Genomic DNA, 68,314 nt, shown 5'->3' on the forward strand with positions numbered 1-68,314 from the left:
AGGCAATATTTTTTCTGAATATTTAGAGATTGACACCTCTCCAAGATTCAGATCTATGGAGAAGATGAAGGACTAACAATCTGTTAGATTGATAACCTTTGAGGACAGGGAGTATGTCTAGTAACTCTGTTGTATTCTCCCAAATGTTTAGCACAGTGTTCTATACACGGCAGGGGCTCAATCATTACTATTAGGTGATAGCTTCTTGATGGCAGGGACCACATCTAACTAAGTCTATTACACTCTCTCAAGTACTCAGTATAATGGTCTGCATACAGGTGTTCAATAAATGCTATTTATTGACTGACAATATCAGAGGGGACTGAGAGAGGGTCTATAGTAGACTGAGGATTTGGTCCAGGAAAAGTAAGCAAGGACAGATTGGAAAAGTGAGAACGAAGGATAGGTTTCATTGGAGTAAATATGCTTAGTCCTTAGGGTAAACCTGAGCCCAGTTTAATCTCTGCATTGGTTTCCTTTTCAGACTGGAGAAAGGTTTCACTGTTTCCTGGTAAGAGGCTCTGATGTCCCTCCCCACTTCTTAGCTCTCCTATAAAATCACCCCCATTAAGGTGCATTATTTGATTCATTTCTGCCTTCCTGAGTATGGCACACTATCAAGGATCTGAGCATTCATGGATATTTCTGTATATGTTCCCACTCCATGAAGGGAAGAGAGGTAATTTCTCCTACACTTGCTCATCCCAGGTTGCTGTAAAGCTCTGAGTTTTCAAAATAATCTGAGTTTCAGGTTATTTCCTGAAATAACCCAAAATAGTGGCATTTGGTCGAATAGCTCTTAACAGGCTGTCTCCTCTCAGTCCTCATCCACCCCCTAAAATCCTTGCCTTCTTTTGTGTCCCACCCTCAAAAAGGAAAATTGGTTTCTCTGTAGGTCTGTTTTAATTATGTGTTAACTCTATAATCAGTCAACAGTGTTTGCTGAGTTCCTTCCGTAGTTGGAGTGGGTTCTTGAGAGGGCCATAAAAATGAAGATACAGCTCTTGTCCTCAAAGACCTTACAATTCATTGAGGAAGGCAAGTGTTGAGTTGTATGCATTCACTGGTAGCAGGAGGATAAATATAGAGATAGACCTGGAATTATCATGAATAAATTAATAAAATTGCATAGGTAAGTGTAATTGGAATTAGCATGAATAAATTAATGGGCTGCCTAAATCAATATGTACATAATTCCCAAGGGCAGTGCTGTGTACACGCGAGTACTACGTATATATGTATATGCTATATGTGACTGTTGAGATGACCAGGGGTGCTGAGGATGGAAGTCGAGAAGAAAAGTACTCGGACTTTTCCACCAAAAACTCTTTGATGCCCCTGCTAGAGCCAGAACTCTGGAATGGATGAACATATTTCTGTGTTCTTACAGTCTTCCTACTGTTTCTGTGTTCATGATCATCATCTTCATAATGGTTGTCAAGTATTAACTAGGCAAAATTCTTAGACTAACGCACTGTTGTAGGCCCAGGGGAAGGTACATTATATAAAGATATAGTCATCACCCTCAAGAATCTTGCACTCTAAGCTGAGGAGAGTGTACCCCTGATGACCCACCTCTTTAACCCCACCTCGTATAAACTCCGTGACTTTCTCTGCAGCTGATGTGACTCTGGATCCAGACACTGCCCATCCCCAACTCACCTTGTCCAAGCGAGGAAAACGCTTGTCGTGGAATGACACCCCACAGGATCTTCCCCAGACCCTGAAGAGATTCGATTACCTCCCCTGCGTCTTGGGTCGGGAGGGCTTCATCTCGGGGAGACATTACTGGGAGGTGGAGGTTGGAGACAGGCCGGACTGGGACCTGGGGGTGTGTCAGGACAACGTGAACAGGAAGGGAAGAATATCAGTGACCCCAGAAACTAGTTTATGGGCTCTGAGGCTCTATGACAAGGAATATTGGGCCCTCACCACTCCCCAGACTCGTCTGTCCGTGAAACAGGCCCCCCGCCGGGTGGGCATTTTCCTCGACTATGAGGCTGGAGATATCTCATTCTACAGCATGACAGATGGATCTCATCTCTATACCTTTACTCATACTTTCGAGGGGCCCCTCCACCCCTTCTTCAGGCTGTGGTCCTCAGACCCTTCCCCTCTGACCATCTGCTCAGATCTAGAGTGAGGCCTGGATTTCACACGTCCTGCCCCTCTGGACCAGTCGCCCCTTCCCAGAGATAGGACTGACTTCTACACCTACTGTGACCTCCTCCCAGCCTCCATGAGATGGGAAAGGACAGCTGATTTCCCTTTATGATCCCTCATCAATGAAAACTACAGAATTGTTGAAAGTCACATAAAAGAAATAATTAACCAAGTTGATGACTTCTGATTTCCTCCATTATTTGAGGACACTCATAATGTCTGAAATATTTCATGGACTTTAACTCTTTCAGAGACTTTCTCTGCTTTTTTGGCGTTATTTCCACTTAGGATCCAGTCTTCAGCCCCAATCAATGAATTAAATCCATCATATTTATGGATTGACCACTGTGGGCGTAAGCACAGTCCTAAGGCTTTAAGGAGAGAAAATTTGACAACAAGGTCCTACCCTCGAGGATCCTATGATCCAACATAGCTTGGCACAGCTTCTTGCTACTAATGGGTAGGTGAGGCACACTGCACTTGGGCCTGTGAACCAGATTATAATTGGTCAAGTGGGGGGGCTGAGGTGCGAATTCTGCTCATTACCCTGTCACCTGGATTTTACTGCATATATCCTGCTGAGACCTTCTTGGCTATGGCCACATGTGGAGAGGCCACCATGGTCCCAGGGTCCTTTACCTCTCTCCCTGAGAGAACCCACAGCCACAGAAATGGAGTTGAAAATAATCCTGGCCATCATTGTCCAAAGATACTTTGTACAGGCAGGGGAAAGGAAACTCTTGACTGGGAAAGAAACATGCTTTGAAGACCAGAGACAGCTTGACCCAGTGGGAGGAGCATGGGCCTGGGAGTCTGGGTTCTAGACAAATCACTTAATCTTTCTGGGTCTCAGTTTCCTCACCTGTAAAAATAGGAATTAGAGCTCTGTTCTCCCTATTTCTTAGATTGTAAGCCCTGGGTGGGACATGGCCAGTCCACGTTATTTTGCATCAGGACTAGTGCTTAGAATTTAGTAAATGTTTAACGGTTTTCGTGATTATCTTGGAGATATCTGAAGTGACAACATTGGGGGAGGGGGAGAAGAGGGGGACTCTTCCTGAGAATAGGAACAGTCTCTTGGTGGTTCTAGTCTTTGCTGCGGAGCACCCCTCATCAACTAAAATTCCAGTATTGTTGAAAATCAAAAAAAAAAAAAAATTAACAGTTGATGATCTATGACTTCTGATTTCCAGCATGATTTAAAGGCACTCATAATGTTTGAAATGTTTCATAGACTTTAACTCTTTCAGAGACTTTTGCTGCTTTTCCCTTTATTAACCATTGGCTATTTGTGCGATGTGCATGACCTGAATTGAAAACCATGATATAGTGTTTGTGAATAAATGTTAACAATCAAAATAAATGGATATCTGGGTAGTGTGTATGTAGTGGACTGAGAATGTTGGCAAATATTCATGAAAGACTTCCGAGTTAGATATACCCATGTTATTAAACAGGCTCCTTCCCAATCTCACATGAAATGAGACTTCTAACTTCAGGCTTCTGTGCCTCCTACCTCCTTGTTCCAGCACCTTGAGTTGTTAAAGACTACATGGAGGATGATTTCAAAGTAAACTGTCTCTTGAACTGGATTTTAGTAATGACCCCCATTCTCTCACCGTGCATCAATAGGTACAGACAGGAAGAACTGTAAAAGGTGGAGATTGGGCCAGTCATAAACTGGGTAGGTTGACTTGATGTTCCTGGGGATTTGAGGGACCCACCTGTGGATAGGTATATCAACAAAAGAAGATAAGATTATTTTTATGGCCAAATTACCAAGGTAGTGTGACAAAGTTCAGTTATAAAATCATTCTCCTACTCCTGTTCTACTTTCACTTCTGAACTGACAGAAACAAGAGGTAGGAATCTGTGCCTCTGGACAGATATCTGTTCAGTGTGCAGCTATGGGAAGCGGGGGTTTAACCTCAGATCAATCCTTGTCACGGTCACTTATACCTATTTACAAATTCACTTATAATTCTCCCATGAGCCGTGGAAGTTTATTATCAGAGAAATCCATGCCATGGGGACTTCTGCCTATTTATTCATTCCATTAAAATTATTAAGTAGCACTGCAATGTTGACCTTTGTATCCCTTGATTGGGCCAATATTGGACAGGTTGGCCAGGAATCCCTACTCTTTCCCTACAAAAACATTGCGAGAGCACTCTTTCTTTCCATTCCTGACTAATGGGATGCAATCTGATGTGATATGCCTCTGTCTATTTCTTTGCAGACCAACTCCAGATAGGCACAAGTGAGTTCTCGCTTGTTGTGTGACTTTGGAAAAGTCACTTAACTTCTCGGTGCCTCAGTTACCTCATCTGTAAAATGGGGATTAAGACTTGAGCCTCGCATGGGACAACCTGATTTACCTCGTGTCTACCCCAGTGCTTAGAACAGTGCTCGGCACATAGTAAGCACTTAACAAATACCAACATTATTATTATTATTTATGCAAGTGGTGGAGTTAGGATTAGACTCTCCTAAATCCCAGTCCTGTGCTCTTTCCACTCTTCCTTACTGCTTTCCACCAGGTCCACCACTGCTTGAGCTTGGGTAAGTTACTTCACTTTTCTGAGACTGTCTTCTCACCTGAAAGTGGGGATCAAATCAATCGAAATTAGTGAATGAGCACTTACTCTGTGCAGAGCTGAACTAAGCACTTTGAAGAGTAAGGTGGAGTTAGTCAAAATGGTCCCTGCCCCCAAAGAGTTTACAATCTAGAAAGGGAGATGGGCACTAAAGTAAATTACAGGTAAGGGGAAGCAATAGAGTTTAAAGATAGGTACATAAGTCCCATGATGAGAAGAGGACAGGGTGAGCCCATGTGCAGAGGCAAAGTGAAAAGGATGAAGTAGCAGTGTTGGGGGGGAAATGAGTGATTAGTCAGGGAAGACCCTCCGGGAAGAGATGTGATCCCTTCTTTGTCCCAGGGGCTGTGGCCAAGCCCCCCTAGACTGTAAGCTCGTTGTGGGCAGGGAATGTGTCTGTTTATTGTTATATTGTACTCTCCCAAGCGCTTAGTATCGTGCTCTGAACACAGTAAGTGCTCAGTAAATACAAGTGAATGAACGATTATCCTGTGCCTATCTCAGTGCTTAGAACAAGTGTTCTGAACACAGGAGGTGCTCAATAAATACTACTTCTAATTGCTGAGCCCAGTGTGTGACACTAGCAAGCACTAAAAGTGATGAGCGCAGTGCTTGGCGTCAGTAGTTGAACAAGCCCAGTAAAGCTGAAAATCCCTCTTGCATATTTAGGGTGGTTGGCCCCAGCTAAACCCACCCTGGCCAGCTTAAGGGACGATGCCCCCTTGTCTTGCCATCTCCAGCCATGGCAGAGCACCCATGACATGGAAGTGCTGTGGTTCCAGAGCCAGTTTGCAGAGCCCGTGATTTTGCACCACAACAGGAGGGAGCAGGAAGGTGAGCAGATAGTGGAATACTTCGGGTGGACAGTTTTATGAAGGACCCCATGGCCAACGGGAGCTTTTCCATGCCCTTCTGCAACATCAGTCTTTGAAATGGGCTGTACTTCTTCAAGAGAGGCTGACAACTACAAGAAAGCCAGTGTGGAACTGAGGGTGGCAGGTAAGTTTCTTTGCTGTGGTAATGGGATACCTCTTTGACACATTAACAAATTCCCCCTCTACACTGTAAATTCCTCCCTCTACACTGTAAGCTTGTTGTGGGCAGGGAATGTGTCGGTTTATTGTTGTACCGTACTTTCCCAAGTGCTTAATACAGTGCTCTGCACACAGTAAGAGCTCAATAAATATGATTCAATGAATGAATTAATGGTTATGGGATTACCTGAAATAATAAGGGGTACTGCAGCTTTCCAGGCAGACTCCCATATTTCTTTCCAGGTTTAAAGTATGTGCTCAGGTCAAGCCTTCCCCTGAGGGACTGTGAGAAACAGCATGGTAGAGCAGATAGAGCACAGGCCTGGGAGTCAGAAGGTCATGGGTTCTAATCCCAGTTTCGCCACTTGTCTGCTGTGTGACCTGGGGCAAATCACTTCACTTCTCTTCACCTTAGTTCTCATCTGTAAAATATGGATTGAGACCGTGAGCCCCTCGTGGGACAGGGGCTGTGTCTAACTCTATTTGCTTGTATCCACCCCAGTGCTCGGTAGAGTGCCTGGCACATAATAAGTCCTTAACAAATGCCACAGTATTACTAGCTTTCTAGTGCCCCTTGAACTCCTAGTTACTGCAACTTTTTTTTGTAATTCACCTTGAGCTTTTTGACTCCTTCCTGTTTCATTTGAGGGCCCACAAGGCTGGCTGCTGTTCGGGGAATTAATCAGTAGCATTCATCTAATAGCAAGTGGGAACAGAGCACTGCATAAAGGTTCTGGAAGAGTCCCATAGTGTCAGAAGACTCAATCCCTGCCCTCAAGGATCTTACAGACTGTGAGTGTTGATTGAGAGTCTACTTTGTGCAGAGCGCTGTACTAAGTGCTTGGGAGAATACAGTAGAGTTGGAAGACATAATCCCTGCCCTTAAAGATCCTACATTCTAATAGCATGGATCGAGAGTCTACTGTGAAGAGTGTCTTGGTGTAAATTCTTGGACTAGTTCAATGGAGTAAGGAGAGATAATCCCTGCTCTTAATAATTCGTTCACTCATTCATTCAATCATATTTATTAGGCGCTTACTGTGTGCAGAGCACTGTACTAAGTGCTTGGGAAAGTGCAATACAACAATAAAGAGTGACAATGCCTGGCCACAGCGAGCTCACAGTCTGGGGGGGGGGGGAGAATTGTATTTGTTAAGCGCTTACTATGTGCCAAGCACTGTTCTAAGCGCTTAAGACAGTGCTTGGCACATAGTAAGCGCGTAACAAATACTATCATCATCACCTACTATTTCCCAGCACTTAGCTTCCAACGTGCTGCCCTCTAGTGGTGGTTTAAGGGAGCAAACGTTTCTTTCCCAGGAAGATGTGTTTGTGTTTTTAGTTTGTCTTTTCAGAACCCTTCTTCCTCTCTAAGGTCGCTTTCACAGAAAACCTGTCAATCCCGGAGCTTCTCCGTGTCAGTACCGGTTACATCCTGTGGACAGAACAAAGGAAAAGGGTAAGAAATTCAGGGAAGACAATGAGAGCTTCAGCCCACAATGGGAGAATATGTGCTAAAGCTAAATCAGGAAATAGTACCGAACTGGAGCCGGTAACCCCAATCCCACAGACGTTCTGGGAAGGGGCTCACCCAGCTCTTGTCTCGGTGGCATAAGTGGTGTTGTCTACAGTGATGGGAAAGACAAAATGAGACACCTTTTGGGTAGAAAGATGAGGAGTTCTCTTTTGAACATGTTAAATTTACGATGTGGACCGCCAGGTGAGATCCTGAAGGCAAAAGGAAATGTGAGACTGCAGAGAAGGAGAGGTCAGGACCTAAGAGGTACATTTAGGAGCCATCCGCATAGATGTGGTAGTTGTAGCTATGGGAGTGAATGAATTCTCCATGGGTGTGGGTGTAGATGGAGAATAGAAGACCCAGAACTGAACCTTGAAGGACTCAGCTAGAAGGTGGGAGGCAGAAGAGGAGCCCGTGAAGGAGACCAAGAATGAGTGGCCAGAGAGATACGAGGCAAACCAGGAGAGGATATTGTCAGTGAAGCTAAGGTTGGATGTTTCCAGGAGAAAAGGATGGTCCACATCGTCAGGGGCAGCTGAAAGTTATAGGAGGATGAGGTTGGAGTAGAGGCCATTGGATTTGGTTTTGGTGACCTGAGAGAGGTCAGCTTCCTTGAGTGAAGGGGGCAGAAGCCAGATTGGAGGATGTCAAGGAGAGAATTGGAGGAGAGGAAGTGGAGACAGTGGGTGCAGACAACTTAAGAAGTTTGGAGAGGAATGGTAGGAGATAGGGCAATAACTGAAGGGAGCTGTGGGGCCAAGGAAGTTTTTTTAGGGCAGAGAGAAAGAATTAACTGGAAAGCGCATCGGTGAAGATGATGGTCAGGGAGAGAAGACAGGAGGGGGCATGCGTTTGGATAAGGTGAGAAGGGATGGGGTCAGAGGCACAGGTGGAGAGGGTAGATTTTGATAGGGTGGGAGATATCTTGAGCCTACTGCTGGGAAAGATGGGATAGTTGAAGTAGGAGCAGGAGGAGGTGAACATTTGGGAAGGCAGGGGTGGGTGCACTGGAGCCTCATGACCGGGCCTGGTCCACCCTCCTCCTATCCCCCTCCCACTCTGGGCTTAGGTCCTGTTGGCACTGACTGTAGAATACCCAATCTGAGCTCAGTGGACCCAAGGCCCATCTCTACCTCCCCATCCTCAGTGTTGGTGCAGGGCAGGAAGATTCCCAGTGGTATATTCATTCATTCATGCATATTTATTGAGCTATTACTGTGTGTAAGCACTTTTCTAAATGCTTGGGAGAGTACAATATAACAATAAACAGACACATTCTCTGCCCCACAACGAGCTTCCGGCCTAGAGGGGTAGACCGACATTAAAATAAATAAATGAATTACAGATATGTACATAAGTGCTGTGGGGATGAATAAAGGGAAAACCTTCGGAGTCACCACACACTAAGTTTCCTGTTAAGTTTTCTGATTTGCCCACAATTATGTAAGCTCCTCCTCACCCCTCCCCATTTCCATATCCCGCTCTGCTGCCAGATCATTTCTCTACAAAAGCATTCACTCAATGTTTCCCCACTCCTCAAGGACCTCCAGTGGTTGCCCATCTGTTCTGCAAACAGAAACTCACCATCTGCTATATAGCATTCAATCACCTTGCCCCCTCCTACCTTACCTCACTGTTTTTCTATTACAACCCAGCCTGCACACTTCATTCCTCTAATGCTAACCTACTCACTACATCTCACTGCTGACCACTCACCCGCATCCCGCCTCTGGCCTGGAATGTCCTCCCTCTCCATATCTGACAGAGAATCACTTCCCCCACCTTCAAAACCTTATTAAAAAGCACATCTCATCCATGAGGCCCTCTCTGAATAAGCCCTCATTTCCACTTCTCCCACTCTCTTCTGGGTCACTTTTGCACTTGGACTGGCACCCTTTAATTACTCCTCCGCCTCCCTCAACCCCACACCACTTATGTACTTATCCATAATTTATTTATATTAATGTCTGTCTCCCCTTCCAAACTGTAAGCTCGTTGTGAGCTGGGAACGTGCCTGCCAATTCTGTTACACTGAACTCTCCCAAGTGCTTCATTTAGTGCTCTGCACAGAGTAAACGATCCATCAACACGATTGAATGATTGATTTCTGGGATCCGACCTGCGCTCTCCACCGACTCCGGCCGTTTTTCTTTTCTTCTTCGCTCTTGTCGTCGCCTCCGCCGCTATATGGCAGCTCCTTCCCACGTAAAGCTAGGTTGGTGGATGGGACGGGCGACGGTTCCCAGGCCTCCTCCCCCAGTGCTAGGCCTCTGCGGTTCTTGGCCTAGGACTGCTGCCAGCCTAGAGGGGGGCACACAGGGAGGAGCTCCTCAAATCCGGACCCGCTACCCCTGCCCTTCTGGACAGCGGGCAAAGAGACCCACAGGGAGGGGATCCGCAGAATCAGAAACCTTCCTGTCCTTCTGGGGGCCATGGGAAAGAGCCAGACCCAGAGAACTTTGTTGGGGAAAGGAAGGATATATATTCTCAGGGGAACCTGGAACCGCCTTGCTGAGTTCCCCACCTTGTATCTACCAGCTCTTAGAACAGTGCTTGGCACATAGTAAGTGCTTAACAAATACCATCATTATTATTATTAAAAGAAATCTCCCTTTCTCTTGAGGGGTTGGGGGGTAAATACAGGCCTACGGGAGGGGAAATCAGGGGCATACAGGCAAGAGGTGGAAATCTTGGAGATTAAGACTGTGAGCCTCAGTGGCGCAACCTGATAACCTTGTATCTACATCAATGCTTAGAACAGAGTTTGGCACATAGTAAGCGCTTAACAAACACTATAATTATTATTATTATTAAGTCTCCCTGCATTGAGGGAGGGAAGACAGTGAGGGGGTTCCCACGGTCAGAAGCCTCTCTACCCCCGGGGGGGGTGGGAATACAGTTCATTCATTCAATCGTTTTTATTTAGCATTTACTGTGAGCAGAGCACTGTACTAAGCGCTTTGAAAAATACAATACAACAATAAATAGACCTTTCCTAACCACAAAAGGGATTCCCATAGGCAGAACCTCTATGCCTTAGGGGAGACAAGAAAAGCAGCGTGGGGGTTTCAGGGGTAGAAACCACCCTGCTTTGCGGTGGAAGAAAGGAAGGGCGGAATGGTTGGGGGAGTTTCAAGGCAGAAATCCATCTCCCTCTCCAGAGCTGGCCTAGTTGTTCGCCCCTTTCCCCTCCCCATGAGACTCGGGCTCAGGATTCGGCTGGGCCTCGATGAGGCCACATAGATCCCTTCGGCCTCCTGGACCCACGCTGGCCCCCTCTCTGTGGATGCTGGGGGGCGATGATCGAGTCACGCAGGACCTGTTGGTCGTGGGGGGAGAAAAGAAGTTAGGATGGGTGCAGACTTCCCCATTCCGAGGGGATTGGGGGTGGGTGGGAGAGAAGGTTCATTCAGCGTGGCTTAGTGGAAAGAGCACGGGCTTTGGAGTCAGAGGTCATGAGTTCGAATTCCAGCTCTGCCACTTAGCTGTGTGACTGTGGGCAAGTCACTTAACTTCTCTGTGCCTCAGTTACTTCATCTGTAAAATGGGGATTAAGACTGTGAGCCCCACGTGGGACAACCTGATTCCCCTGTGTCTACCCCGGCGCTTAGAACAGTGCTCTGCACATAGTAAGCGCTTAACAAATACCAACATTATTATTCAATCATCAATAGTATTTATTGAGTCCTTACTGCATGCGGAGCACTGGACTAAGCGCTTGGAAAGTACAGGAGAGAGAGGCAACAAACAACAGGTTCACAGTCTAGAAGGGGGAGACAGGCAACAAAGCAAGTAGACAGCGTTGGGATAGTGGGGAGCAAGGAAGTTTAAGTTTATAAAAATTAAATTAAAAGAAAACCGCGGGGAGGGGACGGCTGAACTTGATTACCTGGAAAATCTAGGCGGGAAGGGAGCTCCTTCCAGCTTCGCTTCCTCGCTTTTCCTGCCCCCGCAGCCTGAGCCCTGAGCCAGAGTGACGTCCCGCCCTGCCAATCCACGGTGAGCGAGGACAAGCCAGGAATTTGATTGACTACTCCATAAACCCGTCCCCTCCCACACACACATGTCATCCCTCTGTCACCGGTTACTTCTGCTGCCCAAACTTCATCCTGCTTCTCCTCGGGCCCAGCCGCCTCTCCCCCATCCCGACACTAAGGGAAAGGGGAGAGAGAGGAATCCAACTGCTGGGACTCCTGGGTCCTGGCATCCTCCTCACTACTTCCCCTTCATCATCATCATCATTATTATTATGATAGATGTTAAACGTTTCCTGTTCTAAGCGCAGGGGTAGATTCAAGGTCATCAGGTTGTCCCTCGTGAGGCTCACAGTCTTAATCCCCATTTTCATTCATTCAGTCGTATTTATTGAGTGCTTACTGTGTGCAGACCACTGTACTAAGCGCTTGGAAAGTACAATCCGGCAACAAATTCATTCATTCATTCAATAGTATTTATTGAGCGCTTACTATGTGCAGAGCACTGTACTAAGCGCTTGGGATGAACAAGTCGGCAACAGATAGAGACAGTCCCTGCCGTTTGACGGGCTTACAGTCTAATCGGGGAAGACGGACAGACAAGAACAATGGCACTAAACAGCGTCAAGGGGAAGAACATCGAGACATTCCCTTCCCAACGACGAGCTCACATTTTATAGATGAGGCAACTGAGGCACAGAGAAATGAAGTGACTTCCCCAAGGTCACCAGGCACTTCTCTGTGCCTCAGTTTCCTTAACTATAAAATGGGGTCCAATCCCTGTTCTCCCTTCCATTTAAAGTGCGAGCCCCTTGTGAGATAGGGTCTGTGTCTAACCTGATTAACTTGTATCTAACCCCACCACTTAGAACAGTGCTTGATATAAAGCAAGCACTTAACAAACATCATGATAATAATATTAATGATAAAAATAATGATAACCTCCAAAGACCTTCTTTTCCCCTGTCGCGTCACCACCCCCGGAGAACGGAGGTCTGGAAAGGGGAAACTGAGGCCAATCTATGGGTCTAGCTGCAGAGGGGAAGAGAAAGGTGGAATGGGAAAAGAAACAAGATATGCAACTGCTGTGCTAAGCACTCAGAAAGTACGAGAGAAGCACCAGACTTGCTTCCTGACCCCAAAAAACTTGCACTGTTACAGGAAAGACAAACAGGTTTGTTGCTAAGCACAGGAAACGGAGAAGGGAGCGGGCGGAATCCTGTGATAAATTTATGTCAGAGGCTTCCGGATGTCGCTTTAAAATCAGAATGAGGGATTAGTTAGTCCCGCCCTCGAGAGATCCGGGCATTTAAAGGGAGAAAAACACAACAAGCTTCGCATTGGAGTCGTTAGTAGTGTCAGTGCTACTGGAAAAAACCAGGACGTTTTTTCGGAACAGATGTAGTCGTGGCCGAGTGGTTAAGGCGATGGACTAGAAATCCATTGGGGTTTCCCCGCGCAGGTTCGAATCCTGCCGACTACGGATTTCCTCTTTTTCTCCCCCTCTCAGATCTCGTCTTCACTGACAGCCCAGTAACACCCTCCTTTACCCGACTCTGGCTGAACCCTTTGGTCAGGGAGCAGAAAGAGCAGCTGGCAGGTTTTCATCAGGAAAAGGCCCCTCCCTCACTGGACAGCAGCAGGGCACTAAGCCATCTCCGAGGGTCCGAGGGAATGTCCCCGTCTGGCCGGCAGGAAAGCCTGTTTCAAAAACTTTAAATCCCACCCCATGACAAAAGCTCGAATTTTCCTTCCTTCCCACCTCCTCCAGAGAGGGAAGTGCTGGGGGATGAAGGAGAGAGAGCTGGGGGCCGGGGGCGGAGAGAGAATAAAGAGGAGGAGGAGAGGAAGGAGAAAGATAGGGAAGAAAAGATGGAAGGAGAAAAGGAGGGAAAAGGAGAGGATGCTGAGAAAAGAGGAATAAAGGATATTATAAATTGGCCGGGAGTCAAATCCAGATCTCCTTTGGGGGAGACAAAAACTCCATCACTGAAACGCCATCACTGAAACAGCAAAGCATATGCGCTTTAGAAAGGACAAAGAATGTCATTTGGGAACTTGAGAGAAGATATCTGGGCAAAATTGGGTTTTGATTCAGTCCATTGTTTTAATTGATTCTCCTGACGGCTCGCCAGAAGCCCCTGGCTATCTTATTCTACTAAGGATAATAATAATAGTTATAATAATAATAATTGTGGTATTTGTTAAGCGCTTATTATGTGCCAGAGACTGTACTAAATACCGGGGTGGATACAAGCAAATCGGTTTGGACACAGTCCCTGTCCCGTGTGGGGCTCACAGTCTCAATCCCCATTTGAGACTAAACCAGGGGCTAGGGACTGAAAACTGGTCCTCAGACCCTAATAGCTGTCTGCCCGGGATTGGGGGAGATGGGTCGTGGTTGGGGAAGCGGGTGGGGGAAACAGAGCATTTGTATCCGAGTCCTCATGGGACTGAATCCAAACCTTTCTGAAGGACCAAGGATGGAAAATTTGAGTTTGGGCTGGGAGTGGAAGTGGGATGGAGGGTGGGAATGTCATATCGGGGAATAATTCTCCCTCCCCTAAACCCCCAGACTACAGTCTGGGGCAACAGGCCCAAGAATTATTATTCCACAGAAGTTGACAACTCTGTCCCTCTCTATCTGGCCATAGGGATTGTGATTCCCGTAGGCCCAAAGAAGTGATGATGATGAAAATCATGGTATTTTTTTAAGCGCTTACTATGTGCCAAGCACTATTCTAAACCCTGGGATAGTTACAAGGTATCAGGTTGTCCCAAGGGGAGCTCACAGTCTTAATCCCCATTTTACAGATGAAGTAACTATGGCACAGAAAAGCTAAGTGACTTGTCCAAAGTCTCACAACTGGCAAGTGGCGGAGTCAGGATTAGAACTCCAGATCTCTGCCTCCCAAGCCCGTGCTCTTTCCACTAAGAATGAAGGGATCTGGAGCAGAGTTTAGACCCAAGACGGGAATAGAGAAGAGTACCATCAGTGGTGTGGGCCTGGGGGAGTTATCCAAGAGTGACATGCTGTATCTCGTTTTAAACCGATTTCAAATTTAAAAGATAAATAAATGAAAAGGTAAAGCACACCGTAGTCGGCAGGATTCGAACCTACGCGGGGACACCCCAATGGATTTCAAGTCCATCGCCTTAACCACTCGGCCACGACTACATGAAAAACAAGATTTCTCCACCGAATTCATTAGTCACAATCGATTTAGACCCCAATTTCCACTTGTAATTTGTGATCACCGTTTTCAACAAAGTCACAGATGGACTTCGGACTCAGATCCTTCCTTTCCACCACGGCCCAGCCGAACCCTGCTTACGCCCTTTCCATTACTCTCCCACAGATGACCAAACCTCGCCCCTGAACTGTCCGGTACGGGACGCTGGTGTCACAAAGGCCTTGCCACTCCAGGTCACCATGGAAACGGGATGCAGTCGTCTTGTTCCCAGAAGGACTGAGTGATCTCAGCAGGAGGGCCGGCCTCCTCCTCTTCGGCAGGACACCCTCTAATTGGCCTTCGGATGCCAGGCGGAGAGTTGGCATCACAGAGTACAGGTGGGTCTCGAGAGCTCACATTCACGCCACTTTGTATCTTGAATCCAGTATGACGGAATTAGGAACAGCGTTACTAAACAAAATTCCTACCCTCAGCGGGGCTTACAGTCCAGTGGGGGGGTTTACAATCTGTCGAAATCTTACTGCTACGTATTTAGAAGATGATGGGTTCTATTCCCGTCCCCGCCACTTGTCTGCTGTGTGACCTTGCGCTTCTCTGTGCCTCTGTGCCTCAGTTATCTCAGCTGTAAAATGGAGATTTTAAAAGTGTGAGCCCCAAGTGGGACAACCTGATTATCCTGCATCTACCCCAGCGCTTAGAGCTTGGCATATAATAAGGACTTAACAAATACCATAACTATTATTAGTACTGAAGTTCCGACGTCGCACTTCCCCGAATATTGTAACAAGCCATTTCCCAGCTTTATAAAGATCGAGAGCCAACGGAAATGCACTCCAGGCACCCAGAAGAAAAGCACGACAGCAAAACAAGGAACAGTTCTGGGAGTCCCTTATAGATCTCTTCTGTCATAACGCACTCACTGTGAAATTTCACCACCAGTGAATGTCAACTAGATAGAAGAGGAAAAAAGCAACTAGCAGAGGATGGTTTCGATCCATCGACCTCTGGGTTATGGGCCCAGCACGCTTCCGCTGCGCCACTCTGCTCTTATACAGAGGTGTCTTTTGATGATTCTCTAAGGATTTCGATTAAAGGGACAGAGGAGGGGCCTGTTTTCATGTCTTTCTAGTATTTCAGGTTGCATATAGTCCCGAGAGGCTTCCCGTCTTCCCGCTTTCTCCCCACAACGCACACCCAGGACCCAGACACGCCGCCCACTGAATATTCGGGACCCTCGGAATCCCGGAGCGGAACGGGCAGGGACAAGAGGACAGAATGAACCAACGGAGAAATAAAGACAATCTGCTCCAGTCCGTGAACCAGGGAAATTAGGGGTGCCATGATTCTATTTATCTTGATGATGTCTGCGCTGGACTGTTTGTTGTGTTTTGTTCTGTTTTGCTTTGCTGTCTGTCTCCCCCGTTTAGGCTGTGAGCCGTTATTGGGCAGCGATTGTCTCTATCTGTTGCCGAATTGTACACTCCAAGCGCTTAGTACAGTGCTCCGCACATAGTAAGCCCTCATTAAATGCTATTGAATGAATGAATAAGGAAATGAAGCAATTTCCAACCGGGGCACAAAGAGCACGGGCTTGGGAGTCAGAGGTCGTGGGTTCTAATCCCGACTCCGCCAATTGTCAGCTCTGTGACTTTGGGCAAGTCACTTAACTTCTCTGGGCCTCAGTTACCTCATCTGTAAAATGGGGACTAAGACTGTGAGCCCCACGTGGGACAACCCGAAACCCTTGGATCTACCCCAGCGCTTAGAGCAGTGCTTGGCACATAGTAAAGGCTTATCAAGTACCATCATTATTAGCAAATGTTCCCGAATCGGTCACACGTTCCCCAGTAAATATGATTGACTGACTGACTGATTTTGGTATTGGAGCTTTACAGTGACGTCTTTAGCATAACTTGCGCCCAGTGTGATGATTGCATTCCGAGCCCCTTGGATTTCTGCGATGTCTGCGGAAGGACACTCTAAGAGGCGTCACAGAGGAAGCATTGGTGGTTCAGTGGTAGAATTCTCGCCTGCCACGCGGGAGGCCCGGGTTCGATTCCCGGCCAATGCAACTTTTTAGTAAAAGGTAAAACATTACTATTCATAATAATTGTTTATTGAATAATTGAGGATGATTAAACTAGTTAAGCGTTTACTATTTTCCAGCCATTGTTCTAAGCCCTGGGATAGATACAAGGTTATCAGGTTGTCCCAGGTGGGGCTCACAGTCTTACAGATGAGGTAAACTGAGGCCCAGAGGAGTTAAGTGACTTGCTCAACTAATAATGATGGTATTTGTTAAGCGCTTACTATGTGCCAAGCACTGTTCTAAGCGCAAGGGGGGGAATACGAGGTGATCAGGTTGTCCCACGTAAGGCTCACAGTCTTAATCCCCATTTTACAGATGAGGTCACTGAGGCATAGAGAAGTGAAGTCACTTGCCCAAAGTCACACAGCTGACAAGTGGCGGAGCCAGGATTCGAACCCACAATCGATTACAATATCAAATAATCATACTATGTATAGTATAATAGTATAAGTATATTATTAATAATAAGTGGTATTTGGTAAACTGGTAAAATCACTACCTTGGTGTGGTGGCCACTGAGTGCTACGGCTCTGGGGCAGTCTTCCCCAGGAAGAAAAGTAAAAGCCCGACTCTGGTGGGACTCGAACCCACAACCTTTGAATGCCTTCCACAGCTCTAGAAGTCCAATGCGCTATCCATTGCGCCACAGAGCCACTTTCGAACTAGAATTTTTTGTGAACTGTATACAGGAGTGGACTGTGCACTTGTCCTCAGAAGGAAAAGAAAAAGTTTTTTATCTTCTGAGCTACCTGGGCTCTCCGTCCAGCTGCTGACCCAGAAAAGGGAAAAGCTCACCACCTAATAGGGGGCCGAATCGCCTCTCCAACCATCTTCCCCGTCTTCCACAGCATTTCGAGTAGCAACTGTGAGCCTCACGTGGGACAACCTGATTACCCTGTTTCTACCCCAGCGTTTAGAACAGTGGTCGGCACATAGTAAGCGCTTAACAAATACCAACATTATTATTATTATTAGCAAGGAACAACTGCGTCGCCCTAGCCATTGAATTTGCCCCTTTAATTCACCTCACCCCCATCCCCACAACACTTCTCGACAGATGAATAATTCATTTATACGTATTAAAGTCTGTCTCTCTCCCCCCACCCCCTTAGACTTGTGGGCAGGCAACATGTCCTTACCAACCCTCTTATATTTGTAATCTCTCAAGCGGTTAGTGCAGTGCTTTGCACACAGTAAATATTATCCAACCCGATTTGCTTATATGCATCCACCTCAGCGCTTAGTAACGATAATAATAATAATAATAATAATAATGTTGGTATTTATTAAGCGCTTACTGTGTGTCAAGCACTGTTCTAAGCACTGGGGAAGATACAAGGTCATCAGATTGTCCCCCGTGAGGCTCGCAGTCTTCATCCCCATTTTACAGATGAGGTAACTGAGGCCCCGAAAAGTTAAGTGCCTTGCCCAAGGTCACACAGCTGACAAGTGACAGAGTCGGAATGAGGACCCACTACCTCTGACTCCCAAGCCTGTGTTCTTTCCAGTAAGGCACGCGGCTTCGCAGTCCAGTGACTGGCACATAATAAGAGCTTAAAAATACCATAAATAGTATTATTATTACTTAATAAGAGTCACTGATTGAGTGTAAGATGTGTTATGATGAATTGGAATAGGCACTAAGAAAAGTCAGTAGTAGCAAGGGCCCCATGGTGTAATGGTTAGCACTCTGGACTCTGAATCCAGCGATCCGAGTTCAAATCTCGGTGGGACCTTACAATTTATCTTTGGGCCTAACCAAGCTAGGTCCAATTTGACATGAAACACGTGCTCGAATCTCATTTTGCTCTTTTTTTTCTTTCAATTAGTTTTGTTTTCGTGACATTTGTTAAACGCTTACTATGTGTCAAAAACTGTTCCTAAGTGCTCGGATATAGTCCTTGTTCAACATGGGTGTCCGTCCCCTCCTCAGATTCTTGTCTAGTGGATCTATCCAGTAATCAATATATTTCCTCTTTCATAGTTCTCTTAGTGTCAGCACCAACATGCTTCATGGGCAGTTGTGAGTATTTTGACACTGAGCGGAGAGCAGATCGAAATTCTTTTCGCTTTGCCACAGAATTCTATTGCTTTTTGTTTTATTTTTGTTTCTTTGTCCTGGCCACTTTTCTTGTGGTGGTGTTTTTTTCGGTTTTCGTTTTTCCTTACGTGTCTATGGCCAGTCCCCTCTTGTGCCCGATATTCTGAGATTGTGAGCATCAGACTAAAGGATGCAGCCAGTTAGCCTCGTCACTTGATCCTTTTCTGCCAAGAACTTCAAATGTAGGACCGTTCCGGACTTCTCACCTCAGTGGTTACCTTATAAAAACCTTTTAACGCCCGGCTCCGTGGCTTAGTTGGTTAAAGCGCCTGTCTAGTAAACAGGAGATCCTGGGTTCGAATCCCAGCGGGGCCTGGATTTAGGGGGCGTTTCCTCTGTTGATTCGTGCTTAGTAGGTCTCATCCCATTTGCGTGGCAAATAGGTTGATCACGTTGCTTTTCCTCTGCCTTCAGAGGTACTATCCCTCTTCTTCCTCCTCACCTCTAACCTCAGCAACACCATCACCGCCACAGCAAATCATCCTCGAAATGATTCACCCGGTTTGAGTCGGTTTGTCACTATAGACCGACTCGGTTGATTGCCCCAGCGATCCGGGGGTTGTTTCCTTTGTTTGCCCCCCAGAATTGCGAGAATAGAAGCCCGGAAACAAACGCTTGAAGCTTTCGCCGTCTTTCTTTCCTTCACCAAAAGATCACGGGCCTGGAAACCAGAAGGTCGACTTGTCCGCTATGTGACCTTGGGAAAGTCACTTCACTTCTCTGGGACTCAGTTACCTCATCTGTAAAGTGGGAACGAGACGGTGAGCCCCACGTGGGTCAGGGACTGCTTCCAACCCACTTCGCTTGTAACCATCACAGGGTTTAGTACAGTGCCGGGCACATAGTAAGAACTTAGGAAATACCAAAATAATAATTATTATTACCTCCACATCTGATCGTAGTCAGCGCTTAGCAAACCCCTCCACCACTGTCATTATTTTGAAATTCTTCTGTTTTGCAAACCCGCTTCTTCCCCGCAGGAAGGAAGAAAAGGGAACCGCTCTTGACCCCGACGTGATTTGAACATGCAACCTTCTGATCTGGAGTCAGACGCGCTACCGTTGCGCCACGAGGCCACAAAGGAATGTACCGAAAGCGAACATTTATGGAAGAGAGAAAAATACATGGCTGGTCCTCATATTTTAGGATATTTGCTATCTGGAGGATTGTGAACCCATGCAATAGCCGGTACTGTGAATACACTGTCTTAGACACTAGATTCAGCCTCCTATCTCTCAGGGGGCGGTGGTGTGTGTGTGTCTGTGTGTGTGTTTGTAGTGTTTGTGTTTTGAACAACACCCCTTTCCCGCACAGTTCCCCACTGAGTGTATATTTAGCCTAGGACCAAGCTCAATTAACGTTATTGGTTGCTCGATTATTTGTAATTTCCCCTTATGTCTGTCTTCTCCTCTAGGCTAAAAATTAGCCTTAACTGTATAGTCGTCTGTCGAGCGTTTGGTACAGTGCTGTGTCCACAGTAGGTCATTAATGAATTCCATTGAGTAACTGATTTATCAATCAAGAAGTGGCACAACCAGAGTTTGAGCCGTTGGCCCAAAAAGCAGGAGACGTATGTATCCTTTCTTCGTTAGTATAGTGGTGAGTATCCCCGCCTGTTACGCAGGCGGGGGTTCGATTCCTCGACGGGGAGACAGGGGTGTTCTCTTTTCCTTTCAACATTTCTTACCTTCAGGCCCACATCTGAGCTTTCTTAAAAGGGACAGAAAAACGAATAGCTCCCAAAAACAATTTTGCGCATCCTTGTACTTTCCAAGAGCCTCGTACAGTGCTCTGCATACAATAAGCGCTCAATGAATACGATTCAATGAACGATGCTAATGCCCGGAAATCGATCCGGAGACAGCCTCACAGGCCATGGGGAAATTCCCTTTCTCATACAAATTAACGGTTTGTTAAATGCACTCAGTATGATCCGAGCACGGTACTAAGCACTAGGGTGGATAAAAACAGAATGGGAGCAGACAGAGATAGAGGTTGGGAAGGTAAATGAAGCAGTAATAAAAAGTTTACGAGCCAGCCAGGAGTCGAACCTGGAATCTTCTGATCCGTAGTCAGACGCGTTATCCATTGCGCCACTGGCCCTACAATTAAGAGTTTCTGCAGCGCTTTTATGAGGGGGTTGTAAGGCTGCTACTTAGAGGACAGTAAGTTTTGCAGTGCCCGGTTTTAAGAGAAACCGAAGCCGCCAGTGATGGAGAGAAATCGTTTCCATCCACCCCCCCCATTCCTTTCCTGCGACTCCTGGAACGAGTAACCGACAGCCGGCAGCTGATACTTTTTTCTCTCTGATAAGCAGAACCAGAAAGGGCCAGCGGTGAGCTCAGCGATTAGCCATTCCGCAGTCTCCCTTGTCATTTTGAGATTTTAAGCTGACAGGATCTGCCTTTGGCGCTCTCTATCTGGATACTCATTCATTCAGTCGTATTTATTGAGCTCTTACTATGTACAGAGCATTGTACTAAGCGCTTGGAAAGTACAGTGCAGCAATAAAGAAAGACAATCCCTGCCCACAACGGGCTTACAGTCTAGAGGGTATTTTTGTCTCTATATCTAGGTCTCTCTGTTTCGCTTTATCTTTCCACCTGGGTCTCCTTTGTGGAGGTTTTATTCCCGTCTCTATGGTTCGGCACATATAATTATAAAGTGCAATTCAGTACAAACTGTATAGACTGTAATTATAAAGTGTTAGCTCGTTGTGGGCAGAGAATGTTCCTATTTGTTGTTGTATTATACTCTCCCCAGCTCTTGGTACAGTGCTCTGCACACTGTAAGCGCTCAATAAATACAACTAACTGGCTAATAAAAAGGGTGCCATGCGTGAGTGCTCTCCTGCTGTAGCAATTGTGAAAAAGAGTAACAATATGGGGCTCTATAGCTCAGGGGTGAGAGCACTGGTCTCGTAAACCAGGGGTCGTGAGTTCGAATCTCACTAGAGCCTGTCTCTCAATATTTTGTTACCTTTTCTTTCGGAGCGATGAACGCAGAAAGAGGTTGGAGCAAAAGCTGAATAAACACCAACATTGGCAATTGCCATAATTTACTGTTTTCCCCTACTCGTTTACGAGCCTTTGTCACTTACTCTCCCATAACCCTCTGTCACGTGCATTGCACCTTTCAATGTTTGTCTTCCAGGAGAGACATTTATTCAATCATTCAATCGTATTTATGGAGCGCTTTCTGTGTGCAGAGGAGTAAACAATCTGTGTGCAGAGGAGTAAAAAACTGTGTGCAGTAAACAATCAATAAATATAATTTAATGAATATCCTGTCAGAAATTGGGGAAGGAGAGGGCCTCCTGGACGGAAATTTTACCCTACTTTGACACATGCGTCCCGACCTGAATGTCTTGGGGTAAACCCAGGTTCTATAACCAGCATTTGGTATACACTAAGAGCATTAAAAATACCATTATCAATATTAAGTGGACTGCTTTAAGGGATGAAAAGTAACAGGTCCCACCGAGATTTGAACTCGGATTGCTGGATTCAAAGTCCAGAGTGCTAACCATTACACCATGGAACCTATCGCGGAGACGGTTTTCGAAACACTTTCTGCAAGTTTGATGTAGTACGCTAGCCCCTGGAAACAAAACTTGAGGAAAGTTCAAATGCTAAGTGACAAGTTCAGCACTCAGAAAACCGCGGGCAATTTGGGGATTTCTAATCCTATTCTTGAGGGGCAATCTTTAATTTGGCGACTCCCAATCTTCTACTAATAGCCTCTCGACCAAACGGATATTAGTAAGAGCTTAGTTGTCCTGCACACTGTAAGAGCTCAATAAATACTACTGAAGAGAATAAGATGACGACCTCGCTCAGCAGTACGTTTCAATTTAGTCCCCCTCAGAAGCAAACTTCATACATCCATTCATTCGATCGCATTTATTGAGCCCTTGCTGTGTGCACAGCATTGTACTGAGAGCTTGGGACAGTACAATATAACAATAAACAGACACATTCCTTGCCCACAATGAGTTTACAGTCTAGAAGGAATCACAATAGGCCGGTTTGCACGGATAAGGACAGCGGTAATAGATTGTACAGGTCAAAAAGCAACCAACTCAACAAATCACGACAAGTCAAAGAATGAATCTTTGAGGTTAGAGGGTCCTCAGATGCCCACCAGCTCCAGGCAACACCATTTAGTTATCTAACTCTTCAGAGGCTTTTGGATATGGGAACAAGACCTTCCACCCCCCTTCCCATCCCTGGCCACTGGAGAATATGAGTTGGAAAACACGGAAACCGGACCGAAAATCCACTAAGGTCCAACCTTGTTGTTCTAGTAGTAGTCGGGGAAGAGAAAGGTGAGACAGGAGGAGGAGAAGGAAGAGGAGAACGAGGAGGAGTAAGGATATGAAACACGCTCTGCTAACCGCTTCCGAAGTACTCCCTCCAGAAACACAAGACGCGCTCCCTACCCACAAGGAGCTTGCTTTCTAAAAAGCAGGGGAGAACAGAAAAATGTTCCTAAGAAGTTTAAGTAGTGAGAGGAAGGAGCGTGCAGAATCCTGTGTGATGTTTGGTTGTCAGAGGATTCTGGATGCAGAATTAAGATCAGAAAAGGGTATTAAACTCGCCCCCCGAGGGGTTCGTGGCCTTGGAGGGAGAAAGAGACCCCAGATCAGGTGTTGGAGTCCGGTCAGGCCGTTCGGGCCTTGAGAAGAGCTCGGGAACACGTCTTCCATCAGTAGTCGTGGCCGAGTGGTTAAGGCGATGGACTAGAAATCCATTGGGGTTTCCCCGCGCAGGTTCGAATCCTGCCGACTACGGGCATTTTTTCCTTTGACATCATCTTCACCATTAAGCACTCGTATTTGCTGAATCCTTACTCTATGCAGAACACTATACTGTACTATGCTCACCAGAAGCCCCTACCTTATTCTACCAAAGATAATAAGAGCAATGATTATTTGTGGCATTTGTTGAGCGCTTACTCAACAAATTGTGCCAGGCACTGTACTAACATGGGTAGAAACAAGCAAATCGGGTTGGATACAATGCCTGCCCCATGTGGGGCTCGGTCTCCACCTCCGCACAATTCTCTCCTCTTAATACTAACCTTCGTACTGCGCCTCGATCTCGCCTATCTCACCGCCAACCCCTGGCCCATGTCCTGCCTCTTGCCTCCAATGCTTTCCTTCCTCAAATCCGACAGACAATTATTCTCCCCCTCTTAAAGGCTTATTGAAGGCACATCCCCTTCAGGAGGCCTTCCCTGACTAAGCCCCCATTTTCCTTTGCTCCCACTCCCTTCTGAATCGTCCTGACTTGCTCTCTCTGTTCTTTGCATCCTCCCAGCCCTGATGCAGTTAATGTACGTATCAGTCATTTTTTTAATTGAAGACTTTCTCCCCCTCCTCTAGACCGTTAGCTTGTTGTGGGCAGGGAATGTGTCTATTGTTGTATTGCATTATCCTAAGCGCTTAGTACAGTGCTCTGCACACAGTAAACGCTCAATAAATACGATTGAATGAACGATTGAAAGAATGAAACCTAGCTTCTGGGCTCCCAGAGCGTGATTCCTGCGGACTTTCATTCATTCATTCAATCTTATTTATTGAGCGTTTACCGTGTGCAGAGCACTGGACTAAGCGCTCGGAAAGTACAATTCGGCCACAGATAGAAACAATCCCTACCCAACAAAGGGGTTTACAGTCTAGAAGGGGGAGACAGACAACAAAACAAAACAAGTAGACAGGCATCAATAACAACAAAATAGATAAATAGAATCTTAGATATATACACATCATTAATATAATAGAGTAATAAATATGTACAAAAATACGTAAGTGCTGTGGGGAGGGAGGGGGAGGGAAGGGGGTAGAGCAGAGGGAGGGAGTAGGGGCAATGGGGAGGGGAGAAGAAGCAGAGGGAAAGGGAGGGCTCAGTCTGGAAAGGCCTCCTGGAGGAGGTGAGCTCTGAGTAGGGCTTTGAAGAGGGGAAGAGAGTTTTTAGTTTGGTGAGGGGGGAAGGCATTCCAGGTTAGAGGTAGACCTTCCCCAGGATGGAAGGATCTCGAGCGGGGTTTAGATGCAAGACGGGGATAGATAGGAGAACCATCGTGTTGTGGGCTGGGTGACTTATTCACGAGTCAGACGCCTTATCCACTCTCAAACTGATTTCAGATAAATAAATAAATAAAAGTATAAGATTCTCCGTAGTCGGCAGGATTCGAACCTACGCGGGGAAACCCCAATGGATTTCAAGTCCATCGCCTTAACCACTCGGCCACGACTACATGCTAAAGAACTACTCCCCACCGCATTCATTAATGACAATCGACTTAGTCTCCCAACTTACAGTTCTTAATTCTTATTGTCGTTCTCAAAAAAACCCGGTAGCAACCTCACCGATGGCTCGCCTTCGGGCTCAAACGTTTTCTCTCTATCATGCCCCCCAACAACCCTGCTTCGGCTCATTCCATTTCCCGCCCGCAAAAGGCCAAATTTCTCTCCAGAACTGTCCCTTGCGAGATGCTGATGTCACCAAGGCCTTGACAGTCCAGGTAACCATGGAAATGGGATTCAGTCGTCTTGCTTCCAGAAGGACTGAGGCCGCCTCTTATCCGGCAAGTCCTCTCCGGACTGTGGGAGTCACATAATACAGGTGGGATTCGAGAACTTTCATTCATTCACATTCATGCCACGTTTGGATCTTGAATCCAGTGCGATGGGAGACCCAAGGCAGTGGGGAGCAGAGAGAAGGAGGAATCAGGCAATCTCGATTTGGAGACTTCTCAGCCCCATTTAAAAAATCTCCACTTTTTTGTTTAAACACGTCCTCAGGTAGTTCACGGACCTGGAGAATCACGGATCAAAGAAACCGGCAATCGATCAGTGGTATTTATTGAGCGCTTTTTGTGTGCAGAACACTGTACTAAGTGAGCAATAACGTAAGTAAACAAAATTCCTACCCTCAGAGAGGTTTATAATCCAGCAGGGTACTTTACAATCTGTCAGAACCTACTACTGAAGTTCTGATGTCGCACTCTCCTGAATAGTGTATCAAACCATCTTTCCGCCTTTATAAAGATCAAGAGACAAGGCAGCAAAAGGAAATATGCGCCAGACACCCAGAAGAAAACCACAAACCGCAAAACAAGGAACATCTCTTGGAGACCCGCAGAGCGCTCTTCTGTCACAGGGCGCCCATCGCAAAATTGCAGAGAAAATGTCAGCTAGGTAGAACAAAAAGGAAACCAGCTAGCAGAGGATGGTTTCGATCCATCGACCTCTGGGTTATGGGCCCAGCACGCTTCCGCTGCGCCACTCTGCTTCTGCTCGAAAGTGTATTTTGATAATTCTCTAAAGATTTCGACTAGGAGGACAGCGGCTGGGCCTATTTTCATGTCTTTCTAGTATCTCAGGTTGTATCTAGTCCCCCCCCCCCGCCCCCCCCCCCCCCCCCCCCCCCCCCGCCCCCTCCGCCCAGAGGGATACTCGAAATCCTCAGAATTCGGGAGAGGAAAGGGCAGGGACAGGACAGAATGGACTAACGGGAGAATAAAGACGATTTACTCCTCTTCATGGACCAGAGAACTTGGGGTGCCAAATGTAAAAAAATGAAGCTATCTCCAACCGGGTCACAGATCTGACTGCTTTCACTCCTGTAAATTCTGGCCACCACCACTTTTCATTGTTACCCCTGACTGCTTTCACTCCTCTAAATTCTCACCCCTGGCTGACTTCATTCCTTTTAATTCCCACGCCTGATTGTCTTCACCCCTCTAAATTCTGCCCACCAGGAAACTGCCAAGGAAGAGGACGTCGCAACTCTATTGGCTTCGGGGAAAGCGAAGGGGTCCCGAGTGGGAAGACATGGTGCTAATCTTTGGACTCAAGAGTGCGCTCACGCTGCTTGAGTCCCCTCTCTCGGGGTCTTCCCCTGTTTTTTCCAACAGAGGAAAAAAGGTAAAATCAATGGTGTGATTGTTGCCACTGAGTCCCACGACTCCGGGAGGATTTTTCACTAAAAGGAAACCCGACTCTGGTGGGACTCGAACCCACAACCTTTGAATATCTTCCTCCACGCTAGAAGTCCAATGCGCTATCCATTGCGCCACAGAGCCCCCTTAGATGAGTCGTTTTTATGGACTATATGTATAGGTGGACAATGCTCTTTTCCCTCTGTGAGAAAAAAAAGTTTTCCTATCCTATGGGCTATCTGGGCTCTCCGTCTCGCTGTTGAGGCAAAGAGGGGAAACGCTCACCACTGAATTCTCAAAACATCTTTCCTCCAAATCTTTAAAGCAGTTCGAATATCCTTTGTTACAATACGGAATGTAACATACTGAGTCGTCCTTGCCACTGATTTGCCCTTTTTTTTCACTGCACCCTCAGCCCCACAACACTTTTGGACAGATACATTATTCATTTATTCGTATGAATGTCTGTCTTCCCCCTCTAGACCGTAAGCTCCTTGTGGTCAGACAACTTACCAACTCTGTAATATTGAACTCTCCCAAGCGGTTAGTACAGTGTTCTGCACACAGTAAGCGTTCAGTGAATAGGATTCACTGGTTGAGTCAAAGATGTCCCAGAAAAGTTCCAAATAGGATGTGGGACTTTAAGTGTGAGTGGCCCCATGGTGTAATGGTTAGCACTCTGGACTCTGAATCCAGCGATCCGAGTTCAAATCTCGGTGGGACCTTAACTACCCTTTTCTTTCTCGTAACCTAAACTTGGTCCACTTTTTCATTCATTCAATCGCACTTGTTGGAGCTCCTACTATGTGCAGAGAACTATACTAAGCGCTTGAGAATAAACACATTCTCTGCCCTGAACGAGTTTACATGTCTTATTTTGGTTTGGGATTTTTTTTATTCGTTTTCTTTTATGGTCTCTGTTAAGCGTTTACTATATATCAAAGACTGTTCTAAGCGCTGGGGCAAAGAAGCGGCGTGGCACAGTGGAAAGAGCGTAGGCTTGGAAGTCAGAGGTCAGGCTTCGAATCCCGACTCTGCCACTTCTCAGCTGTGTGACTGTGGGCAAGTCACTTAACTTCTCTAAAATGGGGATTAAGTGTGAGCCTCACGGGGGACAACCTGATTAGAATCAGGCCAGATATAGTCCCTGTTCAACATGGGGCTCACAGTTCTCTCCGTCCCCTTCTCAGATCCTCATCTGGCGGATCTGTCTGGTGATGAACATATTTCCTCTTTCATAGTTCATGTTTTCATGTAACATAGTTCAATCAACATTGTTGATACATAGTTCAACATTGTTACAAATATTTCCTTAGCCCTTGCAGAGAGCTCAATAAATACTCAATAAGTAGAGGGGAAGGGGGAAGAGCAGAGGGCGGGAGAAGGGGGAATGGGGAGGGGAGGAGGAGCAGAAGTCTGGGAAGGCCTCCTGGAGGAGGTGGGTTCTCAGTAGGGCTTTGAAAAGGGGAAGAGCGGTAGTTTGGCGGATGTGAGGAGGGAGGGCATTCCAGATGAGAAGGCGATGTGGAACCGGTGGGATCGAGGCACAGTGAGGAGGTTAAAGGCAGAGGAGCTGAGTGTGCGGCCTGGGCTGTAGGAGGAGAGAAGGGAGGTGAGGTAGGAGGGGGCAAGGGGATGGACAGCTTGGAAGCCAATAGTGAGGAGGATTTGCTTCATGAGAAGGTTGATAGGCAACCACTGGAGATTTTTGAAGAGGGGAGCGACATGTCCAGAGCGTTCCTGCAGAAAGATAATCCGGGCAGCGGAGTGAAGTATAGACTGAAGCGGGGAGAGGCAGGAGGATAGGAGATGAGAAAGGAGGCCGATGCAGTAGTCCAGTCGAGATTTTATGAGAGATTGCACCAGCAAGGTAGCAGTTTGGGTGGCGAGGAATGGGCGGATCTTGGCGATGTTATGAAGATGAGATCGGCAGGTTGTGGTGACGGATTGGGTGTGTGTGGTGATTGAGAGACTGTGAGCCCATATGCTCCGAGGATTGTGTCCGACCTGATTAGCTTGTGTCTGCTTCAGCGCTTAAAAATACCTTAAAAACCAAATAGATAAGAAGGTATACTTAAAAATATTATCTTTACCTCCCTAAACTCATCCAGGGAAAATCACCGAAATCAGGTCATTGCGTTGAGGGGAAATCTAGCCGGAGATAATTTGGAAGGGCCTACTACTCTACCCTTAACGCTCGGTGGTGGGCGTGGGGCTTCTGGAGCTACTACCCTAATGAAGGCTCACCTCCTCCAAGAGGCCTTCTCAGACTAAAGCCCCCCTTTTCCTTAGCTCCCCCTCCCCTCCGCGTCGCACCGACTCCCTCCCTTTGCTTACCCCCCTCTCCCCGCCCCACAGCACTCGTGTATATATGTACGTATCTAAAATTATATTTATTTATGATAGATGTTTACTTGTTTTGATGTGTATAGATCTATAATTCTATTTATTTACATTGAGGCCTGTTTTCTTGTTTTGATGTCTGTCTCACCCCTTCTAGACTGTCAGCCAGGTGTGGGCAGGGATTGTCTCTCTTTATTGCTGAATTGTACTTTCCAAGCGCTTACTACAGCGCTCCGCACACAGTAAGCACTCTGTAAATAGGATTGAATGACTGAATGGAGATCTAATGATAGGGTATCAGCGGGTGATTCAGTGCGCTTCCTAGGAGAGATCGTCAGAGGCTGAGGGAGACGTGTCCACACCCTCCCAACTCCCCTAACCGCCCTCACCGGTTCGGATTTTGTCATGCACAGTCGCCTTGCCATCCTCCTACGCATCTGAGGGAAATCGTGTTAGGCCCCATTTCAGGGAAGGCTGTGTTTCTGTGTGAGGAATTGTCGAAACTCACCCTTCAAGCCACGAGCGGACCTAACCACCCCATTTCGCCTACCCCATAACAGCTCCCTGGCCGAAAAGGAACTCAGAGAGAAGCTTTCCTTGGGCCCTTTTTCTGGAAACGATGTTGTTCCAATCTGCCAAGATTTGGTTCTTAGTAGTTTTCCTCATTTTTCCTGCCTCCCTTTCCATTTCCCCAAACTCCATCCTTCCAGTTGCATCTCTGGAGTAGCTTCTTTATTCCACAGCTTCCCAGAAAACGCTCCTTCCCTGGTCGAATTGGACCTGGCCTATGCAGTTCTGAGTAGGAAAACGCTGTGGCTATTCAACCAGTCCCTGACACTCAAGATGTCTTGGCTGGAGCTTTGAAGAAACCTTTCGTCCCTCAGTCTTCTGGTATAATATCAGTGATTTCCTTTCTCATTCCAGCTGCTCATTAGACAAAGGTTTTCTAGGCATCTCTGATCTTCCAGTTAGCTCTAACCCTGGCTAGGTTATTAATTATTGAAGTCAAGGATCATCTCCTCTGTCCCTATTCTCCTCTTCCGGCATTCAGTACATTGTCGTCCCCCCGTCCCCCCGTCCCTCCGTCCCCAGTAGAAGCTCAGCAAGTACTATTAATAGTTTAGCCTGTAAGCTCCTTGAAGGGAACTGGGAGAGTCCACCGGTGGTAGAATATTTGATCCTTGATGTTCCAAGTTACTTACACACTGTCTCGAATACATTTCTTTCAGTGGCGACCCCTTGCCACATCCTCCGAGTTGCAATTCCCTCTTCATATACCCTATATAGTAATTGTGGTATATCACAACTCTCCCCACCTTCAAAGCCTTTTGAAAGTCACATCTCTTCGAGGAGGTCTTCACTCTATTAATCCCTCTTTTATCAACTCCCTCTCACTGCTGTATCTCCTCTGCACTTAGATATGTTCTCTTTTAGCACTTGATATTCATTCATTTATTCAGTCGTATTTATTGAGCGCTTACTATGTGCAGAGCACTGTTCTGTTCATTCCGCCTTCAGCACCACAGCATTTATGTACATGTCCAGAATTTATTCATTTATTCTAATGTCTGTTCCCCCTTCTAGGTTGCAGTATCCCTGTGGGCGGGGAACGTGTCTACCAACTCTCTTATATGTTATTCCCCCACACACTTACCCCAGGGCTTTGCCTATGGTAGCTCTCAATCAATACGACGGATTGATCGATTGACTGACTGCAGTTGGAACAGCTCAGCTAATAAAATAGACCGATTGGCTCCCAGAGAAATGACTTGTCAAACAGTCAGTCAATCGTATTGATTGAGCGCTTACTCTGAGCAAGAGCACTGTACTAAACGTTTGTGAGAGTTACAGTATAACAATATAACACAGTTGGTAAAAACATTCCCTGCCCTCCCCCCCACCGCAACTCCTGGTTATAGTTTTCTTGTCATTCCCAGACCTTTGCCTCTTACCCCCAACTAATAAGGCCCCACTCCCCAGATAATTTATGTCTGGGATCCCTAGGTGACTTCCTTGCACCCGAGAATGCTAGGGACTTTGGAAAAATAAAGGTGAAGAAAGGGCTCGTCCGGGATTTGAACCCGGGACCTCTCGCACCCGAAGCGAGAATCATACCCCTAGACCAACGAGCCAACACCTTCTAGCCTCTTCCCAAGTGTCGGCCTCACGTGTGTGAAATTCGAAAGTAGATTTTTCTGTCCACTGTTCTCAATATTTGATCAGCAAGGGTACCTTTTGAGGGGAAGTTGTGAGTATTGGACACTCAGCCGCGAGTAGACAGAAATTCTGTTGTTTTTTCCATATAATACTATTGCCTTTTGTTTTAACTTAGTTTATTTGTCCTGGCCTTTTTTTCTTGGGTTGTTTTTTGTTTTTTTTTTCCGGTTTTCGTTTTTCCTTTCGTGTCTGTGGCCAGTCCCCTCTTGTCCCCGATATTCTGAGATTGTGTGCCTGAAACGACAGGATCCAGACGACCAGCCTCTTCTCTTGAGCCTCCTCCCAAGAGCTTAGAACAGTGCTTGGCATATAGTAAGCCCTTAACAAATACCATTATAATAATAATAATAATAATAATAATAATAATAATAATTAGGACCAAATGCTGAAAAACGGAGGGCTTTGCCACCGTTCTCACTTCAGTTTTTCACCTTGAAAAAGTGAAGAAGAGAGGGGCTCCGTGGCTTAGTTGGTTAAAGCGCCTGTCTAGTAAACAGGAGATCCTGGGTTCGAATCCCAGCGGGGCCTGCTTTTCGTCATTCTTTGCCTTTTGCAGGAGGTGATTCGTCTGCCTGTCTTCGCTGATTCATTTTCATCCTTTTTTGCTTGGCAAACAACTTGACTACGCTGCTTTTCCTCGGGGTTCAAAGGTAGCTTCTCTCTTCTTTGTCCTCTGTAACCCCAGGAGAACCATCACCGCCACCAGCAAAGCATCCTCAAAATGACTTCCCTGCCGATTTCTGTCGCCGCTGACAAAAGCTATTAAACACCCTAATGATCCAGGGATTACTATGTGGCCCCGCCAAGAAGTAGCCTGGTTCATTTAATGGATAGAGCATGGATCGGGGAGTGAGAAGGACCTAGGTTCTAACCCTAACTCCGTCACATGTTTGCTGGGTAACCCCGGGCAAGTCACTTTACTTCTCTGTGCCTCAGTTATCTCATCCGTCAAAAATGGGGATCAAGAATGTGAGTCCAATGTGGGGCAGGGACTGTGTCCAACCTGATTAACCTGTATCTACAACAGTACTTGGAACATAGTAAGCGCTTAACAAGTACTATTATTATTATTATATTCTCTGTTTCCCGTTTACCCCCACAATTCCCAGAATAGATGTGAGCCCGGAGACAAATGCCTGAAACTTTCTCCGTCTTTCATTCACTTTTTCAATCGTATTTATTGAGCTTTTACTTTGTACAGAGCACTGAACTAAGCCCTTGGAAAGTACAATTCAGCAAACAGGAGAGACAATCCTCGCCCAAGCCAGGTTTACAGTCTAAAAGGGGGGAGACAGACACCAAAACAACTCAACAGGCATCAATATAAATAAATAGAATTATAGGAATATGCACATCAAAACAAATAAACAGGGATGAATATAAATAAATAGAATTATGCATATGTATAATAATGATACTGCATATGTGTATATATATACACAAGTGCTGTGGGGTGGGGACGGGGGTAGAGAAAAGGGAGAGAGTCGGGGCACTGGGTAGAGGAGGGAGAGCTGAGGAAAAGGAGGGCTTAGTCAGGGAAGGCCTCTTGGAAGAAGTGAGCCTTCAGTAGTGCTTTGAAGCGGGGAAGTGTGATTGTTCGGAGGATTTGAGGAGGGAGGGCGTTCCAGGCCAGAGGGACGACTTGGGCCAGGGGTTGACGGAGGGCCAGGAGAGAACGAGGCACAGTGAGAAGGTTAGAGTCAGAGGACCGGAGCATGTGGGCTGGGCTGTAGCGTTCTCTCACCAACTTCTTCAATTTTCCAATATGTTTCAATCTGTAATTCCGCGGCTGTGTCAGCTGCGATTTGTAACTGAAATCACTATGCGCGTGCTCTCTCTCTGTTACTCATTCACACACACTCACACACACACATACAAACATTCCCACACACATACACGCACGCACACACATGCACGCACACGAAATCACTCACAGTAACGCCAACCAGCCACAGAGACATATACTGCAATTAATATCTGAACTGTAAACCCGGTGTGGGCAGGGTTTTCTCTCTTTATTGCTGAATTGTACTTTCCAAGCGCTTAGTACACTGCTCTGCACAGAGTAAGCGCTCAATAAACACGACTGAATGAATAAATGAATGTCACACAGATACTCATAGGTGCACCATATCACCCACAAACTACACCCCAAAAGCTCTCTCACACCATCTCTGCTCTCTTTGCCCTTTTGTTTTCTTTCCCGTTCTAAACCTTGGAATTCCCGGGACAACGGGGGCGAGCCATTGGGTAGAGATCGAACTCCATACAACAACAAAAGATAAGTAAGTATCTACATTGCCCGGGAACTTATCGTGTGCGAACCCCAATCTCTGTCCCAGATGCAGAGAGGGTGTTAGCGCTTCAGAAGTCTGGACAGAAGCGGACAGATACCTAGAGCCTCACAACTCTCTAAATTTGGTCCTTCCCCGGTTACGCCTCCCCTCTATATGTTAATCGGTACCACCTCCGTCAGACAGCTTCCTGGGGAGCCCCCAATCCCACTGTCATTACCCGCCGTTCTGGGATCTGTCGCCAACCAGGAAATTCAGAAACGATCCCAGCCAATTGCATTTTCTGGAGAACGTGGAAATGGGGAAGGTATCTATTAATCTCCACTTCTGATCTTAATCAGCGCTTTAAAAAATACCTCTATTAGTGTCATTATTTTGAACTTCTTCCGACTTACAAATTGGGAGTCAGAGGTCATGGGTTCTAGTCCAGACTCCACCACTTGTCAGCTGTGTGACTTTGGGCAAGTCACTTAACTTCTCTGTGCCTCAGTTACCTCACCTGTAAAATGGGGATTAAGACTGTGAGCCCCGCAGAGGACAAGCTGATTACCTTGTCACTACCCAGCGCATAGTACAGTGCTTGGTACATAGTATGGACTTGGCAAATACCATTATTATTATTCTTTTACCCCTTAGAAAGAAAAGGAAGCGATCCTGACCCCGACGTGATTTGAACACGCAACCTTCTGATCTGGAGTCAGACGCGCTACCGTTGCGCCACGAGGTCACAAAGACTCGATTTAAAAGGAGATTTTTAAGAAAGCTGCAGAACACATAGCTGGTGGCTCATTGCAATTGCCAGTATTCATTCATTCAATCGTATTTATTGAGCGCTTCTGTAGGCAGAGCACTATACTAAGCCACAGTACTGTGGCTACACTGTCATAGACACTAGATTCAGCCTCCGATCTCTCACGGGGAGTAGGACCTCATTCCATTGCTACCATGAAGTGTGTGTGTTTATGTATTGAGAACAGTACTCCTTTTGCGACCAGTACTCCTTTCCCTCTCAGTTCCCTAGTGAGGCTATATTTAGCCCCAAATAGGGTTCTGACACTTCAATATGGGCATCATTACCTAGCCTAGGCTCCCCAAAACCCCGTGGCTGTGGCGATAAGCCCTCTGAATCTCCCGGGAATAGAATGAATTCGTGCCTGCGGCAGCCTCCGGGGCTGCAAATTCTGCTCCTCTGATCCTCAACCTGAGGCTACTGGGTGAAGCAGGTAATAATAATAATAAAAATAATGATGACGGTATTTGTTAAGTGCTTATTCTGTGCCAAGCAGTGTTCTAAGCGTTGGAGTAGATGCAAGGTAATCAGGTTGTCGCACGTGGGTCTCACATTCTTAATCCCCATTTTACAAATGAGGTGACTGAGGCACAGAGAAGTTCAGTGACTTGACCAAGATCACACAGCAGACAAGTGGTAAAGCTGGATTAGAACTAATATCCTCTGACTCCCAAGCCCGTGCTCTTGCCAATAGGTGTGCGGCTTCTCAATGAGGACTAACGGACCCCACACAACAAAACGTTCCGGACAATGATCAGCACACGGACCAAGCTCAAACATTACTGGTAACTCGACTGTTTGCAATTTCCTCTTATGCCTGTCTTCGCCTCTAGGCAAAAAACTACTCGAGGAGAGCTATCATTCTAACTGTATTGTCATTTTTCAAACGCTTAGAACAGTGCTGTGTCCACAGTACAGCACTGCTAGGTCATTAATTAATTCCACTGAGTCACTCGTTTATTGATTGATCGACCGAATAGTGACATAAGCAGAGTTTGAGCTGTTCAAATGAAGAGTAGAAAAGAAGACATATCGTTTCCTCGTTAGTATAGTGGTGAGTATCCCCGCCTGTCACGCGGGAGACCGGGGTTCGATTCCCCGACGGGGAGAGGGTCTTCCCTTTTTCTTTCACCATTTGTAACCGACAGGCCCATGTGTGTTTCCTTAAAAGAGATAGCAAAATGAGTAATTCCCGAAGGCAATTTTGCGCATTATTGGCTCCATGCTAATAACCGGGAATCGGTCCGACGACAGCCGTACAGGCCAGGGGAAATTCCCTTTCTCACAAGATCCACGGTTTGTTAAAAGCGCTCGCCATGTGCCCAGCCCGCTACTGACCCCTGGGGAGCTTACGACAGAGGCGGAACAGACAGAGATAAGGGTTGGGAATGAGAATGAGAGGTAAAAATAAATTTGCGAGCCAGCCAGGAGTCGAACCTAGAATCTTCTGATCCGTAGTCAGACGCGTTATCCATTGCGCCACTGGCCCCTTGATGTCACTTTTCTGCAGCACGCTTTTGAGCGGGCCCTTGTGCTACTGCTTAAAGGACAGTGATTCCTGTAGTTCCTGGCATTCGTAAAACAGAGAACCAAGGGCCGAAGCCTCCACTATCTGAGCGACACCACCCCATCCACCCCGCATTCCTTTCCTGCCACTGGGCCGAGAGCCAGCGGCGGTTATGGTTTTCTCTCTGATACAACAGAATCAGAAGAGGTCAGAGGTGAGCCGAGGATACTCCCTCTTTAGGCTTCTGTCTCCAGTCCGCTGTCTCCCTCGCTATTTTGAGATTTTAAGCCTCCAGAATCTGCCTCTGGCCCTCTCTATCTGGATATCTCTGTCTCTCTGTGCTCCTCGATCTCTCCGTTTCTCTTTATCTTTCAACCTGGGTCTCGTTTTGTGTGTGCTTTTTTTTCTCTGTCTCTGTGGATCAGAACATAGATTTATAAATGTGTACTTATAACTACAGTCTGTACAGAAATACAGTCTATATTCTGTACAGACTGTAATTTTATGTACATATTTATAATTCTATTTATTTTATTCATGTGTTTTATATCTATAATTCTATGTATTTATATTGATGCCATTGATACTTGTTTTGATGTCTGTCTCCCCATGTCTGTCTCCCCCTTCTAGACTGTAAACCCGTGTTGGGCAGGGATTATCTCTATTTGTTGCTGAATTGTACTTTCCAGGTGCTTATTACAACCCACAATAAGCGCTCAACAAATACGATTGAACGATTGAATGAATGAATATGGACGGTTAGCTCATCGTGGGCAGGGAAGTATCTATTTATTGTTGTATTCACCCAAGCGTTTGGTGCAGTGCTTTGCACACAGTAAGCGTCCAGTAGATACGATTGACTGAATAGCCGAAAATGTATAACGAATGCGGGTCATCCTGCTGAAGGGATCATGGAAAAAAAAAAACTTCTGCGTAGGGCTCTATAGCTCAGGGGTAAGAGCACTGGTCTCGTAAACCAGGGGTCGTGAGTTCGAATCTCACTAGGGCCTGCCGCTCAACATTTTGTTACCTCCCACTTCTCCCCGAGAGATGAACGTAAAAAGACGTTAGCATACAGCAAAAACTGAATATCAGCGTTGGTAATTGCTGCAATTACAGTTTCCCCCTGCTCTCCCAAGAGCCGCTTTTCACGTGCATTGCGCCTTTCAGGGTTTGTCTTCCAGGAGAGACTTTGTAACTACCCTAGAGTGAGTTAGTGAACTTCCACAGCCGAATCTGGTCAGGAGCCCTCAATTCCTCATCTCCAGCCAACCAAGGCCAAGGACCATGGCTGGCTCACTCCCTAATTGCATGCGCAAACCCGGCTGCTGGAGGGGCCTTGGATTAGGGGAATCCGGCCAGAGGGGCTTTCTCCTTCCTCTAGTCCTGCCCCTGTCAAGTCGGGGTTGCCCGATTTGTAGGCTAAAGAAGGAAGAAGCGGTCGCTTTTTGGATAAAGCTAATAAGTGTTCCGAAAATTGCGGGGTCCTGATGTTTTCAGTCGATCAGAAGCTCCTCCGGCTCTGGTCGAGATATCTAGGCCAGTTATACCCTATTTGAAATGAGGGAAGGATGGGGCCTCCCGGACGGAAATTTCACCCCACTTAAACACATGTGGGGTAGCGACCGTCCCCGACATGAATAAATATCTTGGGGCAAACCTAGCTGTTATTACCAGCGTTTGACACATAGAGCATTAATTAAGGGATGAAAAACGAGAGGTTCCACCGAGATTTGAACTCGGATCGCTGGATTCAAAGTCCAGAGTGCTAACCATTACACCATGGAACCCATTGCTGTTGTTTTTCCTCAAATATTTTCTACACGTTTGTAATGGTACAAGAGCCGATCCTTCCCCCCGCCCCCACTTCCCCGGAAACAACACCTGGGGTCAGTTTAAAAGCCAATTGGCAGGTTGACCACTCAGGAAACCGTAATGGGGATTTTTTCAGTTGGCCAATCCCATCCTTCTACTAATCCCTTCTCGACCAAGCGGTAATTAGATAAGGACCTCGCTCAGCACTACGTTTCCATTTAGTCCTCTCGCAGGGGCGAGCACCCCGAAGTTCCACGTCAACTCCTCAAAAGTCGAAATCGGCTTGGACAGATAAAGACAGAGGTAAGAAATCTCACAGGACAAGAAGCAACAGATTCAACACGTCACGACAAGTCAAAGAAAGAATCTTGGAAGTGAAGGTCCCCAGACTCCCACTTGCTCCAGGCAATCACTACTTAGTTATCTACCTCTCCAGAGGCATCTTGGGGTATGAGACCAAGACCTTCCTCTTGGAAGACCAAGAGGAATTGGGAAACACGGCAACACGGGAATCCGCTAACCTGTGGTTTCAGCAGTAGTCAGAGAAGAGAAAGGTGAGACGGGCGGAGGAGAAGAAACAGACCGAGGAGGAATAAGGGTATGCAATAAACTGTGCTAAGCTCTTCCGCAGTACTCCAGCAACACGAGACACTCATCCTGTCTACAAGGAGCTTGCTTTCTAACAAGCAGGGGAGAACGAAGAAGAATATTCCCAAGAAGCTTAAGTAGTGAGAAGAAGGAGCGTGCAGAATCCTGTGTGATTTTTGGTCGTCAAGGATTCTGGATGCAGGATTAAGATCAGAAAATTGTCAGCTGTGTGACTTTGGGCAAGTCACTTAACTTCTCGGTGCCTCAGTTACCTCATCTGTAAAATGGGGATTAAGACTGTGAGCCCCACGTGGGACAACCTGATTCCCCTGTGTCTACCCCAGCGCTTAGAACAGTGCTCGGCACATAGTAAGCGCTTAACAAATACCAACATTATTATTAAAAGGGGATTGGTCTTGCCCCCGAGGGGTCTGGGGACTCGGAGGGAGAAAGCTACTCCAAAATTGGTGTTGGATTCTGATCAGACCACTCGGGCCTTGGGCCTAGGAACTTGTTAAGTGCGTAGTCGTGGCCGAGTGGTTAAGGCGATGGACTAGAAATCCATTGGGGTTTCCCCGCGCAGGTTCGAATCCTGCCGACTACGGCTGTTTTTGTCTTTCTCTAATACCTCCACGATTAATCCGTCCTATCTATTGAGAACAATATAAGAGAGTTGGTATACATGCTAGCTCCCCATAACGATCTTACAGGCTAGAGGGGGAGACAGACATTAATATAAATAAATTAGAGATGGATAGAGCATGGGCCTGGGAATCAGAAGGTCATGGATTCTAATGCCGACTCCTCAACTTTGCTGTGTGGCCTTGGGCAAGCTGATCTTAGCGGAAAGGACGTCCTCTGATTGGCCTCCAGGAGGAGGATGGACATCGTCATACACGTGGGGTTCTAGAGCTCAAATCTGTGCCATTTTGTGTCTGGAAACCAGTGCGAAGGGGTCACATAGGAAGTGAGGTCCAGAAGGAAGGTGGAACAGGTATTCTGGATATGGGGGCCCCTCATCCCTGTTTTTAAACTCTGAACAGCTTTCACCTAAACACGGCCTTTTCAGGAAGCCTTCGTATTTGGAAACCGCAGATCAAACCAACTGGCAATCAATCAATAGTTTTAATTGAGAACGTAATTCTCCACTGTCCTAAGGTTGTGGAAGCACGCAGTAGTGTAAGTAAGGACCATTCCTGCCTTTAAAGCGGTCTACAATCCCACGAAGGATTTTACCATCCGGGAGAAACTAGCCCCGATTAGCCCGTTGTTGGGCAGGAATTGTCTCTATCTGTTGCAAAATTGTACATTCCAAGCACTTATTACAGTGCTCTGCACATAGTAAGCGCTAAATAAATACGATTGAATGAATGAAAGTATCTTTACAGCTCACAAGGATTGAGACAAGACAGCTAAAAGGAAATGTCCACCAGATGCCCCAAAGAAAAGCATTGCAGCGAAACAAGGAACAGGTATGTGAGTCCTACACATTAGTCTTTTGTCCACAGTCACAGACTCCAAAATTGCACCACCAGTGAACGTCAACTGTATGGATACACATAACAGAATAATAACCCTATGGTTACACATACCAGAACGACTTTGACAGATGAGCTGAAGAGGGTGTATCCATGGAGTCACTATGGGTCAGAAACAACTCGACGGCATATCGACTGGAGTGTGCAAAAGAAAAATAACTTAGCAGAGAATGGTTTCGATCCATCGACCTCTGGGTTATGGGCCCAGCACGCTTCCGCTGCGCCACTCTGCTCCTATAGGAGAAGAACTTTCGAGTGTTCACTAAAGAATAGATGCATGAAGAGTTGGGGGCGGCTCGACGAGAGACAAATAATAATGACGGTATTTGTTAAGCGCTTACTATGTGCCAAACACTGTTCTAAACGCTGGCGGGGGATACAAGGTAATCAGGTTGTCCCACGTGGGGCTTCCAGTCTTAATCTCCATTTTACAGACGAGGTAACTGAGGCACAGAGAAGTGAAGTGACTTGACCAAGGACACACAGCAGACGTGTGGCGGCGTTGGAATTAGAACCCAGGTCCTTCTCAAATATTTTCTACACGTTCTGCCCACTAAACCAGACTGCTTCTCCAATAATTAATATGGCATTTGTTAAGCACTTACTATCAGTACCTGTACTCGCGCCGCCTTAATTCAAAGAGGGTGGAGGGGGGGAGCTGTGTTTCTGTGTGAGACAGATATTGGGTTGGGGGGCTCAAACTCTCGAAACTCTTTTTCCAGGCCACAGGTAGACTGAGCCATCCTCAAACCACATGTCACCTGCCCCAAAATCATTCGCTGGCACGGCGAGGCTTAGAAAAAATGGCCCAGGTGGCCCTATAGCTCAGGGGTGAGAGCACTGGTCTCGTAAACCAGGGGTCGTGAGTTCGAATCTCACTAGGGCCTACTTGCAAGTATTTTTGTTATATTTCTCTTCCCCACAAGTGATGAGAAGAGAAGAAGGTTGACATCAGCAAAAACTGAATAAATGCTACCACTGGCAATCGACAATTGTTCTTTCCCCACAGAGGTAGCAGATGTGTTCCTTGCCTAAAATGAGCTCACATTCTAGAGGAACAGAGAAATGTTCCGCCACTTGTCTGCTGTGTGACCTTCGGCAAGTCACTTCACTTCTCTGGGCCTCAATTACCTCATCTGTAAAATGGGGATTAAGACTGTGAGTCCCACATGGGGCAACCTGATTATCTTGTATCTACCCCAACGCTTAGAACAGTGCTTGGCTCAGAGTAAGCGCTTAACAATTATCAACATTATTAACTCTAGGATTTGTCCAGCATGAAGTGTGAGGATTTAGCGGAAATGCTGGCGAGGAATCCCGATTACTCCCTGAAGGGTTCCCCTATTCGCAGCTCTTTAGACGGCTTTCGCCCGAATAATCGTGGTTCTGCCTGGAAAAAGGTGAGCCAGCCCAGTTCACGGAATGGACTGAATGTTCCAGTTCCAGAGAATGGACTCTGACTCTGTGTGAGCGATGTACAAGGTAATAATTCCTATAGTATTTGTTAAACGCTTAATATGTGCCAGGCACTGTACTAAGTGCTGGGGTGGATCCAAGCAAATCGGAATCAGAGACTCGCAGACTCCTTAGGAAGAGCGAGATAAAAGTTTGCTTGCAGTAAGGAATTGGTGGTTCAGTGGGAGAATTCTCTTCTGTCATATTGGAGGCCCGAGTTCTATTATATTAACTCAATCATATTTATATATGTACTAAGCACTAGGAAAGTATTATTATTTCCAGCCAGTTCATTCAATCGTATTTATTTAGCGCTTGCTGTGCACAGAGCACAGTATTGCTCTGTGTTGTATTGGGAGAGTACAATACAACAATAAGCAGAAACATTCCCTGCCCACAACGAGCTTAAAGCCAGTGCAGTTTAACATTGTGACAGATGAGGGAAGTGAGGCCCAGAGAAGTGAAGTGACTTGACCAAGGACACACAGCAGACGAGTGGCAGAGTTGGAATTAGAACCCAGGTCCTTCTGACTCCCATCTTTTTGATTTTAGACACTTCGGTCTGAACTCATAACATCGCAAAGGAAAACTGAAATAATAATCATTATCCCAGTAATAATGACAAGCACACTGTGTTTTTAATATGAGTACATAACGGCATTTTAAATATCATATATGTGAAATACAGAGCCTCTTTATCAGTCTCCCTCCAGTTTCAGGCTGAAAAACCATGTTAACACTTGGCTCCGTGGCTTAGGTGGTTAAAGCGCCTGTCTAGTAAACAGGAGATCCTGGGTTCGATTCCCAGCGGGGCCTATTCTTCTCTCCGTCCTTTCTGAGAGGGTGCTTATTATTGCTGTTTCATTTTCTTCCCTTTAGTGTGGCAGTTTGACCAGGAAGATTTTCACCTCTTTCATAAGGGAGTTTCCTCGAGTTGATTGCCTTTTTCTTGTCCTTATCTCTAACCCTAACAGCGCCATCACCATCACCTCCACCAGCAAATCATTGTGCAAATGACTCACCTGACGACTTTGCTCGGTGCCGAAAAACTTCATGTGTTTCCCGGGGATCCAGTGGTTCGGAGTCGGCCCCGCGAGTGTCTTTTTCTCTGGACTAAAAGTTCCCCGAAGGGAGAGAAGATACCTTATGACTCTATCGTCCTTTCTCATACGCTTAGTACAGTGCTGAGTACACAGTAGGCTATCAATTGATTTCGTTGACTGATCAATTTAGAGTTTGAGAGGTTCGCCCGGAAAGTAGTTCTAATATAGTGGTAAATGGCCCCGCCTGTCAAGCGGGAGCCCGGAGTTAGATTCCCCCGGGAAGGATGGGGAGGCAATATGTGGTTTCTTACATTTTTTCAGTTCGGAATTGGACTTGTTTGCTGTGTGACCTTGGGTAAGCCGTTTAACTTCTCTGTGTCTGTTACCTCATCTGTAAAATGGGGATTAAGACTGTGAGCCTCACGGGGGACAATCTGATTTCCTTGTATCTACCCCAGCGCTTAGAACAGTGCTTGGAACATAGTAAGTGCTTATAAATATCATTATTATTATTAACTGTGAAATGTCTTGCCACTCAACCCAGTTAGTAAGGTGGTAGTGAAAAAAAACACTTCTAAGTGGCCCTATAGCTCAGGGGTTAGAGCACTGGTCTTGTAAACCAGGGGTCGTGAGTTCAAATCTCACTAGGGCCTCCCCTACTATTTTTTTTTCCCTCTTTTCCCCCAGCATTAAGTACAGGGGAGTAATTAACACAATTACCGCAATTGTCGTACTTTCTCACCACCTTCCTCTGAGCCTCTGTTATGTGGATAGCGCCTTTCCGTATTTGTCCCCCAGTAGGGACATGGTGACTAGCCAAGAGTGAGTCAGTAAATTTCCTCAGCGGTCTCTGGCCTGGAGCCCGCGATTCTTCATCTCGGCTCCAAGAAAAGTGGCTGGTTCACTCCTTTGCTGCCTGCAACAACCCGGCTGATGCCGGAGAAGCCTGAGAGTCTTCCTCATACCTCCATTTCGGTCCCTGCCGGGTCCTGAGGGGGCGGGACGGGAGGTTGAAGAAGGAGCAAGAGGTGACTTTTGGGGTAAAGCAAAGAAGGCGTCTAGAAAGTGTGGAATCCTGATGTTTTCAGTCAAATAAAGTTGTCTCTTCCTGATGGCCTTGTGGCTCCCGCTTTTGATAAATAAATAGATCCCACTTGGGACTCACAGTCCAAGTGGGAGGGAGAAAAAAAATGAATCCCATTTCACAGATGAGGGAACTGAGGCACAGAGAATTTAAGGGGTATGGCCAGGGTTACACAGCAGACAGCAGAGCTGAGATTAGAACCCAGATCCTCTGACTCCCAAGGCCTTGTTCTTTCCAAAAGGGGATGCTCTTTCTTCAGGAGGAAGGACTCTAAGGGACTTGGAGACCCCTCACGATTGGAGTTCTCAAAGTAGCCTCTCCCAGAACACTCCTTCCCTGGGGATATTTCTAAAATGGACAGGATTTGGGTATGACACAGGATTTCAAGGTTTCAGTTTTACTTCAGCTCCCTTGGGGCTTTGAAGTTCCCTCTTCTGGTGAATACTCCAATGTCTTTTCCCAACTCCTTCACACAGCTTCAGCCCGAAAGCAGCGACATCGTCTCTGATGATCCCTCTCATTGGCTGAGTCTGGGATATTTGGAATTTTCACCTCTCAGTTGGATCACCGCAAGCCCAGAGCTCTGTGACCCTGTATCTCCCCTCACCAATCCATTGGCAAATGCGATGAGACCCCCAGGGAGAAAATTGTCCCTGAACACAGCCATGGCCCTGGGGACTCTCACGCTGGCTTCCTTCCTATCCATCTATCATTCCAGAAGACTCAAAAGGGAACCCTGTCATGGTTCATTCATTCAATAGTATTTATTGAGCGCTTACTATGTGCAGAGCACTGTACTAAGCGCTTGGGATGAACAAGTCGGCAACAGATAGAGACGGTCCCTGCCGTTTGACGGGCTTACGGTCTAATCGGGGGAGACGGACAGACGAGAACGATGGCAATAAACAGCGTCGAGGGGAAGAACGTCTCGTAAAAACCGATGGCGACTAACTAGAATCGAGGCGATGTACGATTCATTAACAAAATAAATAGGGTAACGAAAATATATACAGTTGAGCGGACGAGTACGGTGCTGTGGGGTTGGGAAGGGAGAGGTGGAGGAGCAGAAGGAAAAGGGGAAAATGAGGCTTTAGCTGCGGAGAGGTGAAGGGGGGATGGCAGAGGGAGTAGAGGGGGAAGAGGAGCTCGGTCGGGGAAGGCCTCTCGGAGGAGGTGATTTTTAAGTAGGGTTTCGAAGAGGGAAAGAGAATCGGTTTGGCGGAGGTGAGGAGGGAGGGCGTTCCGGGACCGGGGGAGGACGTGACCCGGGGGTCGACGGCGGGATGGGCGAGACCGAGGGACGGTGAGGAGGCGGGCGGCGGAGGAGCGGAGCGTGCGGGGTGGGCGGTAGAAAGAGAGAAGGGAGGAGAGGTAGGAAGGGGCGAGGTGACGGAGACCCTCGAAGCCTAGAGTGAGGAGTTTCTGTTTGGAGCGGAGGTCGATAGGCAACCACTGGAGTCGTTTAAGAAGGGGAGTGACACGCCCAGATCGTTTCTGCAGGAAGATGAGCCGGGCGGCGGAGTGAAGAATAGACCGGAGCGGGGCGAGAGAGGAGGAAGGGAGGTCAGAGAGAAGGCTGACACGGTAGTCTAGCCGGGATATAACGAGAGCCCGTAATAGTAAGGTAGCCGTTTGGGTGGATCTTGGCGATATTGTAGAGGTGAAACCGGCACGTCTTGGTAACGGATAAGATGTGTGGGGTGAACGAGAGGGACGAGTCAAGGATGAAATAATAATAACGTTGGTATTTGTTAAGCGCTTACTATGTGCCGAGCACTGTTCTAAGCGCTGGGTAGACATAGGGGAAGCAGGTTGTCCCACGTGGGGCTCACAGTCTTAATCCCCATTTTACAGATGAGGGAACTGAGGCACAGAGAAGTGAAGTGACTTGCCCACAGTCACACAGCCGACAAGTGGCAGAGCTGGGATTCGAACTCATGAGTCCTGATTCCAGGGCCCGTGCTCTTTCCACTGAGCCACGCTGCTGGTTCATGGTTGTAACCAATCAATGCCCAAAAGGGTCATTTACATTCTAAATTCTTCAATTCAACCTCCCTCCAGAGTCCTACCTTCACTAGTGCCTCCTAATTGGGATGGGAATTCAGGGAGATTTTCCTTCTTCTCTGAAGAAACCTGCTGGCCCCTCTGATCTTGACCTGCAGTTCCGTAAGATTGCTAGATTGTAAACTCCTCGAGGGCAGGAATTGTGTCTACATTCAATAAGTTTACATTCCAAAAATACCACGCAGGTACTTTATTTCCAACCTCACCATACAGAGAAGCAGTATGGTGTAGTGGGTAGAGTATGGGTCTGGGAGTCAGAAGGGTCTGGATCCTAATCCTGGTTCCACTGCCTTTCTGACCTGTGACCTTGGGCAAGAAACCTCACTTCTCCATTCCTCACTTACCTCATCGGTAAAGTGGGGATTAAGATTGTGAGGCCCATGTGGAATGCATTTTTATTTGTTTATTCATATGGAATTTATTTATTTACATCAATTCCTGTCTCCCCCGCAGAGACTGTAAATTCACTGTGAGCAGGGAATGTGAATGTGTCTGTTTATTATTGTATTATATTCTCCCAAGTGCTCAGTATAGCGCTCTGCACACAGTAAGTGCTTAATATTTATGATTAAATGACAGGGATTGTGTCCAACCTGATTAGGTTGTATCTACCCCAGCTTTTAGTACAATGCCTGGCACATAGTAAACGCTTAACAAATACCATAAAAAAGTGATGGATATTTATTTGAGCCCATAAATCCTGAGGCTACATCTAATGCAGTAACAATCTTTGCCCTGTCCCTATCCTACCCTTCAACGCTCCTCCACAAAGAAGCCACAGAGATCTGACTCTCCGATGCCTTGGCTTAGAGGAACGAGTACGGGCTTGGAAGTCGGAGGACCTGAGTTCTTATCCCGGCTCTGCCACTTGTGTGACCTTGGGCAAGCCACTTAACTTCTCTATGCCTCCATTACCTCATCTGTAAAATGGGGACTAAAACTGTGAGCCTCACATAGGACAATCTGATTACCGTGTATCTACCCTAGTGCTTAGAACAGTGTTTAGCACATAGTAAGGGCTTAACGAACACCATAATTACTATTATTATACCGTTCCCCTATTGGCCACAAATAACATAACGACTTAAAGCTGTGGAAGTCATGTGATGTCTGCTGCTGAGTGGGCGGGGCTGGAGCGGGTATAAGAAGGAAACATTTCCTCCCAGGCCTAGGGATTTCCGGTGGGAAGGGAAATATCAGTTTCCGCTTTTGTGGAGCCAAGGGGCAGCACATGGGTAAGGTGCAGGGGACACTCTCAAAGCGCAGGGTTTTCTCCATTTCCATTAGGGCTGATGCCCCGGAGGGAGAGGGCGAGCTACTGCCAGTGAGAAGGAAAATACACAGCTGTGGGCATTTGCTCAGGAGCCCTGTGAAGACAAAGCTCTTCTGTGTTCTTCATTCTCATCTGTGGCATCTGGTGTCTCCCAACTGTGGACCCGAGCTATAGAGAGGTACTCCTGGAGTCAGATTGGTCCTCTAAGTGTGGTTGGGGCTGGAACAATTCTTTCCAAAAATATATCTGCGGGAACAGAGTAGGGTCCCCAGCTCCTCCTCCAGCCTGGCTCCCTCATTGCACTCTCATAGGGGTGGGGATAGAATGGGTATGGTGGATTTTGGCCTGTGGTGGGGAGTGGGGGGAAGAAAGAAGCCATAGGGCCTACCTTTCCTCTTGGGATTTGTGCCTGCTTCCTAGGAGTCCAAAGGGAAGGGATGAACCTAATTATATTGTACTTTCCCAAATGTTTAGTTCATTGTTTTGCACACAGTACTTGCCCCAGCTCTGTCACCTGTCTGCTGTGTGACCTTGAGCAAGACACTTTACTTCCCTGTGCCTCAATTACCTCATCTGTAAAATGGGGATTAAAACTGTGAGCCCAGGTGGGACAGAAACTGTATCCAACCCAATTTGCTTGTATCCACCCCAGTGCGTAGTATAGTGCCTGGCACATTGTAAGTACTTAAAAAGTAATAATAATAATGTTGGTATTTGTTAAGTGCTTACTATGTGCAGTGTACTGTTCTAAGCACTGGGGGAAATACAGGGTCATCAGGTTCTCCCTTGTGAGGCTCACAGTCTTCATCCCCATTTTACAGATGAGGTCACTGAGGCACAGAGAAGTGAAGGGACTTGCCCACAGTCACACAGCTGACAAGTGGCAGAGTGGGGACTCAAACCCATGACCTCCGACTCCCAAGCCCGGGCTCTTTCCATTGAGCCACGCTGCTTTTCATGAAACAAACAATATGAAAATATGAACAAATACCATAACTATTATTATTTTAAGAGGCATTGGTGGGCCCATTTGAGTTATAAATTTCTTAGTGCCATGAAAGGGTTCCCAGGGGGTTTTACCAGAAAGCTAATCCTCTTCCCCACCCGCTGGGCCGTGGGTTCCCCCTCCGAACTCACATTTAATAGCTCTGGTGCCGTGGATGTCCAGGAAGGATGTCAGGGTAAGAGCCCTCAGAGTTAAGGCTGCCTGTAGGGCCATTTTCCTCTTGGTGTTCTCAGCAGCAGCAGCTTCCCTGAGAGGTGAAGCAGTGACAAAAGAAACAGAGAGAAAGAGCTCTGGGCATGAAGCGACCCACAGAAAAGGGGGAATTCCAGCCAAATTGGTCTCAGCTAATCAGAAATATCCTCTGAGGTGACATTTCTGCTGCAGGGTTAGGAGGCTGTGTGAAGAAGACAGTGGAGGAGTTAGGATAATTCTTCAGGGAAGGACCATGAAATCACAAGGCAACTGAAGGGAGACCCCTAATTTAAAGGCGTGTGCCCCCCGCCACAACTTTATCAGGAGAGAAATAGCCTTAGTGTAGGGTAGACCACCCTGTCTTGATAGCCCAATTCCAATCACAGGGGTCCCCAGGTAACTGAGACTGTTTCTCCTTTTTGGGTACTACTACTTCTGCTCTTAGAACTACTATTAATATAATAACAAAGACAATAATAACAATGATAATGAAGTTATTTAAGTGCTTACTATGTTCTAAGCACTGTACTAAATTCTGGGGTAGATAGAAAATACTGAGGTCGCATTTGGGGCTCACAATGTAAGAAGCAGGACGAAGAGCAATTGAATCCTCATTTTACAGATTAGGAAACTGAGGCACAGAGAAGTTAAGTGACTTGCTCAAGGTCACCCAGCAGGCAAGTGGATGAGCTGGTATTAGAACCAGAGGGGCAAGGATCTCTTCTCCTGTCCAGTCCACTTTAGCCCCTCCCTCTAGGCCTGGAGACTCCATTGAGGCCCCTGTGACAGAGATTTCCCCCCCAACCAGGGGCACAGACACCCTGCCTACTATATACCTCCTTTCAGGGGCTGCATGCGTTGACACGGAGGCCTGTTCTGCCCGTTCCAGGGCAGGACCCAGGAACTTGTAGATTGTCCCAGCTTAGCCACCTCTCACTCTCCCACTCAGTTGTCCAAGGAACGTGTCTGCAAATTTTTTTGTATTGTACTCTCCCAAGCACTTAGTTCAGTGCTCTGCATATAGAAGCGTTCAATAAATACCACTGATTTACTGAGTTGAATTCCTGAGGTCTCCATTGCCCTAGAAGTCAAAGTATCAAAGTCGAGCCTTCAAGGACTTGCCTGGTGACTGATGACATTTGATACACCCAGTGCTGACTGGCTCATTCACCCCAGGATGCCCAATCCCTGGGGGAACAGGGGAAGCCCTTGCCTCTTACCCTCAGAGATTTTGGGGGGCAGGTGGCTTTGGGTGGGAGCCATCCTGACCGCTATTCTCCTCGTTCTCCCACCCTCTCTCCGGCCTACAGGATGGCGTCTCTGCGGGCAGTCTTGGAGTCTCCGGGCAGCAGCTCTGGCAGTGGTGTTGATGATGCTGACATTCCTTGGGGCCGGGGGCCGGGAGACTCCAGGTAAGTGCAGAGAGCTGCCCCCAGAGAGCCCAGCACCCCGAGACGTCCCTGTGTGCAGACGGGGGATCTGGAGGATGCCCTGCTTCAGCCCCATCCTGGGAGGATTGGCTAAAACCAGATCCAGGGGTGCAAAATTCACTGCCGCTCCTCTTCCCCAGTCCCTCTCAGGCTGGACTGTTACCAACCACCAGAGATAAAACATCCCAGCAACCTGGTCCTGCCAGGGACATGGGGAAGAGTTTGGGGGTTTGGGGAGAGGAACTCTCAATAATCCCTAATAACTCAAGAGATTCCCTCTCTCTCCCAATCCCAACTTTACCCACCTTGTTTCATGTCCCCCATTCCCACACTCCTCTCTCTGACTCTTCCTTTCCCCTCAAAGCCCTCCCTGCCTTCCCATCCCCTTACAATCTAACCACCCCCCCTCCATCAATCAATCAAGGAGAGCACTGAAGGAGAGGAACTTGAGATAGAGGGTGTAGATAGATCTCCCCAAGGAGTTTTGAGAGGATTGGTAGGGGGGAGATGGGGGGAGACCCCTGGGATCAAAGGAGGGATTTTTATTCATTCATTCATTCATTCATTCATATTTATTGAGCTGTACTAAGCGCTTGGGAGAGGGCACCATATTCAATCACACACATGCCCTGCCCACAGCGAGTTCAAATTGCTGGAGTAGACATAAGTTAACCAGGCTGGACACAGTCCCTGTTTTACACTGGGTTCACACTCTTCATCCCCATTTTTTACAGATGAGGTAACTGAGACCCAGAGAAGTGAAGTGGCTTGCTCAAGGCCACACAGCAGACAAGTGGAAGAGCCAGGATCAGAACTCATGACCTTCTGACTCTCAGGCCCAAGCTCAATCGATAGGTCAGGGGTTCTAATCCCTGCTCCACCACTTCTCTGCTGTGTGACCTTGGACAATCACTTCACTTCTCTGGGCCTCAGTTACTTCATCTGTAAAAAATGGGGATGAAGAATATGGCCTAGTGTGGAACAGGAACTGTATCCAACCTAGTTCATTTATATCTACCCCCAGCGCTTTGAGCTGACTGTGGGCAGGGAATGTGTTTGATATAGTGTACTCTCCCAAGCGCTTAGTACAGTGCTTTGCACATAGTAAGCGCTCAATGAATTCAATTAGTAATAACAGTGCTTGGTGCACAGTAAATGCTTAACAAGTACCATAATTATTTAAGGAAGCAGGTGGCTTAGTGGATAGAGCCTAGCCTTGGGAGTCAGAAGGGCCTGGGTTCTAATTCCAGCCCTGTCACTTGTCTGCTGTGTCACCTTGGGCCAGACACTTCACTTCTCTGGGCCTCAGTTCTATCTTCTGTAAAATGGGGATTAAGACTGTGAGCCCCTTGTGAGACAGGGATTGTGTCCAACCTGATGAATTTGTATGTAGTCCAGCGCTTAGAATAGTGTTTGACACATAGAAAGCGCTTAACAAATACCATCACTGTTATTACAATATAACAGTAAGCAGGTGTATTCCCTGCCCTCAGTGAGCTAACAGTCTCGGGCGAACGTGGGCATATTTGACAGCAGTGGGGGATAATAATAATAATACTGATGATATTTGTTAAATGTTTACTATGTGCCAGGCATTGTACTAAGCGCTGGGGTGGATCCAAGCTAATCCGGTTGGACACCAGACCTCTCCCACGTGGGGTTCACAGTCTCCATCCCCGTTCTACAGATGAGGCAACCGAGACCCAAGGAAGAGAAGTAAGTTGCCCAAGGTCACGCAACAGACAAGTGGCAGAGGTGGAATTTGTGAAGTGCTTACTATATGCCAGGCACTGTACTAAGCGCTGAGGTAGATATAAGCAAATCGAGTTAGAGACGGGACCTCTCCCACGTGGGGTTCCCAGTCTCCATCCCCATTTTCCAGATGAGGTCACCGAGGCCCAGAGAAGTGAAGCGAGTTGTCCGAGGTGTCACAGCAGACTAGTGGCAGAGGCGGGATTAGAATTTATGACCTCCTGCCTTGGAGGTCCGGGCTCTAGGCACTAAGCCGTGCTGTTTCAGATAAGATGAGAGGTGGGTGAGGGAGACAGGACTTTGCCCCGAAAGGAGGGTCAGGGGGTGGGTGTCGCCGCCCCCTCATCCCCCGGGGACCCCGTGCTCCTGGACAGCACGGGGCATCACCGCAGCCCGCTCCGCTCTCCCCGCAGAGCATTTCCTGCTCCAGGCCAAATGTGAGTGTTACTTCCACAACAAAACGGAGCAGGTGCGCTTCGTGGAGAGACACATCTATAACAGGCAGGAGATCATAAGTTTCGACAGCATCTGGGGCTTTTACGTGGCGGTGACCGAGTGGGCCGCCCAGAAGCCGAATCTTGGAACAGCCAGCAGGCCTTCCTGGTTGACAGATGGGCCTCGGTGGACACGTACTGCAGGCACAACTATGGTGCGATTGATGGCTTCTCGGTCCAGGGCAGAGGTGAGTGGGGGCGGGTCTCCCCTCCCCCACCCGCCCCCTCTTCCCCCCAGGAACCTTCCCCCCGCCCAGGCCCTAGACCCCCACAGCCCCCAGCTCCCGCAGATGCACCGCACCGGGCCAGGACACCATGGTGGACCACAAACGCAGCATGACCGCTGCCTGGTTTTTATTTTTTCAGTGCTATTCGTTATTTGATTTCTCTTTAATGGTATTTCTTAAAGGTTTACTATGTTCCACGCCCTGCACTAAGCACTGGGATCAATGCAAGCCAATCAATGTTTTAAATGCTATTCCTTCTTTTCTTTTCTTTTCTTTGTTAAAGGTGTACTATGCTCCAGGCATTGAACCAACCCCTGGTGTAAATACAAGCTTATGAGTTGGCATGCAGGCCATGTGCGATTTTTTTAAATGCCATTCCTAATTTTACTTTATGACATTTGTTAAGGTTTACTCTGTCCCCGACACTGTACTTAACACTGGGGTAAATGCAAGCTAGTCAATTTGGATGCAGTCCATGTGCCATTTTTTTGAATACTGTTGGTTATTTTATTTTTATGGTATTTCTTAAGCATTTATTATGTTCCAGGCACTGTACTAAGCGCTGGGGGAAATATATGCTAATCAGTTTGGACGTAGTCCTTTTCCTTTTTTTTTTTAAATTTTGAAATGATATTCGAAGAGAGTGGGAGAAAGGGAAATGAGGAGTTAGGGAAGTCCTCTTGGAGGAGACGTGCCTTCAGTATGTCTTCAGAGGAAAAATATGGAACACTTCACAGATTTGTCTGTCATCTTTGTTAATGGACCATGCTGACCTTTTCTGTATCATTCCAGTTTCGGTATATGCTCTGCTGAAGTACATTAATATTTGTTAAGCATGTTCTGTGTGTCAGTCACTGAACTAACTGCTGGGGTAGATAGAAGATAATCAGGTTGGACACATGCCCTGTCCCTCGCAGGCCTCCCAGCCTTATCGGCCATTATGCAGATGACATAACAGAGGCACTAGGAAGTTAAATGATTTGCCCAAGGTCACACAGCAGACACGAATAAGAGTTGGAATTAGAACTCAGGTCCTTCTGACCCCCAGGCCCATGCTCTTTCAACTAGGCCCCACAGTTTCTTGCCATTGTTTTTGCAGTTCTCCACCAGCGCTCCCCTTCTCAGATTCATTCATTCAATAGTATTTATTGAGCGCTTACTATGTGCAGAGCACTGTACTAAGCGCTTGGGATGAACAAGTCGGCAACAGATAGAGACAGCCCCTGCCGTTTGACGGGCTTACGGTCTAATCGGGGGAGACGGACAGACAAGAACGATGGCAATAAACAGCGTCAAGGGGAAGAACATCTCGTAAAAACCGATGGCGACTAAATAGAATCGAGGCGATGTACAATTCATTAACAAAATAAATAGGGTAACGAAAATATATACAGTTGAGCGGACGAGTACGGTGCTGTGGGGATGGGAAGGGAGAGGTGGAGGAGCAGAGGGAAAAGGGGAAAATGAGGCTTTAGCTGCGGAGAGGTAAAGGGGGGATGGCAGAGGGAGTAGAGGGGGAAGAGGAGCTCCGTCTGGGAATGCCTCTTGGAGGAGGTGATTTTTAAGTAGGGTTTTGAAGAGGGAAAGAGAATCAGTTTGGCGGAGGTGAGGAGGGAGGGCGTTCCGGGACCGCGGGAGGACGCGACCCGGGGGTCGACGGCGGGATGGGCGAGACCGAGGGACGGTGAGGAGGTGGGCGGCGGAGGAGCGGAGCGTGCGGGGTGGGCGGTAGAAAGAGAGAAGGGAGGAGAGGTAGGAAGGGGCAAGGTGATGGAGAGCCTTGAAGCCTAGAGTGAGGAGTTTTTGTTTGGAGCGGAGGTCGATAGGCAACCACTGGAGTTGTTTAAGAAGGGGAGTGACATGCCCAGATCGTCTCTGCAGGAAGATGAGCCGGGCAGCAGAGTGAAGAATAGACCGGAGCGGGGCGAGAGAGGAGGAAGGGAGGTCAGAGAGAAGGCTGACACAGTAGTCTAGCCGGGATATAACGAGATAACAGATAACAACCCCCCAATCCCATTGCACCCCAGGTGGCCCAGAGGAGCGGGGATGTAGGGAGGAGTGGACAGTTAGTACAGTGTTTAGCACATAGTAAGCACTTAAATACCATTATTGTAGGGGGTGGGTTGATGATAATTATTGTGGTATTTGTTAAACGCTGACTATGTGCTAAACACTGTACTAACAGCTGAGGTAATCAGTTTGGACACAGTCTGTATCTCCCACAGGGTTTACAGCCAAAGTAGGAAGGAGAACAGAGATTGAATCATTATTTTACAGATGAGGGAACTAAGTCAGAGAAATGAAGTGACTCGTGCAAGGCCAAATAGCATGGCCTAGAGGATAGAACATGGGTAAAGAGTCCAAAGGAGTTCTAATTCTGGCTCCGCTACTTGTCTGCTCTGTGACCTTGGTCGTCACTTAATTTCTCTGCACCTCAGTTCCCTCATCTGTAAAATTGGAGATGAAAACTGTGAGCTCCATGTGGGACAGGGACTGTGTCTGACATAACTATCTTGTGCCTACCCCAGTGCTGAGAGCAGTGTTTGGCACAGAGTAAGTGGATAACAAATATCACGATTACTACCAATTCTTAGGGAGTGGAAGGGGTTGGGGGACACCACAGTGTAGTAGGCTGGGAGCACAAGGGGGCTGTGGGTAGGGAGCACGGATGGGGTGATGGAGCAGGAGGGAGGGACCGTGGATCCGGTGCATGGAGATAGAGAGGAGAGTAAGGATCTTGGAGGGGTGGTGACGGAGCGTGGAGGTTCAATGGATAGGGAACTTTGAGGGGCATTAGGGGAGGGAGGATAGAGGGGTTGGTAGGGTACAGGATTTTGAGGGCTGATGGGGGATGGGGCATGGAGGGGCAGTGGGGGTAAGAAGCATGGTGGGGTGATGGGTAGGGGACCTCGGAGGGTGCTGGGGAGGGGTCACAGATGGACGATGTGGGTAAGGAGAACAGAGGAGCCATGGTTAGATAAACATCTCTCCAAGTGCCTAGTGCAGTGTCCTGGCCAACGTGAATGTTTTATAAGTACCATCACTTCCCATACCTAGAGGTGGGTGAAAGGTGGGGGCGGGGGGCGGCTGGAGACACTGTGGAGGAGGAAGCAGCAGCAAGAGTTAAGATCAGACTGGACAGGAAGCCCTTGGAGCTGCTGGGTCACCTGAGAGAAGACAGTCCCATGGTCTCTGACTTCTTCTCTCGCTTCCCTCCTCCCCCAGTCCATCCCACAATGAAGGTCTCCCAGGCAAACACAAAACCCCTGGAACAACACCAGACGCTCACCTGCTCCGTGACGGGGTTCTACCCGGGAGACATCCAAGTCCAGTGGTTGCGGAATGGACAGGAGCAGAAGGACGGCGTGGTGCACACGGACCTGATGCGTCATGGAGACTGGACCTTCCAGGTCCTGGTGATGCTGGAAATGACCCCCAGGAGCGGAGACGTCTACGTCTGCCACGTGGAGCATGGCAGCCTGCAGGACCCCATCACCGTGGAGTGGAGTGAGAGGCCGCCCCCCCATGCCACATTCCTTTGACCGATGTCTCTCCTTGACCCTCTGTGCCCTCTGTGGGTTTTTGCCCTGGCATGACCTTCCGTACCATTGATTTCAATACTATGGAGCTTGGGGAGCTCGTAGCATATCAGAGGACCCAGCCATCCTTCCCTCAAGGCCCTGGGCTCATCCTTAGGGGACTTGGGGAGTTGATCTGGGAAATGGGAGTCTCCTCACAGGAGATGTTGCCCTGGGGCCTGAACCCTGGACTTTCCTCTTCTACCCCTTCCCAGGCTTGTTCAGAACAGAGCCTCAAGCTCCTTCCTGCCCTTCTACCTCTCACTTAGATGGGGACACTGGGGAGGAGGCTGACCCTTGACTGCACTCACACATACCCCCAGTCCAAGTTTCAAGAAGGAACCAGGCTACCTCCCGGCCTCTTTGTTCCCCAACCCCCAGGCTGGCCACTAATGTCCCTGGTTGGGACTGTGAGTGCTGACCCACCCCATGTGACCTATCCTCCTCAGGGCCCCAGTCTGAATCTGCCCGGAGCAAGATGCTGAGCAGAGTCGGGGGTTTGATGCTGGGGTTCATCTTCCTCGCCGTGGGACTCACCGTCCACTTCAAGAGTCAGAAAGGTAATGGGGTCTGGGGCTCAGGGAGTTGGGCGTCTCTTCGCCCGGAATTAGGCTCCCCTCATCCCTTAGCAAGGGAATCCAAACTCGGTGCTCATGGGAGCCACTGGGGATCAAAGTCTCTCCAAGCAGTGGCAGCAGGGCTGAGAGCAGTGACAGAGCTCAAATCTGGGGTGGAGTGTTAAGAGCAGGTGGGAGGACTCAGAGTGGATTCATCCCAAGCCATCGCATTCAGCATCCTTGTCCCGCTTCCTCTCCTGGGCTGCTGTACTCACCCTCATAGGGGAACCCCTGGTCTTGTGGGGAGGAAGGGAGAGAGGAAAGGTTTGGGGTCCTATCTGTTCCTGCCCAGACTTATCATATCTCTCTTTTCCAGGACACCCTGGCCCTCAGCCTGCAGGTAAAGTCCTTGTCGTTTCCTTTTCCTGTGCAGAGGGAGGACATGTCCCTCCAAGCTTTGACCTCTTGTGATCATCCAGAGAGGAAGGGAGGGGTGTGGGGGCTGGGAGCTCTGAATCTCCCCGGCGAGACTGTTCCTCCACCAGCCCCAGCTCCCCTCACCCCGCCCCCTTGATGGGGCCATGATATCACTGGACTGGGAGCGTGGGCTTGAACACTGTTTTCATCACTTAAGGAATCTCCAGGGGCTGTTTCTAGGGGAGCCCCCTCACCCCCGGTCCCATTCCCACAACCTAACGAGCTCAACTCCAATCAATCATTCAGTGGTATTTATTGAGTGCTTAGTCCATGTAGACCTCTGTACTAAGCGCCTGTGAGAGTCCAATATGACAAAATTGGTAAGACACTTTCCCTGACCATAAGGAACGGCTCCAACTCAGCTCGGATTAAACGAGCCGTGGGCACCCTTTATTGGAAAGGAAATGCTGTCTTTGGGAATGAGGGATTCAGGGTGACTCTGTCCTCACTCTTACCTGTGGGACTCTTGAGATGATCTCTACATGTCACCCACCAGAGAAGCTGATCCTGTACCTCTCCCTGCCCCTCGGAGGTGCCCTGTGCCTGATTCAACTCCTCCAATGCTCTACAAACCTCTAGGCCTCGACCTCCCCCTTCCCTGCCATCTCTGGCCCCCTTCCTGACCATCCTGGCAGGATCTATCGCTCCTGGACCTTGCATTCGATGGGGATGGAGGCATTCAATCTCTGACCTTCCTTGCTTTCCCCCAGTGGATGTAGCGGACCATCCTTCCTCTGACCCAGCACCGCGACTGCTGCTGCTTCTCCGTTCCAACCCAATCCTGAGTTGATTCTTGGTTCCTGAAACTCTTAGTTAAAACACAGGCCTGAGATCTCCGTGTGTGTCTTCTGCAGACTGGGCGCCCTCGCCTTCACTGTCATTCACTCGTATTTACTGAGCGCTTACTATGTGCAGAGCACTGTACTAAGCGCTTGCTCCTCCGACCCGCACAGAATGAATTAATTAGAAAGAGAATTGCTCTTTGCCAAAGACCAGCATGAATCCCTTGCCCAGCAGAGGATGACTTGGTTTCCGAATCACCCCAGGAACCAGAGGATGATTCTGCCAAGTGATGGGCTGGCAGGAGCTTCCATTTAGCCCTCAACCAGCCATTTTGGCTGCTGCTAAGGCAGATCCCCCATGACTAAGCCCCTGCCTCGACCAACATTCTAGCATCCCTCGTTGTTGTAGATTAACGAGCTCCCCTACCTGTTCATCTACATTCCCCACCCCTCTCTCGTAACTGTTTTGCGTCCCCTAATGTGTGGTGGTGTAGCTAATCCCACTAGACCCAGGACTGACAATCCGTCTTCAAGACACATTCACCAACCGCCTCGTGTTCGCATGAACTTTCAAGAAGTTCGGCTGAGCACAGGCCAGGTGTCCCTTCTGGGCCCCTTCTCGAGGGGACTGGTTCATGTTGCAGCGGATACTCACTGGGATAGAAACCCACCACAGTGACATCGTGCCTGGGGCTATGTCCAACCTGATTGTTATATCTACCCCAGCGCTTAGAACTATGCTTGAAAATAAATACCATAAAAAACAGCATTCCCACGCACAGATCCATTCACATGTACTCACACATGGATACACAGATGCATGAGAACAAACGAATGCCTCCTTCCGTGGCCTCCACGTACATAGTGGAGAAGCAGCGTGGCACAGTGGAAAGAGCACGGGCTTTGGAGTCAGGGCTCATGAGTTCGAATCCCAGCTCTGCCACTTGTCAGCTGTGTGACTGTGGGCAAGTCACTTAACTTCTCTGTGCCTCAGTTCCCTCATCTGTAAAATGGGGATGAAGACTGTGAGCCCCACGTGGGACCACCTGATTCCCCTGTGTCTACCCCAGCACTTAGAACAGTGCTCTGCACATAGTAAGCGCTTAACAAATACCAACATTATTATAGTGGATCGCACAGACCCTATTCAGGTCAGATGTTCGCACCGGATTCCTAGGGAATTGGCAGGACCCCAGTCAGACTCTGTTCCTGTCCCGGTTCTGACCAGCCACAGATTCTGCAGGAACCGGAGTCCCCTCGAGGTGAGTTAAGACCCCCGGTCACTAATAGCCTCCCAGCTTGTCCCTCGCTGCTCCAGGATAACAAACCATTCCCCGAGGAGCGCATCTTCCACAGGGCTGGACAAGATGCCTCTCTGGAGAGCGGCCGCAGCCCTGATGGAAATGGAGAAGGAGAAAACGCTCCGCACAGGCCCCGGGGGAGGGAACAGGGCTTCCCGTTCTCCTGGAAAGTCCCGGGTCACCAGGGGGCATGTCCCTTCTTCCTGGCTCTGCCTTCCCGTGCAACAGTCACCAAGTGACTTCAAACAGCAAGTGGCAGTGCTGGGCAGACAGAGCTCGGCTACCTGGTCTCCTATTCCCAGGGCTCCTTCGAGGGGAGTGGGAGGCGAGGGCAGGACTGAGAGGAGGCCAGAATGGTATTGCAGAAAATGTAAAATAGGCCCGTTGAGCTCCTCACCAGTCCACAGCTGCACTCTCCCGACACCCCTCGCCCTGCCTTAGCTTTGTAAATCATTTCTTCTTATGCTCCAGCGATTCTAAATCTATCCTAATCCCCACGAGTTTTTTTTCCTCATTAATGTCCGGTCCTGTCCCTTCCTCACATGCAGGATGATCTGGGTGGGGGTCCAGGGAGGAAGAGGATGGCTATTATTTTTTCCGGGCTACTTATCTCTCCCCACCCACCTACACTGGAGTTAGGGAAAGTTGAAAAGCAAAACAAAAAAAAATCCTTTTTATCATCATTGTGGTTGATTAACCGACCCGCGTCATGACATCGGGTCACTTAACCAACTTGGGCACACAGTTCCCCATTTCACATATATTTTTATCCCACATTACTTCCTCCTTCCTGTAATTAATTTGCGTCTCTGTCCCCAGGTAGATGGTAAACTCTTGAGAACAGGGATCAAACTTTCTAACACAACTAGGCTCTCCCAAGTGCAGTGCGCTTAGTGCTTGGCACATAGTAAGTGCTTAGCAAATACCACCACCACCATCATCATTAATGCACTATACATTGCAAGTGACCAATAAATATTATCGATTGATTAGTTGGATGATCGACTAATCGGTGGCACTGAAGTGAAATAGTTGTGATACGCATTCCCTGCCCTCAAGGGTCTTATTCACTGATTAGCGAGTAAAATTGGGGAAACAAATATGATGGTAGATGGTTGGAGACAGAAAAAAATCAAATATAAAACAGGAAGCTGACACATCCAGACTAAACTGTGCTTGTTCAAATAAACATACAAAGAAGATGATACTTAAATTCCCTTCCTCCTTGAGCACGTCATTTATACACAGTTACTGGGCAGGGACTTTTTGCCTTCTAGTTCCCCTGGGGCTGAACTGGCAAATCAGCATTCAGACTCACCAGGCATCACTAGTTACCAGGTTATATAGCTGCCTGAGGGTACCTTTGGAGGCCTCTCCCCTCCTTCACTCTCAGTAAATAACTTACCCTTATTTTATGTCTCCAGGCCTGAAGTTCTTTGCTGCTTCCCTATTGATTTTATTCCTTATGAAATCTTTGATGATTAAATTGCTATTCATTATAACAATAACCATGTGAACATGTCGTTTGAGTCACTGGAAGGAGACACTCGTACACCTTAATGTCCCCCAGGGCTCAAGACCCCTTGTGATTTTCCCGTTCGTGGAATAGGATCATTCCTCATTCGGTTCTTCTAGACTATAAGTTGTGGGCATGGGACAGAAACTCTATCCATCACTAGGCTCACAGTCTAAAGGAGAGGAAAAGCAGGAATATAATCCCCGTTTTACAGTTGTGGAAATGGAAGCCAAGAGAAATTCAGTGATTTACTAGTTGTCACAGAGATAGCAAGTGGTAGTACCGGGCTTGGAATCCCAATATCCTGACTCCCTGTCCTGGGCTCTCCACTAAACCATTACCATTTTAGTCATGAAGTATTGCGTTAAAATTCCGTTGTTTTAGATTTTGAGTTAGAAAATGATATGGAATCCTTTAGGCAATGCTAACTATCTTTGTGGTTTCCTCTTGTTGCCTTCCAGAATCGAACGGATATACCTACTTTTTCAAACAGGTGGCTCCAGGAATGTTCCTGACATTCCCTGTCATTTCCAGAACTCAGTCCTCCCCAATCTTCTGGATATAGTGAAGGGACCCCTGGAGATCCCGGAATCGTTGGGGAGAGAACTCTTTTCATCTACTGCCAGGGCCTGCTCTGGGCAGGCAGCCAGAGTCTGGATCACTAGGAATTAACGAATCAGTTAACCTTATTTATTAAGTGCTACCTTTGTAAAGTGCAATGTTCTAAGCACGGGGAAGAATGCAATCTAACAAAGTTGGTAGGCACGTTCCCTGCCTACAACGAGTTTAGAGTCTAGAGAGGGAGGTAGATGTTAATATAAACAAAGAAATTACATCTATGTCCATAAGTGTTATGGGGCCAAGGGAGGGGTGGAAACTGGATGGGAATCCGAATGCCAGGGTGACACAGAAGGGAGTGGGAGAAGAAGAAACAAGGGCATAGTCAGGGAAAGGCTCTTGGAGGAGATGTGCTTTTATTAAGGCTTTGATGGGGGCAGAGTGATCCTCATACGAAGTCCCATATGAAGAAAGAGGGCGTTCCAGGACAGAGGCAGGACAAGGGCGAGAGGTCAGTGGTGAGGTAGATGAGATGGAGGTAGAAAGAGTCGGTTGACATTAGAGGAGCGAACTGTGCGGGCTGGGTTGTAGTAGTAAACCAGAGGAGCAAGTTAGAAGAGGGCAACGTGATAGAGTGAATGCTTTAAAATCTGGAAAAGAGTTTAGGGGCCAGTGTAGCCCAGGTCCAGCACGGAGCATCCAGCCAGTATTGCCCTGCTAAATCTTCCGCAGGATTCTGTTCTCTCCTTCGTCACAGCAGGGACAACAGCAGAAAACAGCAACAGCATTAGCCACCGCCAACCACGGAGAGATGCTGTTCTCTTGGACATTCATGGTGGTGCTGAACCGACAACTCCTCAGGTGCAGACGGGTCCGAAGCAGGATTCTCCTCTTCCTCTAGAGATCGCGTGTCCCGGAGCCCAAGGAGTCCTGCAGGTGGGCAGAAGGGGAAGAGGTGATAGGGAGGAGGAAAGAGCGTTAAATCAGAAGTGGCTATATATGAGAAGGAAAGGGAAGAGATTCAGAGGAAAGGGGGATTATAATAATGCTTATAGTATTTGTTGTGTTCACATGCCCCAAGCACATTATTAAGCGTTGGAGTGGATACAAGCACCTTGTAAGAGCTTAACAAATATTACAGTTGTTATTATTAGGGAAGAGGTCTCCTCCAGCAGTCCACATCCTTCTGTCTCACAAACCCTTCTGCAACTGCTTGGAGAGATTTGATCTCCCAATGGCTCCCCTGAGCCCGGAGTTTGAACTCCCCGTTAAGCCCCTTCTAAGGGATGAGGAGAGCCTAATCTCTGGTGAAGAGACCCCCGACTCCCTGAGCACCAGTCCCACTGGAGACCCTCGGGGAGATATTGGGAGAGTCCCTGCTCCCGTCCTCTGATTCCATTACCTTTCTGACCCTTGAAGTGCACAGTGAGTCCCATGGTGAGGAAGATGAGTCCCAGCACCAACCCCCCCGACTCTTCTCAGCATCTTGCTTCGGGAGGATTCAGACTGGGCCCCTGGGGAGGACAGGTCACCGGGGGTCAGCGCTCAGAGTTCCCACCTGGGATGTTAGCAGCCAGCCCCGGGGGTTGGGGAACAGAGAGGCCTGGTCCCTTCTTGAAACTTGGAACTGGATAGGTGAGTGGCGCCAAGGGTCATCTTCCTCCCCAGGGTCCCCATCTAAGTAAGAGGTAGAAGGGAAGGGCAGGAAGGAGCAGGAGTATCTGCTCCGAGCCAGCCTGGGGAAAGATGGAAGAGGAAAGTGCAGAGACCAGGACCCAGGGCAACGTGTCCTGGGGGGAAGTCTCCCATCTCCCAGGCCAACTCCCCAGGTCCCATAAAACTGAGTCCAGGGCCTGAGGGGGGAGTGATTAGGTCCTCTGATCTCCAGGGGAGGGGCTAGGAGTACCCCAATTTCCCTAATAACAAAGTCAAAGGGGCTGGAGGTCATATTGGGGCTTAACCTCAGGACACAGAGGAAGCACGGGGAAGAATGCAATCTAACACAGAGAGTCCAGGAGGGTCATCTGCCACAGGATGTGGCATGGGAGGGCGGGGCCGGGGTGGCCTCTCACTGCACTCCACGGTGACAGGGTCTTGCAGACCGTGGTGCTCCGAGTGGCAGGCGTAGACATCTCCGCTCTTGGAGGTCACTTCCAGATTCACCAGGACCTGAAAAGTCCAGTCTCCATGACGCATCAGGTCCGTGTGCACCACACCCTTGCCTAAAATCTCACATCAGATAAATGGTGAAGCTGGGATTAGAATCCATGAGTCCTCGTCCTATTGACCCCCGCTGGGGGGCTTTCTATAATTCCTAACAGCTCAAGGGATTTCTCCTCTGTCCCAGTCCTGATTTTATCCCCCGCAGTTTCATATCCTCCTTTCCTTGCCGGGGATGCCCCAGAAGCGACTCTCCCCAAACCCTCAACCCCTTCCCTATGTCCCTGGCAGGACCAGGTTTTCGTGGTGTTTTATCTCCATGAAGAGGAGCAGCAGTTTACCTTGCACCCCTGGATCTGGATGTAGTCAATCCTTCCAGGATGGGGCTGGAGCTGGACATCCTCCAGATCCCCCCTCTGTCCACAAGGACTTCTCGGGGTGCTGGTCTCTCTGGGGGCAGTTCTCTGGATTTATCCGGAGTCTCCTGGCCCCCAATCCCAGGGGATGTCAGCACCATCAGCGCCACTGACACAGCTGCTATCCAGAGACTCTCAGGGACCCGGGGAGATGCCATTAAGTAGGCAGGAGAGAGGGTGGGAGAACGAGGGAGAATCGCATCCAGGACGGACCCCACCCAATGCCACCTGGCCCCCAAATTTCTGAGGGTAAGAAGCAAGATCTCCTCTCTCCCCTCTCTCCCCACCTTCAAAACCTTATTAAAGACACATCTCCAAGACCCCCTTCCCTGTCTACTTCCGCAGCCCACTCCCACTACTTTCTGTGTCACCCCTGCACTTGGATTGCTACTGGGTTGCTACTGGGTTGCGGAAGGGGAGAACACCAGAGAGAAACACCTGGGTAGTTCCACCTGACTGTGTTACATCCACTGCAGTAACAGTATTCCCGCTGTCCCCCTGCTCAAACCGCGCCCCATTCCCGGGCTCCCCCTCTGCCCTCCGCACCCCTCAAAACTCCTCATCGCGGGAGCCTCAGTTCTTGATTGTACTCTCCCAAGCGCTTAGTACAGTGCTCTGCACACACTAAGCGCTCAATAAATGCGACTGAATGAATGATTCCGCCTAACCGCCCCGCTGCCTACTGGCCTGAAATGAAATCATGGTTTAGAGCGGTGGAAGTCACGTGGTGAGTGCTACCCTCACAGGGCAGGGACTGCAGCCAGGAATGGATATAAAAAGGAAAAGCGGGTGAAGGATGTTTTGGTGGAAAAGGAAAACTACATTTCTCTCGTGGAGCCGGGGGCAACGCAGGGAAGAGTCAGAGGAGGCTCCCAGAGAAATGGGTTTTTCTTCTCCATGTCCACGGGGCTTGATGCCCTTGAGGGACAGGGCGAGCCACTGGGAATAAGGAGACCCAGGTTCCACAGCGGCGGCCATCTGCTCAGGACCCCTGCAGGAACCAGGGAAGACAAAGCCATTCTGTGTCTCTCAAAGTCACCCCAGCATCTGCTGTTGTCTCTCTGTGGAGCCAGGTTGGGGAATGGGACATCCGGAATTAGGTTGGTCCCCTAAGCGTGGTGGGAGCTGCAAAAAGTATCTCCAAAGATATTCCTGAAGCAACAGAGTAGTGCCCCCATCTCATCTTCCAGCTCAGTACCCCCATGGCGTCTTCACGGGGGAGGAGATAGGAAGGGTATAACGGTAAGATGGCCTGCCTGGCTAGACGAAAAAGCTCACAGTTATTACTTCTCCCTCTGGCATGTTTGACTGCTTCCACGGGGTCAGAACTAGGGGAGCCAAGTCCTCTCCAAAGGGAAAGAAAGTGATTGCCTGACTGCTTGTTTTGTTTTGTTGTCTGTCTCCCCCTTTTAGACTGTGAACGCGTTGTTGGGCCGGGATTGTCTCTATCTGTTGCCAAATTGTACATTCCAAGTGTTTAGCACAGTGCTCTGCACATAGTAAGCGCTCAGTAAATACGATTGAATGAATGAATGACCAATTCAGTTATGATGCACTTTGTCCAAGCGTTTTATACAATACTTTGCAAACAGAGAGGGCTCAATAAATATTATTAATTTTAATTGGCAGGACCTTTGCCTGTCAGCTGGAGCCCCAGATGTCCTGGATCAATCAATCGCTGCCGTTGGTTGAGCACTTACTATAATAATAATTATGGCATTTGTTAAGGAGCTTACTATGTGCCAAGCGCTGGGGAAATTACAAGGTAATCAGTTTGTCCCACCTGGGGCTCACGGTCTCAAGCCCCATTTTACAGAGGAGGTAGCTGGGGCACAGAGAAGTTATGTGGCTTGCCCAAGGTCTCGCAGCAAACAGTTGGCGAATCCAAGATGAGAACCCACGACTTCTGACTCCCAAGCCCGTGCTCTTGCCACTAGGCCATGCTCCTCTATGTGAAGAGCACTGCTATTCGATTGGGAGAGTACAATACACAGAGGTAGCAGATATGTTCCCTGCCCAAAATGAGCGCACATTCTAGAGGAACCGAAAGATGTTCCACCACTTGTCTGCTGTGTGACCTTGGGCAAGTCAATTCACTTCTCTGTACCTCAGTTACCTCATCTATAAAATGGGGATTAAGAGTGTGAGCCCCACATGGGACAACTTGATTACCTTGTATCTTCCCCAGCGCTTAGAATAGTGTTTGGCACATAGTAAGCGCTTCACAAATACCATTATTATTATTATTATTACGAACGACCCTATTCCGAGAAAGAGAAAATCAGAAGGGCTCTTGGACCCTGGGAACACGTTCACATGGTATTGTTATAATGAATAACAATTTAAGCATCATCAAAGATTTCATGAGGAATACACCCAAGAGAGAAAAGGCAATGAGCTTCAGGCCTGGGGACATAAAATGAGGATAAATCGCTATTTCCTGAAGGTGGGGGAGGGGAGAGGACCCCAAAGGTAACTTCAGGCAGCTGTATCACCTGGTAACTAGTGATGCCTGTAAAGTCTGGATGCTGATTTGCCAATTGGGCCCCGAAGGAACTAGAAAATGAAAAGTCCCTGCGGAGTGACTGTGTATAAAAGAAGTGCTCAAAGGGGGAAGTAAATTTAATTTAAGTATCGTCTCATTTGTATGTTTATTCGAACACTCATAATTTAGTCCTGATCTGTTGACCAGCTTCCTGCTTTATAATTGATTTCTTTTTGAGTTCCAACGAGCTGTTAATTATCTTGTCTACGGCCCGATTAGCGTGTAAAAATCCTCGAGGGCAGGGAATGTGTTTCACTAAAGTGCCGCCAATCAATCCATCTAATCAATCAATCTAATATTTTTGGCTCACCTGCTGTGTGTAGTGAATTTCACTAAGTGCTTTTCGGAAAGCCTAATAATATTAGAAAGCTCAATCCCTGTTCTCAAGGAGTATGCAGTCAATCTGGGGAGAGAGATATAACATGAATTACAAGTAGGAGGAAGTAATATTATATAAAGATAAATACGTGATACGGGGAACTGTGAGTTCAGGTTGGTTAAGTGATCCGGATGTCATGACGTGGGATGGTAAATCGACCACAAGAATGGTAAAAAAAAAAATGATTTTCTTTGGTTTTTCTTTTCAATAATGTTGGTATTTGTTAAGCGCTTACTATGTGCAGAGCACTGTTCTAAGCGCTGGGGTAGACACAGGGGAATCAGGTTGTCCCACGTGGTGCTCACAGTCTTCATCCCCATTTTAAAGATGAGGTGAGGGCAAGGCTGGTGGGATAAGTCGCCCTGGAGAGAATAATAGACGCCTTCCTATTCCCCTGTTGTGACCCCGCATTCATCAGGTGAGGAAGGGAACGGATTGGCCGTGAATCAGGGGGGGAAAAAAAACCGGAAACGGTAGGAAGGGGTCGTGAGGGTTGGAGGAACAGGTTCAGGGTGGCGGGAGCGCACGGAGAAATGATTTACTAAGTCGAGGGGTGTCCAAAAGATACAGCCTTGGACTGGTGAGTTCGACGGGCCTATTTTACATTTCTTGCAATATAAGCCTCCCTTTCCCTGTCTCCCCTAAATCCACCCCGCACCCGCCAACAAAGGAGCCCTGCCCTGGGAACAGGAGACCTCGGCTTAGTAAATCAGGTAGCCGAGCTCGGTCTGCCCAGCACTGCCACGGGCTGGTCGAAGCCATGGAAGTTACTTGGGGTCTGCTGCGCGGGAAGGTAGGGACAGTAGCGGAGAACCGGGAAAAGGAGGGACATTGCCTTTGGAAGCCCGGGACTTTCCAGGAGAACGGGAAGCCCTGTTCCCTCCCGCGGGGTCTGTGCGGAGCGTTTTCTCCTTCTCCATTTCCATCAGGGTCTCCTCCTCCAGGGAGGTTTCTTGTCCAGCTCTAGGAGAAGCTCCTTCTTTTCCAGGCCCAAGACGGGCTCCTCGGGGAGGGGTTTGTAATCTGGGAGCAGCGAGGGGCAAACTGGGGCTGCTGGTCAGTGACCAGAGGCCTTCCCTATTTCGAGGGGGCTCCGGTTCCTGGAGAATCTGGGGCCGGCCAGAACAGGGTCAGGGACAGCTCCCGCCAATGCCCCGGGGGTCCGGTGCCAACGTCTGACCCGAATGGGGTTGTACCACCCAGTGTGCAGGTGGAGCCCGCGGAGAGGAGCATTTATGCCATCTCTTGCATCTGTGTATCAATGTGTGAGTGCGTGTACCCATGTGAGGATGTTGTCTTTTTATGGTATTTGTTAAACGCTCAATATTTTCAAGCACCGTTCTCAGCGCTGGGGTAGAAACGCTTATCAGGTTGGACACAGTCCTAGGCACGACATTTTTGTGGTGGGTTTCTATCCCTGTGATTGCCCTTTGCAACGTGAACCAGCCCTTTACCGTCACGAGAAGGGGGGTCAGGAGAGGAGCAGCGTGGCGCAGTGGAAAGAGCACGGGCTTTGGAGTCAGGGCTCATGAGTTCAAATCCCAGCTCTGCCACTTGTCAGCTGTGTGACTGTGGGCAAGTCACTTAACTTCTCTGTGCCTCAGTTCCCTCATCTGTAAAATGGGGATTAAGACTGTGAGCCCCACGTGGGACAACCTGATTCCCCTGTGTTTACCCCAGCGCTTAGAACAGTGCTCTGCACATAGTAAGCGCTTAACAAATACCAACATTATTATTATTACACTTGGTCTGCGCTCAGCCGAACTGTTTGAAAGATCGAGGCGGTTGGTCATTGAACTCAGTTTGTCGGTCCTGGATCTAGTGGGATTCATCTGAGCTACAGCCCAGAAGGGGACGCAAATTAGAGGAGATGGTTAGACGAAACAGATAGGAAAACTCATTAAACTACACCAAAAGGGAGCCCCAGAGTGTTGGTCGAGGCAGGTACACGATCATGGGGGAACTGCCTTATTGACAGCCATTTAGTGGCTAAGAGCACGGGCCCTGGAATCAGGACTCATGAGTTCGAATCCCAGATCTGCCACTTGTCGGCTGTGTGACTGTGGGCAAGTCACTTAACTTCTTTGTGCCTCAGTTCCCTCATCTGTAAAATGGGGATTAAGACTGTGAGCCCCACGTGGGACAACCTGCTTCCCCTATGTCTACCCAGCGCTTAGAACAGTGCTCGGCACATAGTAAGCGCTTAACAAATACCAACATTATTATTATTAATTGAGGGCTAATTAGAAGCTCTTGGCAGACCATTACTTGGCAGCAGCATCTTCAGGTTCCTGGGAGGATGAGGAAACAGAGTC

At 48.0% G+C, this 68,314-nt stretch overlaps 1 protein-coding gene, 1 long non-coding RNA gene and 29 other non-coding genes across 33 annotated transcripts; 16 read left to right on the forward strand and 15 right to left on the reverse strand.

Annotated features, from left to right (window-relative positions):
* The first annotated feature begins 7,093 nt into the window (after positions 1 to 7,093).
* Positions 7,094 to 19,888, forward strand: LOC103165124. 3 transcript variants are annotated; one of them, XR_484448.2, is made up of 5 exons: positions 7,094 to 7,253; positions 14,647 to 14,858; positions 15,611 to 15,815; positions 16,369 to 16,567; positions 19,652 to 19,888. It is a non-coding gene; the product is annotated as an uncharacterized LOC103165124 (long non-coding RNA). The 3 variants fall into 3 exon arrangements; XR_003755645.1 differs by having other exon boundaries at positions 15,619 to 15,815; XR_005659638.1 differs by having other exon boundaries at positions 15,619 to 15,815; positions 16,377 to 16,567.
* On the forward strand, positions 12,689 to 12,770 carry TRNAS-AGA. The gene has a single exon. It is a non-coding gene; the product is annotated as a tRNA-Ser (tRNA).
* TRNAS-UGA lies at positions 14,384 to 14,465 on the reverse strand. The gene has a single exon. It is a non-coding gene; the product is annotated as a tRNA-Ser (tRNA).
* TRNAM-CAU lies at positions 15,456 to 15,527 on the reverse strand. The gene has a single exon. It is a non-coding gene; the product is annotated as a tRNA-Met (tRNA).
* On the forward strand, positions 16,482 to 16,552 carry TRNAG-GCC. The gene has a single exon. It is a non-coding gene; the product is annotated as a tRNA-Gly (tRNA).
* On the reverse strand, positions 17,137 to 17,223 carry TRNAR-UCU. The gene is given in 2 exon segments: positions 17,137 to 17,172; positions 17,187 to 17,223. It is a non-coding gene; the product is annotated as a tRNA-Arg (tRNA).
* TRNAQ-CUG lies at positions 18,235 to 18,306 on the forward strand. The gene has a single exon. It is a non-coding gene; the product is annotated as a tRNA-Gln (tRNA).
* TRNAT-AGU lies at positions 18,913 to 18,986 on the forward strand. The gene has a single exon. It is a non-coding gene; the product is annotated as a tRNA-Thr (tRNA).
* TRNAW-CCA lies at positions 19,676 to 19,747 on the reverse strand. Its single transcript has one exon. It is a non-coding gene; the product is annotated as a tRNA-Trp (tRNA).
* An 813-nt stretch (positions 19,889 to 20,701) lies between the features above and the next one.
* On the reverse strand, positions 20,702 to 20,774 carry TRNAR-ACG. Its single transcript has one exon. It is a non-coding gene; the product is annotated as a tRNA-Arg (tRNA).
* A 783-nt stretch (positions 20,775 to 21,557) lies between these two features.
* TRNAT-CGU lies at positions 21,558 to 21,630 on the forward strand. Its single transcript has one exon. It is a non-coding gene; the product is annotated as a tRNA-Thr (tRNA).
* A 512-nt stretch (positions 21,631 to 22,142) lies between these two features.
* TRNAQ-UUG lies at positions 22,143 to 22,214 on the reverse strand. Its single transcript has one exon. It is a non-coding gene; the product is annotated as a tRNA-Gln (tRNA).
* A 1,167-nt stretch (positions 22,215 to 23,381) lies between these two features.
* On the forward strand, positions 23,382 to 23,463 carry TRNAS-AGA. Its single transcript has one exon. It is a non-coding gene; the product is annotated as a tRNA-Ser (tRNA).
* Positions 23,464 to 24,850: 1,387 nt separating this feature from the next.
* Positions 24,851 to 24,932, reverse strand: TRNAS-UGA. Its single transcript has one exon. It is a non-coding gene; the product is annotated as a tRNA-Ser (tRNA).
* A 965-nt stretch (positions 24,933 to 25,897) lies between these two features.
* TRNAM-CAU lies at positions 25,898 to 25,969 on the reverse strand. Its single transcript has one exon. It is a non-coding gene; the product is annotated as a tRNA-Met (tRNA).
* A 706-nt stretch (positions 25,970 to 26,675) lies between these two features.
* TRNAR-UCU lies at positions 26,676 to 26,762 on the reverse strand. The gene is given in 2 exon segments: positions 26,676 to 26,711; positions 26,726 to 26,762. It is a non-coding gene; the product is annotated as a tRNA-Arg (tRNA).
* Positions 26,763 to 27,271: 509 nt separating this feature from the next.
* TRNAQ-CUG lies at positions 27,272 to 27,343 on the forward strand. The gene has a single exon. It is a non-coding gene; the product is annotated as a tRNA-Gln (tRNA).
* A 3,678-nt stretch (positions 27,344 to 31,021) lies between these two features.
* On the reverse strand, positions 31,022 to 31,093 carry TRNAP-CGG. Its single transcript has one exon. It is a non-coding gene; the product is annotated as a tRNA-Pro (tRNA).
* Positions 31,094 to 31,632: 539 nt separating this feature from the next.
* TRNAT-AGU lies at positions 31,633 to 31,706 on the forward strand. The gene has a single exon. It is a non-coding gene; the product is annotated as a tRNA-Thr (tRNA).
* A 2,421-nt stretch (positions 31,707 to 34,127) lies between these two features.
* On the reverse strand, positions 34,128 to 34,199 carry TRNAW-CCA. Its single transcript has one exon. It is a non-coding gene; the product is annotated as a tRNA-Trp (tRNA).
* A 1,100-nt stretch (positions 34,200 to 35,299) lies between these two features.
* Positions 35,300 to 35,371, forward strand: TRNAD-GUC. Its single transcript has one exon. It is a non-coding gene; the product is annotated as a tRNA-Asp (tRNA).
* A 307-nt stretch (positions 35,372 to 35,678) lies between these two features.
* TRNAR-ACG lies at positions 35,679 to 35,751 on the reverse strand. Its single transcript has one exon. It is a non-coding gene; the product is annotated as a tRNA-Arg (tRNA).
* Positions 35,752 to 36,706: 955 nt separating this feature from the next.
* On the forward strand, positions 36,707 to 36,779 carry TRNAT-CGU. The gene has a single exon. It is a non-coding gene; the product is annotated as a tRNA-Thr (tRNA).
* A 708-nt stretch (positions 36,780 to 37,487) lies between these two features.
* TRNAQ-UUG lies at positions 37,488 to 37,559 on the reverse strand. Its single transcript has one exon. It is a non-coding gene; the product is annotated as a tRNA-Gln (tRNA).
* A 1,135-nt stretch (positions 37,560 to 38,694) lies between these two features.
* Positions 38,695 to 38,776, forward strand: TRNAS-AGA. Its single transcript has one exon. It is a non-coding gene; the product is annotated as a tRNA-Ser (tRNA).
* Positions 38,777 to 39,871: 1,095 nt separating this feature from the next.
* TRNAM-CAU lies at positions 39,872 to 39,943 on the reverse strand. Its single transcript has one exon. It is a non-coding gene; the product is annotated as a tRNA-Met (tRNA).
* A 581-nt stretch (positions 39,944 to 40,524) lies between these two features.
* Positions 40,525 to 40,597, forward strand: TRNAT-CGU. The gene has a single exon. It is a non-coding gene; the product is annotated as a tRNA-Thr (tRNA).
* Positions 40,598 to 41,907: 1,310 nt separating this feature from the next.
* On the forward strand, positions 41,908 to 41,981 carry TRNAT-AGU. The gene has a single exon. It is a non-coding gene; the product is annotated as a tRNA-Thr (tRNA).
* An 807-nt stretch (positions 41,982 to 42,788) lies between these two features.
* TRNAT-UGU lies at positions 42,789 to 42,861 on the forward strand. Its single transcript has one exon. It is a non-coding gene; the product is annotated as a tRNA-Thr (tRNA).
* A 6,277-nt stretch (positions 42,862 to 49,138) lies between these two features.
* LOC100088072 (DLA class II histocompatibility antigen, DR-1 beta chain-like) lies at positions 49,139 to 56,921 on the forward strand. Its single transcript, XM_029053822.1, is given in 8 exon segments — positions 49,139 to 49,156; positions 49,158 to 49,239; positions 51,423 to 51,563; positions 51,566 to 51,691; positions 54,956 to 55,237; positions 55,758 to 55,868; positions 56,242 to 56,265; positions 56,839 to 56,921. Coding segments are annotated over 8 exon segments (867 nt in total).
* On the reverse strand, positions 52,446 to 52,548 carry LOC114807704. Its single transcript, XR_003755779.1, has one exon. It is a non-coding gene; the product is annotated as a U6 spliceosomal RNA (small nuclear RNA).
* Positions 56,922 to 68,314: the final 11,393 nt, after the last annotated feature.

The sequence above is a fragment of the Ornithorhynchus anatinus genome, chromosome X3 (assembly GCF_004115215.2).
Source record: "Ornithorhynchus anatinus isolate Pmale09 chromosome X3, mOrnAna1.pri.v4, whole genome shotgun sequence".
NCBI lineage: Eukaryota > Metazoa > Chordata > Mammalia > Monotremata > Ornithorhynchidae > Ornithorhynchus > Ornithorhynchus anatinus.